The sequence below is a fragment of the Megalops cyprinoides genome, chromosome 15, assembly GCF_013368585.1.
Source record: "Megalops cyprinoides isolate fMegCyp1 chromosome 15, fMegCyp1.pri, whole genome shotgun sequence".
NCBI classification, from domain to species: domain Eukaryota; kingdom Metazoa; phylum Chordata; class Actinopteri; order Elopiformes; family Megalopidae; genus Megalops; species Megalops cyprinoides.
Genome location: NC_050597.1, coordinates 7,850,584 through 7,921,015, shown reverse-complemented (window position 1 = coordinate 7,921,015; position 70,432 = coordinate 7,850,584). Strand labels below are relative to the sequence as shown.

At 41.3% G+C, this 70,432-nt stretch overlaps 5 protein-coding genes across 9 annotated transcripts; 4 read left to right on the top strand and 1 right to left on the bottom strand.

The window, feature by feature from the left end:
- The first annotated feature begins 11,827 nt into the window (after nt 1-11,827).
- On the top strand, nt 11,828-30,066 carry rufy2 (RUN and FYVE domain containing 2). 4 transcript variants are annotated; one of them, XM_036547480.1, is made up of 18 exons: nt 11,828-11,967; nt 18,958-19,131; nt 19,502-19,619; nt 20,392-20,493; nt 21,252-21,375; nt 21,682-21,746; nt 22,115-22,180; nt 22,945-23,014; nt 23,134-23,235; nt 23,350-23,466; nt 23,734-23,901; nt 24,676-24,773; nt 26,254-26,373; nt 26,806-26,935; nt 27,552-27,646; nt 28,271-28,319; nt 28,539-28,619; nt 29,055-30,066. In XM_036547480.1, the coding sequence occupies exons 1-18, from the start codon at nt 11,892-11,894 to the stop codon at nt 29,196-29,198; spliced, it is 1,899 nt and encodes a 632-aa protein (XP_036403373.1). In that variant the 5' UTR covers nt 11,828-11,891; the 3' UTR covers nt 29,199-30,066. The 4 variants fall into 4 exon arrangements, with proteins under 4 accessions (XP_036403373.1, XP_036403372.1, XP_036403376.1 ...); XM_036547479.1 differs by lacking the exon at nt 11,828-11,967 and adding an exon at nt 12,669-13,227; XM_036547481.1 differs by lacking the exon at nt 11,828-11,967 and adding an exon at nt 15,436-15,510.
- Nucleotides 30,067-30,942: 876 nt separating this feature from the next.
- Nucleotides 30,943-43,015, bottom strand: hnrnph3 (heterogeneous nuclear ribonucleoprotein H3 (2H9)). The gene is made up of 11 exons (XM_036547484.1): nt 42,975-43,015; nt 41,597-41,703; nt 41,177-41,332; nt 39,571-39,714; nt 38,657-38,795; nt 33,840-34,030; nt 33,109-33,201; nt 32,905-33,020; nt 32,505-32,640; nt 32,256-32,312; nt 30,943-31,333 (listed from the first exon to the last, which is right to left on the bottom strand). The coding sequence occupies exons 2-11, from the start codon at nt 41,682-41,684 to the stop codon at nt 31,260-31,262; spliced, it is 1,194 nt and encodes a 397-aa protein (XP_036403377.1). The 5' UTR covers nt 41,685-41,703; nt 42,975-43,015; the 3' UTR covers nt 30,943-31,259.
- A 609-nt stretch (nt 43,016-43,624) lies between these two features.
- On the top strand, nt 43,625-49,656 carry LOC118790183 (phenazine biosynthesis-like domain-containing protein 1). Its single transcript, XM_036547049.1, has 9 exons — nt 43,625-43,759; nt 43,989-44,088; nt 44,703-44,801; nt 45,070-45,179; nt 45,426-45,455; nt 45,879-45,967; nt 47,494-47,669; nt 47,848-47,910; nt 48,898-49,656. Exons 1-9 carry the CDS (start codon nt 43,676-43,678, stop codon nt 49,008-49,010), a joined length of 864 nt encoding a protein of 287 aa, XP_036402942.1. The 5' UTR covers nt 43,625-43,675; the 3' UTR covers nt 49,011-49,656.
- A 1,182-nt stretch (nt 49,657-50,838) lies between these two features.
- Nucleotides 50,839-54,710, top strand: si:zfos-1056e6.1 (uncharacterized protein LOC107988029 homolog). 2 transcript variants are annotated; one of them, XM_036547463.1, is made up of 9 exons: nt 50,839-51,149; nt 51,696-51,763; nt 51,997-52,044; nt 52,677-52,741; nt 52,968-53,005; nt 53,617-53,696; nt 53,951-54,013; nt 54,138-54,188; nt 54,598-54,710. In XM_036547463.1, the coding sequence occupies exons 1-9, from the start codon at nt 51,062-51,064 to the stop codon at nt 54,649-54,651; spliced, it is 555 nt and encodes a 184-aa protein (XP_036403356.1). In that variant the 5' UTR covers nt 50,839-51,061; the 3' UTR covers nt 54,652-54,710. The 2 variants fall into 2 exon arrangements, with proteins under 2 accessions (XP_036403356.1, XP_036403357.1); XM_036547464.1 differs by lacking the exon at nt 51,696-51,763.
- Nucleotides 54,711-56,092: 1,382 nt separating this feature from the next.
- Nucleotides 56,093-68,904, top strand: phf10 (PHD finger protein 10). Its single transcript, XM_036547204.1, has 12 exons — nt 56,093-56,187; nt 57,686-57,792; nt 57,983-58,113; nt 58,353-58,436; nt 59,262-59,386; nt 59,974-60,123; nt 60,396-60,505; nt 61,189-61,342; nt 61,754-61,897; nt 66,410-66,518; nt 67,143-67,331; nt 68,647-68,904. Exons 1-12 carry the CDS (start codon nt 56,119-56,121, stop codon nt 68,742-68,744), a joined length of 1,470 nt encoding a protein of 489 aa, XP_036403097.1. The 5' UTR covers nt 56,093-56,118; the 3' UTR covers nt 68,745-68,904.
- Nucleotides 68,905-70,432: the final 1,528 nt, after the last annotated feature.

The following is a 70,432-nucleotide window of genomic DNA, read 5'->3' as shown; positions in this document are numbered from 1 at the left end:
CTGTAACATACCACATTCTGTTAAGTGCCATGTTAGGTTCAAAAGGAAGTTTGAAGATGTAGCAAGCGTATTTGAGGATATTGTATGAGTGTTTCGACTTCAGGATTATTTGAACCAAGATGCAGTTTGAACAGATGAGTTGTCAGTCCGCGGTGGAAGATGGTCAGTGACTATGAGATTCCTTTTGCAATATTATCCTTTCCTTCCTCAGTTGCAGTTTCAAGTCATTTCTGAAGTAGATCTTGTCAAGCCTTTAAACAGGAAACGTGTAAAACACTTTCACACCGAGGAATGTGAGCACAAGGGGGCAGGTCATGACCCGGCGTCTGTAATTATCAATCAGCCCAGCTCATTCATTCCTGGTCATTCTACACCCGGGAGCATAGCAGGGAAGTGGTTACTGTGGCAGCACAATAATAACAGGTGGGAAAAAAACTGCCGCGGTAAGAGAACATTCGCTGCCTCTCTGGCAGGACTTTAACAAGGGAGGCCATGTAATGGCTGTTAGGTGCTTATCTGTGGCGCTAGGAAATTGGTCCCTGCTCTCTTTCAGACACTGAAGCACACTAGCGTCATCGATCTCCCTGCATCCCCTGCAGGTCCCTGTCGGCTGCGGCCACGTGACTCGCCACCCGTCTTCCGAAATCGGCTCGGAACACACCTGCTCAGACTTCACCTGCTTCCGGAACTCTAACCTGTGCGTGGCATTGTTCGGCATCACGTGAACAACCAGGTTTAAGGCCATTTTGTTTGTATAGATACTCATTAAGCTTTAGTCTAAAAAGTGGAATTTGAATAGTTTAGTTTTGGGGCTGTGCTCTATTTAATTGGCAGTGGAAATGCTGCTTTATCAAATAGTGTGGCAGTAGTAATCCAAGGAAATCACAGTATTTGAGATTTGTAAATATTGCCTAATGAGGATGAAATTTATCCTATATAAACTAGTTGAGGAGCAAATATTATTACTCAATAGCTTGTCAATGATATAATATGCACATTTATAGCTTAGATAAAGTTGTAATTTGTGCAGGGTTTATTTTATTTTATCATATGGATTGTCTCATTTTGAGTAGGCGTTAATGATATATCATTATGATATATCATATGACATTTATGTATAGCATATATGAGGTCAATAAATGTGGCATTTTCTGTTTTTATTTTTGTGGTTATGATTTACAGACTAGTGCTGAGTGCATTATGCTTATTGAGGTCTGTGCTTTGTCTTGAGGACTGTTTAACTGCTGCTAAATGTATTTAAGAAAGCACAGCACTGAAGCAGAGGTACCAAATTATTTTGGTAAATGATGAATCCCTTCTCAGTAATTAGATACAGATACAGGCATCCAGTGGAACGGGTCACGCCCACACTCAAGGGGATTTTTCATACACGTCTCAAAGTCACACCGGCATTGACAATCTGTTTGTATTGTTCTGGAGAGATTAAACATAAACCATAAAACTGGCACTGGTGACTGCATATGGTTATCATTTCATGCAAAGCTTCAGTAGCTGATCATGCCTTTAGCATGTTGTGCGAAGTATAACCCAAGAGATATTTTCAAAGGAGTGATAAGTGTCTGTCTGCGGTTTATATAAATTCAATAGAATATGGCACAGAAGAACTTCAAGCAGGTGTCAAGCTATGCAGACAGAAGAAAACATTTCGGGGGTGTACCCTGGGAGGAGTTTGAATCTCACATTTTCTGAAAATGGAAGTGTATGGAGTTTGGCGCAGTGAGGAGTCCTGTTGTCCTTGTGCGCATTACCTGCCAGTTCATGTTTTTTCGTTAACTGAAAACGGTGAAAAAATATATTGACATTTGATGAGTATCATTTGCTAGATTAGATCAGAATGAACTTTATAGCATACCAATAGCGCTGCATGCATGATAATTAGGCACTGACATCCATCAGTACAAGGCATTGGTATCCATGGTTACACTCCCTGCGCAAGTGAGAGAACTACTGTAGAAGTAATCTACATCCTCATTCGCATATGTCATGCATGTGTCATTATGTCAGTGTCTTCTATTGACATTTGATTAGTGCATTTTGATTTATTTCTGCTACCAATGTAAAAAAAAAAAAAAAGAACACCACATGTTACAAGGCACTTTGCGTAGTGAGTCATTGCATTGGTGGTAATTGATTCTAATGAGTTCCACCTCCCACAGTGAAACATTTGATTAGCATCGATGTCAATGGTACTGATCAAAAGTTGGTCTGCAAAAGCATCTGAAACTATGAATCTATTCTGGAAAATCATCTAAAAATACACACACACACATACACACACACAAGTGCATCAATGGTGCGTAAAAATGCTTTCTGTGAAGCCAATGGATGGACTGCAGCAGGGTGAGGATGGGGAGAGCTTCATGTGGTCTTTTTGGAAGATGGAGGTCGCATCCCACACACAGTACCACCCCTAATTAGCGGATTTTTCTGCTCTGCAATCGACACAGCTCCCATTTCCTGTTCTGCACCCACTGCTTCCACTTCCCTAATGAAGCTTCGCCTCCAGGCATCAGGATACAGGAGCCAGGCCCCCTGTGGGGCCCTGAATCCCTCCCCTGCTGCTAGGAGGATGGGGGATCTCTTTCATATTCCCAGATTCGCAGTAATGTGCTATGAGTCACAGGCTCACGCTGGAGGTCTAGTGCTTAAGGTTATGCCCATTGGAGCTCTCTCTACAAGCAGCAGTCGTCTTTCATGTGAATTCTCTGTCTCTTGTGGCTGTTCAGATTGAAGCTCTTTATTCACAATGTGGCCATTGGACGCTGTGAACCCAATGGCTCATGGGTGTTTGATGCCAGAGCTTTTAATGTAACCCCTACCTCCTAGGCTAGCAGATGAAGAGGCTCAAGTGGGCCATCGCAGTTTATTCATGTTCCCAGAAGACCCTGTGTCCTGAAAGGACTGAGAGTAAGATCCACTTGCTTTTCCTTCCCTATGAGATTGCTGGTTGCTCACTGCTTCCAGCGTTCTCTGCGCCACCCTCTGCCTTTATACATCATGATGTCATTATGATACTGGGAAGTGTTTCCCTTTTAACTGATAAGAACAGGTTGAGATTCCCACAGCCAGGCCACAGGGTGCAGACTCTTCATTTTGGTGTCAATGCAGAGTGCAAACCAAATGACATTGACCCCCCGCCCCCCCCCCCCCCCCCCCCCCCCCTCATCAAAACTGAATAATATTTAATGGATTCAGTGCTTCTTCTCGCACCTACTCACATTTGCTTTCATATCATATTCAGTGCATGAGATGTTGTGCGGACGTCTTTAACGTTAACGTCAACCTGAAGTTCTGATCCAACAGGAAAGGGACGATATAGAACAGGTCACCAGGATTCAAATGTGCTAAAACCAGAGCTGACACACCCATGAAGCTGCCTCATCGATCACATCCTCCCCAAGGATAAACACTCCGTGGGGAGCTCACTGCAGACTCATTGTGCCCCAGGGGTCTCAGCACAGAGATGATGTATTGACCCACAGTAAGGCTGCCGTGCAGGTATGGGCAGTATTTTGCATTACCCAGGCCTAAGAGAGCATGAGATTTAGGGAATATGACTCACAGAATATAGCCCACTAATCCCCAGTTTCTTATTGTTTAAAACCCACCAAAAGCTGCCCACTAAGCTCCAAAATGTCAGGGTTTATAACTCAAAATACAACCCACTAATCCCCAGTTTCTCGTTGCTTAAACCCACACAATATAGCCCTCTAATCTCCAGAATGTCAGTGTATATATCTCAAAAGACAACCCACTAATCCCCAATCTTGTACTTATAAGCACTTATAGGTCATTAAATATGGTCCATTAATCCCCTCTTTCTCAATGTTAATAACTCATTAAATATGGTCCACGGATCCCCACTTTCTTTTCAGTGTGTATAACTCATTAAACACACTCCACTAATCCCATATTTCTCTGTGTTGCGCTCCATAAGTGTCTTGTGTTCTCAGTAAATCTGTCTTAGTGGATGGCTCAAATGATACCGCTGCCACTGGCCACACAAGCGTCGATTTCCAGACATGATGTGAAGCATTTCAGAAAGCCTTGCAAAGGGCTTCAGAGTAGCTCATTGGTTAAGGAATTTGATTTGAAAGCATGCTGACCTAAATGCATGCGGAGCTCTAGGGCCTGGGTTCGATCCCAGCTGTGTCATCAGTTAATGTTGACTCAGAGCCCACAAATTGGAACAAATCAGCTTTGTTCCAATGGGGATAGGGGTGAGTATGTCAGAAGGAGCTGCTCTCTCGGTATCTTGTGGCTTATGATGTTGTGCCTGTGTGTTTTTGATCACAATATTGCAACCAAATGTGTTATTGTTAATCGGCGTGCAGGTTCACTCCTATAAATCAAAATATCAAGAGCAAAAATATATTTTTGCAATATATTTAATGTACTATATTGGTACATTAAATGCACTTATTATCATTCTGGATAATGACGTCAGAATTCAAGATGTGCGTCAAGATGTTAAATACCCATCAGTTAAGGTGAGTGAAGGCCATTTTCTGATTCTGGAGGTCATGTTACCATGGAAGCATGGAAGTTATGGCAACCGATACCTACTCCTGGACAGAGAGTGAGACAGGCAGGTGTGAAATATTAGTGCTTCTCCATTGTGGGATTTGATTTATTGCTTTTTCTTTTGCATTGGAGGTGTTTTGTGCGGGAAACCCATGAGGAGGAAAGATTTTATTTCTTTTCATTATGATTATGAGAATTATGTTTAAAAAAACATTCAGGTTTCCCATATGATCTCTCCTCAGCCAGCATACTGGTGCCTTGTGCAGTTTGTTTACTTTGGTCATGTTAAACATTTGCATATTTATCTACCACTATTGTATACAGTGTTGCTTGACACAGACAATTTCTTGTGGGGGCATGGGGCGGAGGGCAATCTGCAAGTTTGTGTACTGATAAAAAAATCTTTCTGCACCACAGGGTATGCACTGCGGCTGGCTTTCAGCAAAGCAATAATCATTAAAGCAGCTGATTAATCCTGTCAGTGCTGACATTTCCAAGTCAGAAAAAGATAGCTGATAAAGTAGCAGTGTCTTAGAGTAAGAGCAATACACACATGGCCACAAGGGCAAATCTCGAAGCCATCGAGGGCAATACATTTAGATCTTGGAGACAGCATGGTGTCAAACAGGGAAGGCAGATGGTGTTTACTGATGGTGACACATCGTCACTTTGCCTCATTTGTATACAACCCAAACAAGGCCATGCCCTCACCTTCACCTTTAGGGCTAGCCTCTTCTCGCCTTCAGAAGGATGTGCATGCCTCACTGTGTTTGTGTTGGCCCTGGCCTCTGAGCCCTAAATATTCTGTGCCAATTTTTTTTTAAAGTTTCTTTATATGTAGAAATCTTTCGACATGGATATAGCCAAGAAAGCAAAATAGTGGGTAAGATTAAGATGTACAATTTTGACTGAAGGTCGTCTTTAAGAAAATGCAGAGAAGCCAGAGCAGTTGGCCTTGAGGCCAGAGACAGCAGGAGAGACTTATAGCATTGAGTACCATTTGTCAATGTTTAAATCTGTGATCATACAGCTTAGGATATTTACAAGCACATGTGTGATGAAAAAATATCAAATTACAAGGCTTACTGGCATTGGACAATTGATGAACATACATTATGCATTTATGTATGGGTACACTACAACTGTATGCTGGGGTTTATTGCCATTGATATCTCAGCCTTTGTCCATGACAGGGATATGTACATGCATAGCATGTGTTCACAGGCTTGTGTGCTTCGATGGATTCACCTGGCTTTATCCGCCGTCAGTCCAGAGTTCTGATTCAGCTAATGATTGCTCAGTTATTGATGGCCAGAGTCCATTGCTGAATGAACGGGACCGGCACAGCTTGGCTTTGAAGAGTCTGTGTGTGTCAGACAGCAGCACGGAAAAACTTGAGTGGGGCTTAGCCTTCGATAGGCATAGTGGTCTCCATGGGAACCACACAGGATAAATGACTCTTTTATCCACCAAATTACTCCGGAGGATCTTGGCAAGATCATTTAAAGGGCACAAAGACGCTGCGATGGGTGAAGGATTAGGGTGGTGCGGGAGATCGATTCTGGAAACTGAGGCGTTTTTTTTTTGGGGGGCGAAGCACCGCGGAACGCCTGAGTCTGAATAATGCATGCTTTGAGTTCTCCGTGTGACTGATGCGTCTTACGGGGAGTTTTGGAGGGTTCTCCACCTCACCTGCCACATTAAGCTTTACGCACCGTAGCGGTAATGATTCATCTTCATTGTGCAAGCGCCTCACAGCCCCCTCTCGCTCTCCGCGCCCACTGCAGGTGTGAGAGTGAGCCTACGCCTCTTTCACACTGCAGCGGGGTAAGGTGGCCCCGTGCGTGTGGAGGCATCTAATGAAGGCAAATCCGCTCTGAATAACCCCCCAAACTTGACAAATTCTGAACAAAATCAAAAAATGAAAGGGTATTTCAGTGTCTTTTTACCGACTGCTGAAAAGACCAGAGACTCAGTCTATTTTTGTTACTCCCACACTGCATGGAATTTAGAGTGCTGAATACGCTGTCCCTCGGCTGCTGAATATGCACAACTAATACATTCAACCACAGACCAATTACAATCACCGTTGACCTTTCTGTATTGAGACAGAGGGGAGATTGTCCCCTGAAATGAAGTGATTGAGTTCAGGAGCCCTGAGTTAAATATCAGACTCCAGACGCCTTGTCAGAGCCGCATACATAAATATGCAGAGGAATTAACGCCGTCTGACCCTCCCTCGTCCATGACATCAGCTTCCTCATAACAGCATGGAAAATCTCATCCCCTGATGTGACACCAATGTGAAGCCACTCATCAAGGCAAATGAATAAGTGCTGTCCTCCCACAGCAGAGAATTGGGGAGAAACACGGAGTCATTATGCTGATTTTATTTATTTATTTGTCTACTTATATATTTATCAAAAAGCTATTTATACCCTGGCTTGTACTGTGGGGTCTGTGGGGCTGTTTAAGCGCATGCCTCTGCAGGGAAAAACGAAACCAGCTGCTGTTCAGGGGATAATGTCTGAAAAAACGCTCACAGCTCAATCAGATATGATTTCTCTTCTGTAATGAGGGTGTAATAAGTCGTGGGTCGCCTGCTCCCTCCTTCCTGCCTTTGTTTCAGAGATCGGATATCCAAGCAGGCCGCTATCAGCTGCATCCATTTAGCCATCCTTCACAGTGGGAAGGCCAATGATGTGAGAGAAGTGTCAGTTATTCCGATTACTTTGGTAGTCGTGGTAACAGTGTCCCCTACAGCTGTGGGCAGGTGTGCTACCAAAGGACCTTCAGTTTTTCCCTCCATCCATTGATTGTCTATCAGTGCTGCTCCCTCAGACAAGAGCGTTATCCAGTATGTGTGTGTGTGTGTGTGTCTGTGTCTGTGTCTGTGTGGGCATATGCATGCATCATTCAGGGTTGAGGTTGCGTCTTATCAATGAAATAAGGGGATTAAATGGATTGTTCTGTGATGAGACGGATTAGATGGCATTAGCTGAACCCTGTTATCACTGAAGATACATATATTCACTCATCACATTCAGTTGTAGAGATGGTATCTGGTGTAGTTCTGCTGTGTGGCTCAGTTAGCCATTGGACATGGGTGCAAAAATCTAAAATCTACACATCCATTATTATTACCTTCAGGATGTCAACATCAACATCCTTAAACACAGAAATCTCTTAATCTGTGTAGTAGCAACATACAAATTTATTACAGTAATACTACAATCTGTGAGGCTGCCCAGATTATTTTTCACTGCCTAAACATTCACCTCTGTAGAGTGTTTCAGGACTCCTAACCTCCACCCCTGACTAAATATAACGTAACTGTGACTTGGCTGCCTCAAGTACTTGGCAGCCAACAGAAGTTTGGAGCAACCCCACTTTTAACCCTGTGCCCTTAATAGCATGTCCACATTCAAGAGTACTTAGATGCAGGTGCCATTTTCTACAAACAGAATTAAATAACTCTTGCAGGGCATCATCAATTGATATTTAACCACCTAGAGTTGTTTATATATACATGTATAATAAACATACATGTGGAGACATAAGGAAATACTAATAATGGAATATACATATATACATATATACATATATATATGTATATATATACATATATATGGAATCACAGCTGCTGCACAGTCATGTCTGATACATTCTGAAACAACAGGTTTTCGATAGGTGTTTGGAGTAAGGTTTGATTAAAATAATGTTCCTGAAAGAACTCTTCTACCTGTACAGGTGAGGCAGTGAATATCTCTGCCACCTTTTGCCTCAACAGTTCTGCGCTTTTAGTTGTACTAAACTGCTCTGCCCCATTTCTGTATCAAGGTAAGACTGATTTTGGGAATCTAAATTTGTGGCACAAATTTGTGTGTGACATGCTCTTGATGACAGTGCTTTCAGCCTCCTGGCTCTGGGCTAAAAAGGCTGATATTTTACTGAGATGAAATCAAACGAGAATACCTAGAAATGCTTTGGAGATGGCAGCTGGAAGTCCGTGCCTGTCGTCATCTGCTGGGTCTTCAGGGCTGCATGTTGTATAGCTGCTGTAGTCTGGAGTGAGAAGGACCTGCTGAATCACAGTATCTCACATTACCCGAGAGAAGCCTCTCACTTCACTTCACCCAGCTGGGACTCAGATGCTTGGGCAGTGAAACTATGTGGAAGTGTTACATTCATCATTTCAGGGTCAGATCCCATATCACCTCCATCGCGTTCCAAAATTATATAAAATATGGTATTTTTTTCATTCTGTTATGTTGAAAATCATAGCTTGTGGTGCCGTGAGGAAGCTGACAAATGTTCCTCTCAAAAACCAAACAGAAGAAATAAAACTTCCTAAAAAAAAAAAAGTAATTTTGGGTGCTCATAAAAAAAAGGACCATTTGTTTTAACATGGGCCGTACCTAACCTGTTGATCATGCACATGTGTTTGAATTCTCCCTGGGGAGTGGAACAGAATAGACATCACCCCCTGAGACTGTGATGCTTGTCCTGGTTGCTGCTTCACTTGTTGAGCTGAGAATTTTGTGAAGCAGCTGGATGGGCGCTCAGTGGGGCATTCAATTTATCCAGTTTTTTTAGTCAATCAGCAAGGATTTCGTTTCTCGTTGTTTTTTTTTTTTTTTTTGTATGGAACAAAAGCTGCAGATAAGCACTAATATCCACAGCACAAACCTTAAACGGCCAGCATTGACAATATCTCGAAACACAGTCAGCTCTCTGCTGCCCTCATCAGGCAGAACCTGCCTCAACTCATATGTAACAGTGTCGGAATGGAACGCTTACATGAAGGGGCTGGGGAAGGTCTTTCTCCAAACTCCACTCAGAATCATACTATCTATTATCGAACTGTCATTTGTTATAAATCAAACTAATACAATGCAAATAATGAATTAATAACATCAAAATATCAGTGTATTGAATATTCAAACACTCTACTGAATACTTATATTGTGGAATTTGAGAGAGAATTAAGAGAGAAGCCACAAGACAATAATTCAGAAAGAAAAAGAATTCTTTAAGCTTCTACTTATGTTGTTACCTATGTTGTTCTACAATTTTTAGTTGTTGTTTTTTTTTTAACAAATATGAAGGCTGTAACAATGTATCACAAGTCAATGAACATGGTCATATTTTCAGGACAGTTTACACTGCAGTTGCTCAATGTAGTAATGTACCTTTCCCATCACTGCAGAAGCTGACTGTTAATAGACACTGCCACCCAGTGGAATCACAGGAAGTGGACTGAGGGCTTGGGTTTGCCATCATTTTCCACAGAGTAATCAAACAGAATTTTTTGTTTTTATGCACTAATGTTTTCATGCACACTTACATTTTATGCAAATTAATGCTACAGCTTTCCACTGTTCTGTTTCATTTTCTTGATGTCTTAAAGATGTCAAGTATTTTGAACTCTGAAAGACTAATTTCCCTGGTATTATTATAATGTTGCTGTCACAGCATGTGCAACCAACCGAAAAATGTGTAAATTCGTGTCAGTAATCAAATAATTAATCAAATCAATTAATCAAATATCCTCAGGTAAGATTTAGGTGCAATTGTGGTGACAAGGATGACAATTTGTAAGTGATCCAATAATAACTATTTTAACATAATTTAATATTTCTTATTTCAATAAAATAGTAGTAGACAACTAAATTTCAGCATTGCTGAAGGTATTATGCATATTTACAAATTTGAAGTTTGCTGAATGTGAAAATCATTGTGATTGTGAGGACTGCACATATCTGCATTGGTAGTCCACAGTAATCATTTATTTATTTATTTATTACGATCTTTATTTTAAATGCACACTTTGTAACTTGCACCTTGTCACTTAGATATTGTAATTGTAAAGTGTTTTAAAAATAAAATGTAGTATTATTAAGATGCATGTCTGTAAGTGTCACAGAAATACTGAAAGGAAATTCCTTTCCATTAGTGGACCACAATTCTAATGTGTTGTCCATTCTTTAACAACCATACAGCCAGGGGTGCAATGTCACTTCCTGAACCCTTCCCCCTCCCTGCCCATCTGTCTCCTGTAGGAGTCCAGGGATTGGTCCGCACAGGCTAGTCCCTCCCCCCCCCCCTCCTCTGTGAGCTGTGTGTGTGTGTGCCGTTCCACGGAGAGACATCACTCCTTCGCTGCCCGCATCTGCAAAGGGATGTGTATCCGACACTGCCCCAAACACACACTGTAGACGGGGCCCTCAACCAGCCGGGCTGGAGCCGGATTGAAGTGAGCCAAAGTGAGCAGAGCTGACCTGCACCAGGCCAATCGCGAGCTCTGCTGTCAGGATAAGGTAAGGCAGAGCTATTCTGCACATTGCTCTAATCAAGCAAGAGGCCAAGAGAGGGAAGATGGTGTGTAAGTAACCCTGACAGCTTGTTAATTTGGTGCCGCTAAGTGTGAGTAGCATAACGTAGAATGCAGGAAACAAGAGCAGAGAGGGCGTTTTGTTTGACTGCAGATGTATGCTTGTGCTCCTCTGTCTGGGATGGTGGATGGTACAGCAGGAAATCAGAGTCATATGATACTCCAGCACAGAGGCAGATCAGCAGAGAAACGACCAAACACAATGCTGGGCCGAGCAGTGCTACAGCACACATAATCTACTGCACGGCAAGAGAAGGACTCTGCTCGTCAGGTGACTCTGTTGCTGGAATGTTAAGTCTGTTTTGCAAGAGGGGCTTTTTGTGCAGTAGGTCTGAAAATGCTTCTTCTGAGCCATTCAAATTGGTTTGTTTTTAGAACGTTGGCATCAAACTATAGAAAAAAAGCAAAAAAAGCATTTTCTCTACCAATTATTGTCTGTTTGCCACCTGATGTCCTTTAGTTTGTGCAATGCACTCAGAGATCCAGAGGAAGTGAATACTACAGGCCGCCATGGCTGTGTACAGCATGTGGACAGGGCTCTTTTTGCCATGGCCCGGCCTGACAGAAAATCTAAAATTTTAACCATATTTATCCCATTGCTTTTACATTCAATATCTTCAGAACATTTGCCATTGTGAAATGTGTCACAGTGATTATGAGATTTTGTGATGGGAAAATCGATTTTTTTTTTACCTCTCTGCTGGGGTGCATTCAGTGCTAAGACATGATTTCAGGACAGGGTGAGACACTGTATTTCAGATGCATCTGGACAGTGGTGAAATGAAACAAACAACTGTGTTGCAGGTTGCCAGTCCTACCATGACATTTACATGTGAATCAATGTGACAGTCATTGTTGTTGTCTTAAATGCATGTGAAGTTGAACCGGAAGAGGGCGCTGTGGCAGCACATCCAGGAGCACCCCGTGACCCAGGCAGGATAACGCTGAGGCCATGTACTCTCCCCAGAGCCTGCATCGCTGGGGCATCAGTCACAGCGAGAGCATGGAGCGACTGGCGTACAGCCAAGGTAAAACACCACATTTTCCCTCATGCCAAGACTACAGTAATTTCAACTCTTATGGAGTTCAGTGTATTGTGGGTTGCAGTACGTGCTGGTAAGGCACTCGACCTTTAACCAGACAAGTGTTCGCTTAAGAGTCTGTATTACAGCTGGATTGGTGTGTGCACCACATTAAAAATATTCACAACTGAAATGGAAAGTTGTCCGAAGTAAAACTGAGCACCTGGTAGAGTAACCACCGCATAACTAACGATTTACTTGGCGGTAGTACCTGTGCATATTAACAGCCTCACTGATTTTAGAAAATACAGTAGCATCTTTTAAGATGTCTCAATCACGTTGGTAGATTCTGTGACTTAGTATCTTTGCTGTGGCATTAATGATAGGCTAGGAATATTTATGGAGAAAAGACAGAGAAAACGTTACATAAAATACGTCAGATCCCCAAACCCAAATCGTGATTGCGCATTATTGTTTTTTTCGCTCTCGTAAATAAAGAGGTTCAGACAGGGTAAATGCAAAAAAACATACAATCCATAACAACATGGATTTATGGATTATTGTTTTCTAATTTGCTGATCCTATATTTTAACGCAGTGCAGCCGGAGAGCATGGAGTTCTCCTAACCGGCGGTAGGGGGCGGTCGCGTGTAGCTAGTAGATTGTGAAGTCTGGCCATTACGTAGTGCTTTTGTGTCTTGTGAGCGCTCTGACACCACCCCTTCGGTGCAGAGATTCGGCGAGGGAGCCCTCGCTGTAAACAAATCCCTTTTTTACATTTCGCCGGGGGACGGAGAATTTGGATTTTTTTATATGACAGCGGAAGGAGAAGTGAGAACGCACATCATGTAGGTTCAGAGGGCTTGGATGAGCAAAATTTCAGCACGCACAGAATTGGCATTTTACCACGTATTGTTTATCAATGCCGTCTCTGACAATTCCGTTGTGGTCGTTGTCAGGTTATCTGTTTGCTCCCGCTTTATGATATTTACACGCGCGATGGCGACAGCCGCAGAGCACGATCTCACCTTCGCCGAAACGGAGAGCAACAAAGAGAAAGATCAAGTCTTCGGTATCCTCCGGTTGCAAGAGGAAAAATCGACGGAGAAAACGGCCACCACCATGAAAGCGGGGGACGGGAGGTGGCAGGCGCCCATTTTCGCCTTAGCTAGGAAAGCATCGGAGACTTTTTCAGGAAGCATTCATGTTCTTCCCAAGGTAGCGGAGCAGAAATCATCACCTTATTCAGACGACTGGGGTGCTAAGGGTAAGTTGGGGGTAATGGTAATTATCCGTGGTTCCAGCCTCATTGGTTCATCTTTCTGCTGGAAGCAGGATGCCGGTTACCACAGTGAAGTCATTTTGTAGCAAACGCACCTTGTGCTACGGGATTGCTGTGCAATATGCCAGTGTTCCATGACACTGTACGGAATGTAACAGAACGTTTACTGTAACACGTTGGGTGACGCAATGTACGGCGACAGGTTCTGCGTTTGAGTTTTGTCCTTTTTATTAACTTGTGAGCAGCAAAGCCAGGAGCTAGGTCACTGCCTTGAGAGAATCACGAATGCACATTTGGGAGGTTTAATATTATGCAATATTTCTAAAAACGCACCCCGTAACCTTCAGGTGTAGCAAAATGACCCACGTGGTTTACTTCTAACCAATGGAGGCTCTGAACCACACCCCGAAACCTTGGTAGCGTGATCTACATAAGATGCTTGCAGAAAAAAGATCTTAATGCCGTTACTATGGAGTGTGAAGGGAATGCGGCCTGAGGAAGCAGTGTTCTAATTGGATTCGTACGTGTGTCCAAATATGTTACATTGCGTGCACTTTTTTTGCACGCCGGTGTACCCCGGGTGGGTGGAGTTTGGGCTAGATCAAACGTATGATTGGTACACAAGTGCCAGCCCGCCCACTTGGGGTACACCGACGTGTAGAAAACAGATTTGAGATGAGAACTCGGATTAATTAAGGACAGCACGCTGAATTGTGTTTATGATTAGCTTCACGGTACGTCAAACAATCAGTCATTGTCCGCTAGGATGAGAGTAGTTTAGCTTGGCCTGTAGAAAACATAGCATTCACAGTGCTCTTTTGATTAGCCGGTAGATTAAGATACCCCCACTCAGAGATAACCGCTGCTGTTTATTTCTTTCTTGACTCTTTCCAAATGATCATGACCAGATATGCACCATTATTTAGAGTTGTAGTTAAATCCAATTTAATTGAATTAGTTGCTGTTATCTAATATTGTGCCTAAAAGATTGATTTCAACAACCACAGCAGGTCTGAAGAGTTGACGTTTTATGTTGCTGAACTGATCTTGGCTTGTTTTGTTTGGGATGTTTAGGAATGCTATTTTGTAACTTCTGACAGAACAATGGAAACTACACAGTATTTAACTGATGTTGTGATGAATGATACTGTAATCAGGGTCAGTACCTCATTGTTTATTGATTAACTATTGATTAAAAGCTATTTTGAGCACCAGAGGGAAAATATGTAATAGGAACATTTACACATTCTTAAAACACAATGACACCTTCATAATCCTAACCATACTGCCATGGTCCTGACCACATTGCCCCAGTCCTGACCACGCTGCCACAATCCTTGACCATACTGCCATGATCCTGACCACATTGCCCCAGTCCTGACGACGCTGCTACAATCCTTGACCATACTGCCATGATCCTCACCACATTGCCCCAGTCCTGACCACACTGCCACAATCCTAACCATGCTGCCATGATCCTAACCATACTGCCACGATCCTGACCACACTGCCATAATCCTAGCCATACTGCCATGGTCCTGACCACATTGCCATGATCCTGACCACACTGCCACAATCATTGACCATACTGCCATAATCCTGACCACACTGCCACAGTCATGACTGTATTGCCATAATTATGACCAAATTGCCACAATCCTGATCAAACTACATTATTCTGATCCCATTGCCATAATCCTGACCACATTGCTATAATCCTGACCACACTGCCATAATCCTGATTTTACTGCCATAATCCTGACCACACCGCTATAATCCTGACCGCACTGCTGTAATCCTGACCACACTGCCATAATCCTGACCACACTGTTGTAATCGTAACCACTGGACTCGGTGAGCATTCCTTCATCTTAAATTGTATATAGGGGTGTCTGCATCATAGAGTCAGTAACTGTGATAAAATCAAAAGGGTATCCTCTTGGAGCATCCTTGTATAGTGTGGTGCATTATGGTCTTTCAGTTTGCTGAACAGGTTGTATTTTTGAAACCCTGTCACGAAACAACACAGGAGGAATATGGATGAGGTTAATGAAGAGGAAGGGGGGTGTAGGTACTGTTTTAGGATTTGTGTTTTGAAAGCTTTTTAGGAATTTTGACCTTTGTATTGTTCATGAGTACAAACACAACCTTTGTTCAGTTGGCATGCAGAGTCAAAGTTAGTGTCATTAGTACTGATTAGGGAAGTACGTTGAAGATGTGGAGTCCAGAAAATGGGAAACCGACATCAGTCTTGATTCAGTGACCACAGTAAGTGCTGCCTGTGATTTGAAAGTGTATGTGTTCATTAGTGATGGATTCATAGTTCATTTTATGGTGATTCAAAGTCATGATTTATATAACATGACAGCAGGAGGAATGCCCTGGAGAAATGCTATAATTAGGTTCCAGCATCTTCTGCAATTTCCAGGAATGTCTTATGTATTTATTTCAAATTTTAAATGGTGAAAACATTTAACAGGTGAAAATCAGTTTATAAATTCAAACATACAAAAATCAAGGTGAAAATCTTGAAAAGTTGATTTTTGTATAATATTTCAATACATGAAAAGTGTGTAAAGGCAAAAGCATCAACCTGAGATACTTTGTTTAATAATTGCCATCCAAAATGGATGGTTGTATTATATAACAATTATTTTCTATCCTCTGTTTTGCTGCTGTTTAAATAAACGATAATTCAATGTTTTACTAGGCCTGTCAGTGTCAGCTGTTGTAAGAAATAAAACAAGCCTAGCTGTGATACAGAAAAACCATTCAAATGACCATTAGGCTGCGTATGCAAAAAGCACGTCAAAACATAAAGTAGGTCTATGGTACGTTCACCTACTGGTCTTTCGGTGTGAGTTCTTCTTAAGCTTGTTAATTCAGTCTAAATTCCAGACATCCTGTGGCACTGGAGCCGGAAAAAGATAGTATTGGTAGGTAACCTAAATGGCTGTGTTCATCAGACCAGCTGCAAGACTTTCATATTTAATAGCTCCAGCTTTACGATATTTGCATGCTCAACAGCAACAGCTGCAGTGCATGATCTCGCCTTTGCTGAAACAGATAGCAACAAAGAGAAAGATCAAGTCTTCGGTATCCACAGGTTACAGGAGGAAAAACATTCAGAGAGAACAGTCACCATCATCACAGTGAGGGAGGTGGCAGGCGCCCTTTTTCACCTTAGCTAGGAAAGCATCACAGAATTTTTCCAGGCAACGTTCAAGTACTTTTCAAGGTAGCGTAGCAGAAATCATCACCTTTTTCATCTGACAGGGATGCTAAGGGTAAGGTGGGGGTAGGCGTAATTATCTGGTGGGGGAAGAGTAAATGTATTATCATTTTCAAAAAAATCTCTTGATGAAAAACAGTAAAAATTTAAGATGGTGGTCTGTAGCCATAACGTGCATAAGATGGATTCAAGCTGAAATATCTCTCCACTGTGGCTCCAGTTCATCCAAAGCAACGGCAGTAAACTGATGAATACGACTTTGTGCAACCTCGATCAAAGGTCAAAAACTAAAGAGAAGTCAGTGATGTTTAAATATTGGCTGCGGCGACTGTGTGTAATCATATACTCTTGGATGATAGTGTCCTAGTTTCCTACATGCTGCTGTTTCACATTTAGTGCCTAATCAGCTCTTTCATTTTATGGCTGTTGGTGTCCGCTGCACGTAAAATATGCACGTGCTTATTCACACAGGCAGATGCAAGTCTACATTTATCCTACATTTCCCTTTTAACTGGATGGTATACCATCGTGTGCTGCAATATTGTTTACCTGCAGCATTAACACACCATTAAAATGATATGAGTGTTTTGAGTCATACTGAGCAATATTACCATGGAAACATACATTAGTGGCAAATGTAGGCAATGTGAAGTGGATTGGATACCCATTCCTGTCTTAGTCACAGATATGAAATGAATTCAGTTAAGATGTAAGAAACCTTCTGTGATCAAATGAGTGAAATATGGGAGAAAAATAGCAGGTACTCCTGTGAGGAGGCCGGTGGGGGGAGGGGGGGGGGGTTGAGTGGACCTTTTTGTCATGCTTCACAGAACTGGCCTGTTAATGAATAACATGAGACAGCAACAGGATGAGAACAGCCAAACAGCAAAGCCTGGAGACCAGGTAACGCTGAGAACAGCTGTACAGCAAAGCTGAGACATATGCTGTATATATATGCTGTATAAGTGCTTACACACTATCAATAAATAAAGGAGACGAGTGATCAGTTGAATGTACAGTCATATTTCTGACAGTAATAGTAATAGCCATGGTAATAACAGCCACGGCTAGGGCAGTGCATGTTGAACGGATCATTTTGCAGGTGTAGCAAACCTTAGCACACTCATTACAGCTATCATCAGGGCTGTATTGGGGTGGAATTCATACAGTGTGTTATAGGCCTAAGGCTGCTGTAATCAGGGAGAGGAGGAAGGGCAGTGTTATACAAGGCAGTGCTACACAGTGTTCACTTTGTACAGAGAATTTTGAAAGCAGAAAACCAGGGCCAGTTGGGGGAAATATGAAACATTATTCCCCTGATTCCAGGATAAAGTGCTTGAGAAACACCCTGGAAAACAGTGCAGAAAAGAAACATATGTGAGGTTGTAGATGTAGTTCTCTTTTCATTTGGCTGCTAAATATAGAGACTGTTAAGACAGAGGGGTGGCTGTGGATAGGAGGTTTCATCAAAGAGTGACCAGGGCGGGGATGTCATGTGATATCCAGGCCACCGACGGCCTGGGCATCCCGGCCAGAGAGTCGGGGTGTGTGATGTTACCAGGATGAACGCTGCTGATGGTGATCTCTTTGTACCTAGACTCTGGGCTTCTGGCGCATCTGTTGTTTGGGTGGATTGGGGGAGAGAGAAGAGAGAGATGAGGTCGAGAGGAAAGAGAGGAGTGGTCAGAACATACTAAAAAGATACGTTTTTAATCGTTTAAGAATGAGATTGTGGCTGGGTAGTTAGACTTTTTTGTGAGCTATTCCTCAATAGAGGGTCTCTGGATAAGAAGGCTCTACACCAGATGTCATCTTGTCTATTGCTGGAGCAACCAGAAAACTGTGGCTGAGTTGTATGGGATTAGGTCTCATAAATTAGCAGCTGCAAGCCCATATAAATTTTAATAGTCTTGCCTCTTTTCTCCACTTATAGGTCTCATTTATTGACAGAAAGTATGGTATGAATATACTTTGTCCAAATGTCTAGGTGTTTTTAATAGGTGACATTTTTGATTAAAAATACTTCATTCGGCCAGCTTTAACTACTCATTAGATGACATATTAAATATTTCACAGCTTGTTGTGTGTGTGTGCACATATGCATTTGTGCCTGTATTCTGTGCATTTGTTTGTTTGTTTGTTTGTGTGTGTGTGTGTGTGTGTGTGTGTGTGTGTGAGGCCCTGCCATCATGCCTGACAGCACTGCTAATTAACTATGATGATGATGAATGCTATTAATGGATAGCCCACTTTCATTCCCAGGGTTAACACAGGCATTGGAGCCTTATGTAAAATTTCAGAAGGTTCCTTCAAATATTACAATATATAGTTATAAACATGAATAAATATGTAATATATGTATATTATGTGTAGCATTAATATTAAACAATGTCCAATAAAATCAGAAAAACACCCACTATAGTGTTTGGAGATATCCAGAGTTTATTGTATTATTGTATTGTATTGTTTATTGTATAATCCAGCTTTTCGGGACCCCATGACCATGGAGCGGGCTAACCTGCTGAACATGGCTAAGCTCAGCATCAAGGGCCTAATCGAGTCGGCCCTGAGCTTCGGCCGCACCCTGGACTCGGACTACCCCCCTCTCCAGCAGTTCTTCGTGGTCATGGAGCACTGCCTGAAACACGGGCTGAAAGGTATCTTTACCTGCACTCACCTGCTGACACCTTGAGAAGCTGCCACAAGAGCCAAGACAAGGAGAATTTAGATGTCTTAAAGCCTTTTTGACTTTCAGTTACACAGCCATTTAGTATAGATGTGTTTACACAGGTTAAAGGTTGTCCTTATGTCTCCTTTAGTGAAATATATAAACCTGTAAGAATAAATGTGAGTAGTTTATCTACCAAAGAATGTCTACCAAAAATGTAAATGTTATGCAATAATTTGCTTAATTGGCAGAAATCACATGAATTATGAGTCTTGAAAGTCTGTTCACAAATTTCATAAGTGATGCGGTTTGCAGCTGTGTTGTGCCACTGCGCTGACTGGCAATATCTCTGTCCCCAGTCAAGAAGTCATTTTTGGGTTACAACAAGTCGCTGTGGGGTCCCCTAGAGCTGGTGGAGAAGTTGTGTCCAGAGGCGGGAGAGATTGCAGCGAGCGTTAGAGACTTACCGGGACTCAAGTATGTGCTGATTGTGTGATTTTATCTTGCTGTTGTCGGGCATAGTGTTATTGTTTTGTTTCATTTCTGCTTTTACTGTAAGTGAGAAGCTTTCATTATTTTCCCTTTGTACTGGCACCTACTAAGCAAAATACAGAAGTAAAATGAGGTTTTCTTAAAGGTAAAAGTGCAGTGGATATTGCTTTCCCAGAGTGCTGAAAAAGGGCAATCTGTTTTCTCCAAAACGTCGTCAGTAAAACACCTAACAGTTAAGAGGAGAATGAGGAAATGGTACAGCGGTTAAAAGTGTTTTCATTTTCACTTCTGTTTTTCATCCTGCTTTTTTAAGAAAGAGACTAATGTTAAAAGATGCTTCAGCTAAATCAGGGGAACTTGAGAGTAGTGCACAATAGAAAGGAAGCAAAACTTTTTCACTGGCCTGAGTGATACTGCATACTTTTCCATGGATTAGTTTCAGTATATTTTCCAAATTCCACTGTTACTACACTACAGTCCTCATATGAATCCCACTTTACTAGGTCCATGAGTGGCTGGAAGTTTTACCATCTTAGTCTAGGTTGGGTCTTGGTCATGTGACTGCGAGAAGTGACCCCCATGTACATTTGTTCATAAAAGAGTGACCCAGAGTGGGAAGTACAGATCATCTAAAGCGCTTTGCTTCCCAATGAAGTTGGCCTCAGCCTGCTTGCTGTCAGTATTAAGCCAATGGGTGTTGATTGTCTGCTTGGTATCCACCTCTCTGCTTGGGGGGTGTGTCTTTTTCCCCTGCCAGGACGCCATTGGGCCGAGCTCGGGCATGGCTGCGTTTGGCTCTGATGCAGAAGAAACTGGCTGACTACCTCCGCTGCCTCATCACCAGGAAGGAGCTGCTGAGGTACATCACTCTTTCTCTCTCTTTCTGTTAAATCAATCAGATCTGATAGGAGCCTTACATATAGTGTTGGGAGTGTTGTTAGCCTGGTCTGACACTGTTGCCCATTCAACTTGAATGGATACACTTCTTTTCTGTGCTGAAAATCACTCTGGATAAGAGCATCTGTTAAATGAATGCAATGCAATGGAAAATCGCTATATAAATATTGTAGATTTTATTATGTAGTGTTCATGATATATTGTTATTATTATTTGTATTCATTATATTGTAAATGCACATGCTCTTTATGCACATGCTCCCTAAAATTGGAAATAAATGTTAAAAGGGAACACTTCTTCTTGGCAACTAATGAATAAACTTAAAGAGTGGACAGAAACATTAAGATAATTTGAAAAGAAAGTTAAGTGTTAACGAATGTGCAGAATTTGCAGTATGATCGAGTGTGAAGAACTGAAAGAGGAAAGCAGGCATAGGACTCAGTGTAGAACAGGGCCTCTACTGTGACCAGGGGCTAATTGGCTTGTATGGATCTATAGTGACATGGTATGATGTTTTAAGCACTGCAATGCATCAAAGAAGAGTGTGGTGGGACAGTGCTTATAGTCCCTCTACAGGGATAAGAAATGTAGTCTAGATGAAGAGGCTCTGTTAAGCAATTACCAGTGAATGATGCAGTCTGGCTTTTCAAAAGTAAGACATACTGACGGCAGCAGCCTAACGGCGACTGGATGCTGTGCTGGGTGTTGTGTTCTCTTCAGTGAGTTCTACGAGTCCTCGGCCGTGATGCTGGAGGAGGAAGGGGCCGTCATCGTGGGTCTGCTCGTGGGGCTCAACGTCATCGACGCCAACCTGTGCGTGAAGGGCGAGGACCTGGACACACAGGTGAGAGATGTCCTTCTCAGGGTGCTAGTTGTGCCTGTAAATTCACCTCACAAAAATCGAAAACAAACTTCTCTCTCTCCAGTGAGGTCCTGCAAGCCTTTGAATGGTGTGCTGTTTGACATAAAAAGTAATTGTCAGAATCGAAGAGATATGACATACCGTTTTAAACACAGGAAAAAAACTTGAATCCACCTACCATTAATAGTACGCAATCTTGAGGAAGGGTCCCTGCAGGTGGGAATGTAGACATGTAAGGGTACAGTTGCATTATTGCTGTTATTGATGTTGTTAACGTTGTTGTTTCAGGTTGGAGTCATTGACTTTTCCATGTACCTGAAGAATGATATTGATGACTACAGGACTGAAGAAAGGTAATATCAAAGTGTGGATTTAATCATTTAAACTGATTTTTTTCCCTGCTTCCCCATAAAGTATTGACATTCTGTGGTGCACTTCAGAATGGTACCTTTCCTGTGTTTAAGACACTGCAGCTGAGGCCTACATTTTGTGAATTTTGTTTTCATTTCTGAACATAGCTGGAAAATTAATTTAATATTTTTATAATATATTTTATATTTTCACATGTTCATACTTAAGACCTTTGCAACTATAGGGCTGCATTTCAGCTCAACGATTTCTAATTTTATATATTTGACTTATTTTTGCAATTAATTTCAAAGAAAAATTATTTTAAGTTCTTCATGGTGTCTTACACATAGTTCTCGGTTTTGTTTGATAGAAACGGTCAAATTGCTGCTATTCTGGACCAGAAGAACTATGTGGAGGAGCTGAACAGGCAGCTGCAGTAAGTAAACCTGTTTGAGAGGAAATAACTAAGCTGTGAGATACATCAGATAATCAGAGAAAGTGTGCAAACAATGCTACAGACACAGCAAAGCTGAACGCTTCATTTATATGTCCTATTTAAAGCTAATAGTTCTGGCTTTGTTCACGATGCACCTCCAAATTTGTTTGAATGTTATAAAGGAAGCTAGATTCAGGATCCAGAATGGTAGCGAGTAGATGTTATTTGAATAACTGAACATGAAAACGCTGATTTAAAAATTTAGTATAGTACCCAAATATGCAGACGCAGTACCCCAACATTCGGGTATAGTCCCCTTACATTCATGTACAGTACCCCAACAATCATCAGAGGAACTGAGAATGATTCAGAAGCTGTGCACATACTCACATGCAAACTTTGTATAAAAAATGTGTTTCTGATAGTCACAAAATTTGATGTTATTCTGTAAGTAACAAATTTATAAAAAAACAAAACAAAAAAAAATAATACCTATGCCTGTGTGCATTGTCACCTGTATTCTTGACATAGGTGACTGCCTGATTTACATGGGCCAATCACATGCCGGGGCAGGGAAATGAAAGTACCAACCAGAGTACATCTGCACAAAGTGCAGAGATTGCATGTGTTCTGCAAAATCTTGGGCACCTTGTAAATATTTGTCTTTGAAAGGTGAAGTCCAATGTTATGTTAGGTGATTAACCACAGTAATGAGAAAATAAACAGTGCATTACAAACCGCTTTTGCTTGTCTTTCTCACTCAGTTCCACAGTCCAGAGCTTGCAAGGACGGGTGGAGTCCTTGGAGAAGTCAAACACTAAACTCATTGAGGAGGTATGTTTGAGCTGCGAGAACTGCCCACTATTTATTTTACTACCATCCTTTCAGGAGCTTACTGTTGTGTAAATTCAACATCTGAGCGCATGTTAATGGTTATGGCTATTGTGTTCCAGCTGGCCATAGCTAAAAATAACATTATCAAACTACAAGAGGAAAACCATCAGCTCAGAAACGAGAACACCCTCATCCAGATGAAGGCCCAGCAGCAACTGACGGTTTGCCTACTTCCTACTTCCTCATTCGTAAAATAAAGGCCAACCGCTGAAACAGACTGCCAGTACCAAGCTAGCACCTGTTTCATAGCCACAATGCCTTTCACCTGTCAACAGGCAACCCAGGGCGATGTGGATGTGGAGCTCGACACGTACAAGCAGTCCCGCCAAGGTCTGGACCAGATGTACAACGAGGCACGTAGACAGCTGCGGGAAGAATGCCAGCTCCGACAGGTCAGAGGTCATCCGCGCGAAACCATGAAGAAACGCCTCACATAGACATATCCCATCATGCAGTGCGATTCAGATGCAAACCCACATGTGTCTACCACTTGCCCTTGGAGGGATCTGTGCCGCAGCACCGTGACATGCAGACATGCAGACCTGCAGTACGAGGAAATGTTCCGCTTGTGTGGCTGTGATTGCGCTCCATGCTGCCTCTGTCAGACGTGTGGGTGCTAAGCTAGCGAGCTAACGGCTGTGCTTGGTGGTGTGGTCCAGGACGTGGAGAACGAGCTGGTGGTGCAGGTCAGCATGAAGCAGGAGATGGAGCTGGCCATGAAGCTGCTGGAGAAGGACATCCACGAGAAGCAGGATACTCTGATTGGCCTGAGACACCAGCTGGACGAAGTTAAGGCCATTAATGTGGAGATGTACCAAAAAATGCAGGTAGAGTTTCACCTTCACGCGCTGTGGGGCCGATTCAAACTTGTGCCCAACTATTTCACAGTACTGTGCCCTGTCTAGAGCTAAATTACAGTGTTAAAGTACAATATGTTGTGAAATTATTTCTTTTTGCATTGGCTGGCAGGATAGTTTCGTTCACAGTTCTATTGAAAATTTTGTCAATTATGATAACATGCAGTATTTTTGGTTTTCCTGATTTTTTTTCACTGCACTGTTGTTACCAACAACGTTGTTGTTATACACCACCTCCACTGTAGCGTGTGACTTATTCAACCTCTTCTTGCGGATAAGACTTGCAGAAAGAGAACGAGACATAAGTATAGGGTCAGAATGTGTGTTCTTGGAAAGTTATGAGATGCGCCGTCCTTTTGAGAAAAACGCCCTCATTTTGGTCAGACACAACTCCAAACACATTAAACGGCGCTTAAACGGCCTGTACCTGAATATGATTAGCAGTGAATGGTGCAGATAGTAGTGGTGTGCAGCTCTGTGCAGGGTTTACACACACATATCTCAAGTCTGAATTGGCCTCTATGTGTGTAAGAGTTATATGTCTTATGTATACAGGTTATGTTAAATGTGTGCAAGAGTTGGATAAGATGTATATACAAGTTGTAGCAGGTGTGTGTATAGGATGTTGTGAATATGTAAAAGGGAAGTATTAGATGTGTATGTATGTTGTATTAGCTAAAAGAATTGGATGGTTGTATCCGCTGGGTTAAGTGGTTGGTTCTATGCTATTTTGCATCTCAACAGCGTTCTGACGACACCATGAAACAAAAGAATGACATAATTGCACGGTTGGAGGAGAAGACCAATCAAATCACGGCAACCATGAAGCAGCTTGAACAAAGGTGAGGGTTTGATTTGAACCTTATTTACATGACAGCGTAGATATGTAACTTTCTGTGGATGAATTAGTATTTTATACAAATGTGTAATGGAAGTGTATTGAGCATATTACAGCTAGAGGTAGGAGAATGAGCCTTCATGAGCCCCAAGGTGGATGGAGCTAGTATGTGAGATTAATGACTCCATAATTCAAATCAATCATATTGTTTTGCAGTGGTGAACAGTATCTTCTGATCCAGCAATTATGGGGTTCATAAAGCCTCACTTTGCCATCTAAAATTAGAGCAATTCTTTAGCACATGCTATCCAAGTCCGCTCAACCTGTTTCTCTGGAACTGAAATAGCATGCAGAATGTGTGATTACTCATGTGATTTGCATGACCTCCTGTTTTATAGATAAAGACCATATCTGTCTGTCACCTTATTTCCAAATCTTTGTTTTCCTAACTTATCCCTGTTGCTTAGTTGTGTGATGTTGTGCTTCCATAGCTTTGTCATGTTCCTGTCAACATGGACCACCCCTTCTTTTCTCTTCTGTTGGTTTCCTGCCATCTTGTTTGGAATATATTCTGACTGTGATGCGTGACAATCTCTTAAGGCTTTTAGCGATATGGAAATTTCACTGATATTGACATCCTCTTTCCCTTTTTGTTCTCCTGTTTTCTTTTCTTGTTTTTCATATGTTTCTCTATCAATTTCGCACATTTTTCTACATCAATACACCTCCCTACCTCTGAATGTCTCTTTTTTTTTCCTTTTGATTTTCTTTGAATTTCAATAGTGACAAAGACTTGCTGAGCCAGACCCGAACTCTTGCTATGTCGTTTGTGAAATGTGCCAGCACAGATACAGAGCACCAGTACAAGCTTGTCAAAGACATTTCTTTCTGAAGTTTGTGACAGACTCACTATTTCTCTGTATATACTAGGCAACCGTCTGAACATATGCAGTATCTGTTATCTGTAATCAAAAGGGTTGACTGTTCTCTTGGTTTAGTTGTTCTGTTTATTTGTTTCCATTTTTTCAAAGATTAGCTTTTTTAAGAGTTTTATAGAACAGTCCTTATTGTTGTAATAACACGTACAAATAATTGTAGGGTAGGACGTTCGTTAGAGACAAAGTATATTGTGTCTTTTATTATCTGGAACAATAAAGTTAAATGTTTTCAAATATTCGACATCGCTTTTGGTGTTTTGAATCAAACTGGGGCTTCCTGGCAGTATTACCTGAGACACACCCTTAGCAGCCATACCCCCAACCCTCTCTTTCAGTTACTTGTATATTTCTTTTCCCTCCTTACATTTTTTGGGGTGCTGCTTTTTTGTTTTGTTTTGTTTATTTGATGTGTGGGCTCTTCATCCTTCCTTTTTCATCACCCCTGCCCTTGCTCAGCCCCCCCTGCCCTGCCCCCTTCCCTGCCCCTCCCCCGCCCCTCTTGTGATTGGAGCCTCAGTTTTACCCAGTTGGTTTGAATTACGCCAGATTGCAGGAGGCGGAGCGTGAGCGCTGGACCGCGGAGGACGGAGCCCGCAAGTTCAAGCAGGACTTTGCCAATAAAGCAGACAGCTTGCAGCGGCAGATTGCCCAGAGGGAGACGCAGCTGTAAGTGCCTGAGGACGCTGCTGCCATAGCTTTCAGTTTCACATTCACACCTGGATTTACATTACATTACATTACTGTCATTTAGCAGGCGCTCTTATCCAGAGCAACGTACGTACAGGAGATTACAATTTCATCCATTTATACAGCTGGATATTTACTGAGGCAGTTGTGGGTTGATTACCTTGCCCAGCGGTACAACAGCAGTGCCCCAGTGGGGAATCAAACCAGCAACCTTTTGGTTACGAGCCCTGCTCTTTTCCACTACACCACACTGCTGTATTTACAGATTTTCTTTAATAGTCTGTTTCAATGTTAAGTGAAAAAACAGCTTAGCAATCACTACATTTGGTTATTTGATTACATACAGGTGTACATACAGAAATCCAGACCAGGTGCTGGTAATCCAGAGAAAGGTTCTCTCTCTCTCTATAGTCACCAGCTGGAAACGGACCTGAAGATTGAGAAGGAGTGGCGGCAGACCCTACAGGATGACCTGGAGAGGGAGAGGGAGATCATCGCCCAGCTAAGCGCCGAGGCTCAGCAGATCAGCGGGCTCAAAAAGGTCCAGGGTTTTTCCAGGCTTTAAAAGACATGCTTCTCAAGTGTTCCACTGAAAGTTAGAACAGACTGTGGCTGTAACATCACTCTCCCTGAAAACACGTAACAGATAGTCAAGCCAGCAAATGTGACCCTGCCCCTGACATGCTAGCACAGGGTACTGCAAATCATAACAAAAAAGCGTGATTTCACTGAATAAATGCAAGATAGCATAATTTTTTCCCACAAATAAATGAGAATATGTGAAACTGTAATACTAAAGACACTGCACAGAGCAACAGCATAACTTGTGTATATAATTGCACATTTTTAACACGGTAGAATTAACTTATTTTAGCTGATTTTGGTAAAATATACCTATATGCCAGTTGCATCGCTTTTACAAACTCATAATTGTTTTACATTTTGTGAAAGAATTTGTCTGGTGGCCACTATCTTAAAATGTGAGCTGAGATCATCAGCATTGTTTGCATGTTTGGGATGTATTAACGTACATATATATATATATGCTGTAGTTTTAATTTTTCTATTAGACTGTATAGGAGGACAGAGCACGCATAACGTGTACACAGGGTTCGGGTCATTGATTCTTCTGGCGTGTGTGATGTTTTTTTCCTCAGGAGTTTCACAGGTTGCAGGATGAAAACCGACAGCTGCAGAGTATCTGTGAGGAGCAGGAGCAGGCGCTCCAAGAGCTGGGGTGTAAACTGAGCGAGTAAATGTCCCACCTTCATCTGCCGGAACAACACTCAGGAAGCCCTTCTGTGGCTCTGGGGAAAGGATGTTTTAATTGCTGATCAGCCCACACCTCCTGACATGTTTCACCTCTTTCTTCCACTTTTTTTTTTCCCTGACGTTACAAAGAGTGAGCTAAGATGTAACTCTAACTGATAATTGATATCAATGCATAATAACATTACACGACAAAAAAACACTCCTTTTAAGTTCAAAGACAACGAACTATAATCGCGATCGCCATATTCTCTTTTCCACCAAAACCCCCCCAACTCCCCATATGCTCCTTCACAATAAGAGCCCCCTTTTGCCCTTCAGTTCAGGGTGATAAGTGCGATCATATACGCATATAGTCTTTGTCCACCTAAATATAACACAACCAGTAATACAGTACAAGGCATACATATGTAATAATGTACTTTTAACATCAGAAAATTAACAGAATAATGTAGACCTTAATATAGAATGTCAATTTAAATCAATCAGTAAATAGGCCTGTATGATAATGGAACGTTGATATTTATTTTGACACAGGTAAATGCTGTGTATGGAAATACACTTGTCTTTGCAAAAGGATGTGCTTGACATTTCTTTAATGTTTCAGATCAAAGTTGAAAATTGAAGACATAAAAGAGGCAAACAAAGCTCTTCAGGTAGGTCTCGTTGGTACGCTGTCACACTCGTGAGATCCAGATTTCTGTCCCCTTACAAATGTCCAATTTACAAATGGATTATTAAGAATCTAGTTAAAATTTTCTTTTAACTATTTACAATGGCAGACTTCAAAGAGATGCGATATGGTTCTATGGTTTCATTCATAATCTTGTGTACCATCTTCTCATTTAATTAAGTGAAGTGCCCTTGTGCTGCAGGGAGGCCAGGTCTGGCTGAAGGACAGGGATGCCACCCACTGTAAACTGTGTGAAAAGGAATTTTCCATCTCCAGAAGAAAGGTTGGGATTGGGACAAGAAACACCTCAAAAACCTGGAAAAACATCTGCACCTCTGACCACAAATATATGATCAGACCAGAATTAACCTGTAACTGATATGAAATATTTATTAGAAGTTAGTCCATTATTCAGGGATAGGGTTAATCACTGGGAGCAATGTGTCACCGCTGAATATAGTTCTGATTGATTGAATCGTGTGAATTCTAAACCATGACCTTAAATCAAGGGGGAGCAAAGACATTAGAATAATGTTAGGTAATAATGAAAGATATTAGAAGCACTGCGTGACCAAGTTTCAGTAGTTGGCCAGACAAGATACAAGCTGGCTGGTAGAGATACGAGTGCATGAAACCATAGATTTGAAATATTTAAACAAGACCCCTTTATCGAAGAGCCGTCACAAACAGATTGACCCTGCTCTTTCTCGTTTTCCAGCACCACTGTCGAAACTGTGGAGAGATCTTCTGCAACGCCTGTTCCGACAACGAGCTGCCTCTCCCCGCCTCACCAAAACCCGTCAGGGTCTGTGACACCTGCCACGCCCTCCTGCTGCAGCGCTGCTCCTCTAACGCTACCTGAGGGACAGGTGGGCCGGGACCTACAGCACACTCCCACTGCGCCCCCCACTCACCTGAGTTTTTACCCTCCTACCTGTGACTTTAAAACAAGCAGCCGCCGTAGATTGCAGCCTCTTACAAGTGTCAAACGTTTACATTAGGAATGGTGATCTGTTCGGAGGAAGGGAACAGTGTGTTTTTCCATTTCAAACTGTGTCTGAAGTGCTTTGTAAGGAAAATTTATTTGGCAACTACCTGCGTTCTCTCCTACTAAATTAAAACATATGTGTCAAAGATGTAAAGTACATTCCAAACACACAGTATCTCTTAAAAAGAGGGGATGTGCGCATAGCTTGGATTTCACTACAGAGAATAGGCCCGTTGTGGGGTTCCACTGCTGGGGCAACAGGTTTGAACCTCAGTGCGACACTGCAGCTGTGTGCAAAGTCAAAGTGCATGGGTAGCGCACAGGTGTGCACATGGATAATGTTTAAACATGCAAGCAGAGTTAGTCTGCTGAGGCTTTAAAGTAATAAACAACTAACAGAACAGAACACTGAAACAGACAAAATGAAGGAACTGTCCTGAAAGAAGGTGGTTTAACTGAACAGGAAACATTATTAAAAATTCCTGTTACGACCCATTTTACATGAAAATACAAATTGTGAGAAGGAATTATACAAGACAAGGATAGTCTGAATTGCAAAATTCACATGTGCCTGAAGAAAAAAAAAATCAGATATCATCTTTTCCCTGCTGGCTGGAGGGAAATCCGATTTCAGAAAGACGTTTCTTATTGGCGCTAATAGTGCTCCCAATGCTGCATAAAATGAAATGCACGACAGCACAGCAACTGTGTTTTATACTGATTCTTTCAAATCAATTACTGACTGACAAACATCTATATTCTTAATGACTGTTATGGTAATGTTATTAGAAACTATTTATAGACCATAACAAGTATTTACAGTTAAAATTATTTTATTTGGCATCTAGTTCAAAACTGGATTTTTTTTTTTCAAAGAAGCAGTATTTTGTGGATGCCCTCATTTCAGTGAATCATAAAGATTTATATGTAATGCTTTTTAGTTCATTCATTCAGTAAGGCCAAAGGTGCCAAATATTAAGAATGGTATTGTACTTTGCTGTTAATAACCACTAAATTAACATATACATTTACTGTATATACGTGTTTTATAAGTAACAGGTGTTTTATTTGTGTACAGTGAAATTTTCCAGAACTGGAATACCGTGAAATGAAAAGAAACTGAGAATGTCATATATTTCGTAAAATTTTGATTTTGCTGCTTTGCTGATCTAACTAAAGTTTGTGCAGTACAGAAATGCAAAATAATAATGCCAATGTGTGTCTACAACGGACTTACCCGTTTCTGATGTTTATGTTCCAAATGCTGATGTATCCATTTGGTTTAATGTATTCATTTTGGCATTAATGTATGTTGCATTTGAAATGAAATACGGTTACTGAGTATTAATTCTGACAGTGTTGTAATGATCTTTCTTACTCCAACCATCCTCAGCCTAACAGTTTTGCTATGGCTGGCCTACACAGGAGGCTGTGTCTGCTGACCGTAAACACTGTCACTAATCACTGAGAGAGGTACCACAGGCTTATAAAGATAGTTTCCTTTAGTAGTTGGGTTTTGTGTTTGGCATTTAACTCTAAGCCTCTATAGAAGGCAGACTGATGCCACCAAATAATGATCTTCATTTATATTTGAATGGGGTTGAAACATGACCAACCAGCATCCCACTAGCACACACAGGAAAGTGTGTCCACAGTTTATAATCTGCATATAATACAATTTATAATCTGCGTATAAAACGACATGGCTGAAGTGATGAGACTCAGACAACAAAGATTAATATAAAATTTAATAAGCAAAATGTACAATAGCTGGTTAACCTATGCACCATCTCAAATATATTTTATTTCCACTCTTTCAGACCGGAAAATCTTCTAAGTACAATTTATATGAACATATGAAAAACATCCCCAAATACAAAAAAAAAAAAAAAAAACGATCTACCATTTTTAAACGTGGGGTTCTGCTCCTCTCCATTAAAACACTCCTCTAAGGCTGCTCCCTCTGGAACCCATGCCTCCGGAGTTGCCATAAAAACCACCACCACGGCCTGAAAGGAATTGGAAAACAATTATTCAGGTCTCAAATTTGTTAAGATGCTCAAATCTAATTGTAGGAGCCTTTAAAGTGTGCTTGAAGCAAAATCGGAATTTGTGTAAATTTAAATTATGTAACTGATGCCTGATGTTACTGGTGATGTTTATCTAATCAAATACACGCTGCTTGTTTGGATAATGTAAAAATCTTCAAACATTACAAGTGGCAAGACATTAGGGGGACCCTTCAATTTTAAACATGATTATAGACATTTTATACATACATATGTTGCGGCCAAAAGACAACACAGTATTAGTGGAGAAGATTTCAAATCACCATAACAATAAATCAGTACTGTTTTTGATACTTCAGACATTTTAATAGATTCCAGTTTTCATAGGCTGAGGCTTCATCAGCAAGCACTCAGTGCGGCGTATTGCAATTTGTAACGGTACAGGTTTTACGGTTTTTATGTTACATTCAGAATTACGTTTATCTTTTGCATTGCGGTGACCTTAAAATATAAATATGTGGATTTGCTGCACCTCAGCACAATACAATAGCACTGTGTCTGCTTAACATGCTATGTAGCACACTAGCCATTAGCTGTATATAATACAAGAGCAGACCTGTTAGCTAGCTAACAGGGCACTGCACTGTGATAAATGCTGTCAGCCATCCACAATGGAGTTGGACTTTATGACATCACTGAAGACCCGGATTAAATTGTATAACATCTTCATATTTTATTTACCTTGATGTTTGACATGTGACATCAAAGAGGCAGGAGAACCAAATAATTTACTCATTATTCAATAACCAGCTCCTGAGGAAAATTCAGCATTACAAAGAGGTTACTGAACCTTCTACTGCTAACTGTTAACCTGGCAGCAGATAGACCGGAGACATCTCACGGGAGAGGGAGTCATACTGACCCATGTCAGATCCGCCACTGGCTGTTGAGTTCAGAAAGAGCTCAATGTAACGGTGCTCTGAAAGAAAAAAAAAAAGCACGACATATGTTAGGGACATGTGTATTTAATAAAACATGTAACTGAAAACTGGCTCTTTATTATCCAAGGACATCTCATATATCAAAGCCCATTTGAAGCTTGTCGTAATGAGACTCTGTAACTGTAACACCACAGGAGTGACACACCGCAGGGAACGTAAAGTTAGCTTACGCATGTGGTTTTTGTCCTTGGACATGGCGGACACTGCGTCTTCATGAGACCCGAACTCTACGTCTGCCTCTCCTGTGGACTTCCCGTTGGGTCCAACGTCAATATGGACCCGAACCGGGTTCAGTGGGGAGAAAAACTGTGAACAAACAAAAATAAAAGCACATGCATCACACTGAAGGACAGACAGATGAAATGCACTGAAGCCAAACAAGCTTCACTAAGAATCTGGGAATGTCGGAAAGAGATTCAGGAATTGCACAACATATTTCTGCATTGATAAATGATGATTCAACTTTACACGAAATAAAACTGAAGAGCTCTCAGATACTGAGATGTTAACTGCTAGTGTGTGACTGAAGACTGAACTGCAGTGTGAATTGTAGAGGGAAGATGATCTCACGTTGGCGATGTCTGCCTCGGTGGCACGGAAGGGCAGTCCCCTCATGTGCACAAAATGGCCGCTGTGGAAGCCAGAGCCTGTCTCTCCCGCACTGCTGTAGCTGTGCCCGCCCACACCTGGACGGACAACAGAGACACCACAGTCAGGACGGCCAGCTCAACACCAGGATCACCGTGTCAACCAAACAGGGCTAGCGGCTCTTACCTCGTCCACGGTCGCCCCTCATCCTGTCTTCAAACATACCGTTACCGAAACAGTAATTGTTGAAGCCGTTGTAGTTGTCAAAGCCACCATAGCCTTGAGAAAATACATTACATTTCATTAGAAAAATCAAATGAAATCTCATCTATAACACATGACTAGACACATCCCAATGCCTAACTGCACCCTAAACATGCTTCAGTTACGCTTTTACAGAATACACAGAATTTGACTAGGATCTAGATCCCTGACCTAGGATATATGCATTGAACATCTTGCACCATTCTTCTAACATGCAAAACCCCAGCCCAATACATATGGCACATTCCTCCATTACAGGCTGCCATTGAAAATATTAAGCATGTAGTTGGTTAACCCATTTCTAATGTTCAGCATTATGTGTCTAATGTTATAAAAGCTGAGTTCTGTCTTATACAGCAGCACTTACTTTACTTTACAACAGCATCACAATGGACACCCTCTCATGCAGAATGAATATAAACTAAAGCACAGGCTGCCAGTCTTGAATGAAAAATATCCTATTTCACTGCATAATCATTTAAAGTCTTAGTGGTACAGCCATTAAGGATTACCAAATACTTGGGCAGGTGTTCCAAGTCACTACAAAGTTTACACATACAAACGAGCCTCAGAGAATTGCAGCCTCTCTGCAAAATATACAGAATTTATCATTTCTTTTCCAAGTTTATTATTTTCATAAAACCAAAACATACCCCCGCTGTAGCCTCCTCCACTGCGCATCTGGTCCAAAAGAGCGCCCCCTCTTCCCGGTCCAGGGCCAAAGAACCCGCCTCGACCCATCATGGGTCTGTCATACGGACCTGGGCGCTGTCCCATCGCCCTCCGAGGAAGCTCGTAGTAGGCCCGAATTTCATTCCTGCTGCTCTTAAATATTTCAATGTACCTGCGAGGGTTCACATGCAAAGGAATGATGGGTAAAATAAACCAGAAGACGTGTTGGTACTGCAGCTATGAGGAGCACTTTAGAGGACAACGACAAAAACTGTACGTAGATACGTTACATGTGTGCAAATTCATAAAATAGACCAGAACAAAAAAAGAGGCTTTCAAAGATGATGGATACTCTTGGGACACTTTCCAAAAAAGATGGCTGGCTTTGTAATTTTGCTGGGCGTAAGTAATGAGCTAAGATGACTGCTTCAGCGCATTTTGCCAGTTATGACTATATGGCACAATCTGTTAGTCTTCTTAAAGTGTCTATCCAGCAAGAGATTGATACAACCTTAATATGTTCCCAGTGTTACAGACAGCTATAGAATCATTTGTGTACATTTTTTAACATTTTGAACTGGCCATTTCATAGCCACTTGTGATTATTCAGAACAGTGGCGTATTATCATTATTTGCTTGTCTTAGGGGGAGCAGACATACAGGGCATTCACATGACCCTTCTGCTACTGGACCTGAGCAAACCCTGGGTTAATTATGTCATTACTTTATTTATCAGGCATGTGAAATTATTAAGACTTAACATAGTGACGGGTTGCATATGGTGGTATACCGATACGGCCTCACTATAGCTCAACCTTAAGCATTAAAAAAAGTTGCCATGATCCTACTCAGCTATTTAGGTACTTAGCTCGATAGTGAGCCCTATCGGTCAATACTCTTAACTCAATACTCAACTATTCATAGTCAGCAGCTTTACCTCTCAGTCTTTCTGTTAGTTGGAAATTTATACATCCTAAAAAAATACTGTAAGTGAAGGAAGTTGTTAAAATGATTGTTCAGAAACAAGGTCATTTATGGTACACAAAGACTTTGTTTCTTCTACTGTCAAGTTAGTTACATCATTAGGCTCTTGATTTCACTGATTTTTTTTTTTTTAATACTGAAATATCTACAGTTGCAAGCTTCAGAACAGGCACAATTTTTAATCTAGCCCATTTGATCTCATATCTCATGCCTCAAAAAGGCCAGGCACACAGATACAGATACAGATACAGATAGCAAGGCTCAGGCAAGTGAATGTGTATGTGTATATGTCTATCCATGCACTTATGTATGTGTGTGTGTGTGTGTGTGTCTGTCTGTCTGTCTGTCTGTCTGTGACACTATCAGGTCAATAATCTGCCAAGATGACACCAAACTCTGTCCTAGAATGAAGAAGAGCCATTCATACAAGAGGATTTTCAGCCATCTATCTGGAAGATCTCTACTCACAGATTCAAGTGGGAACCAAAAAGGCATTATCATAAGATGAACGCAAGCAGGCCAGAAGTCTGTAGGCTCTTTGTACTCTTTGTTCTTGCCTTTGAGCAAGAATCTATGTGGTAGAAGACTAGAAACCCTTTTGTGCAATAATCTAATTGCCACAATTATATTACAAACTGAGTAATTCCCTGAATAATCAGTTACAATAGGTTGAGTAATTTCATTAATATTCCAGTGCCCCAGGCTGACTAATTTGCCAACAGTGAGGAGAGAGATGACTGGGACTATGATTTGCCTGAAGAAGAGCCTTACAGATAGGCCTGGACTGCACCTGGGCTATGCATATTCATCAGATAGGTAAGTGCAATCATACCTCTCATTGGATAGTTAACTCATTTATTGGTGAGACGTACTTACAAAGACAGATTTAACTCTGGTGGGCTTACGTGTTTGGAAGCTATCCATTTCTATTCCATCTGTATTCCATGGTGCAGAATACATGTTGCATTTTGTCAGCTCTGCATTTCTAATCACAGACTGTGCCACCATCAGCGGGGTCTATGGTTCACCTTATTTTCTGAGAGATCCACCCATGCCCCCTTGGCTACAAGCTCAGATTCAATTACCCATAGCAACAGTAAATTAGACAGCCATGCAGAACAAACTGCTAAATGCCGATTACCTAAAATCTCAATGACGCCTGATTAAGTGCTTTTCTTTCCCCTCTGTTGTGAACATTAGAATTGCCCCTGAATGTTATATTTGTTAACTTTCAGTTATTAGCCATTTTTTCCAAGCTGACATTGTAGGACACAGACTGCAGCTAGCAAGAATACAGAAACACAAATTCTGTATTAACTACCTTGCTCCTGGATACAACACCAATCCCCCAACAGGGAAAAGTGATAATTAAGTGCTTCAGCTAATTTAGTGATTGTGCCGTATCCATACTCAAAGAAAATGTGTAATTGGACAGTTAGCAACCTAGCTAGCAATTATGTAGGCCTTTGTAGCCTCCAGGAATCCATGTGACACGATACATTGTACTGTGGAAGGATTTTACACCTAGTGAAATACGATATTTTGACTAAAAAATCCCTTTTATGCTGGTGGCAGTTAGCGACAGAATATGTAAATTATAAATCACTGTGGCAGTTACATTTATGGCAGTTAAGAGCTTAGTGGGTTTCAGACGAAACTGGTGGAATAAGAGTAAGGAGAAATAAGACAAACAGCGTGTTGAGTTTTTCAAGCCATATTAATAAAGCTTCAGTTATAATCTGTCAGGAAAACCATATAACCTCTGTCCATTGGAAAACGTGTCCTAAGTTTATCTTCCTGTTTCACTGTCTGCTTTGGGTGGGTCTGATTAACGATGCTCTGCGACAGCCTAACCTTACTGCATTGGTTCCATATTCAGTCAAGCACTTCCAGCAAAGCAAAGCAAGGCAGAAACGGTAACAAAGGAAGGCGACACAGGAAAAACTCATTTTGGTGTCATAACGTGAATATGGGGGATCTTTATAAAATGCAAATAAACGTGAAATAAGGGGAGCTAAAAAAAAGGCATCAAATTCATTGGCTCACTCCACTCTTTAATTTTATTGTTTTGTTTGGATATTTTCCCTGAGGCACTTGAGACGGATCCAGCTAGGATGCAAAGCTGCAAAAAGAGCTGGGTGTGAACAGTAGAATGTGTGTTCACGTCTGCTCTGGACATCTGGTGTGACATACATCCAGGCAAATTCAATCCATTTTTTTCCTCCTCCTTTAATACAAACTAGCTATCCAGTAACCACCACTAGCCTTCTAAAATCTGGGTTAAAGGTGACTGAAGGAAAGAAGTTGCAGTCCACATACAGTAACATAACTTAACAAATGTTAACAAATGTTAGAAATGTTTGCCTTATGTGCCTATTTTACAAATCAAAATAATCCTTTTGCTTTCTGTAATTCACCATATCAGTGCCAGACTTCTTTAGCCCAGACACATCCATCCATAATTTTATTTTCATTCCTCATTACACTTTAAAATCCACTATAAAAATTCAGCATATCATGTACCCTAACTACACTGACTGACATCAGCTTAACCATTTCTATTCTGAATGAATCCCAGAATGCCATACAGGGGTTTTAAAAAAAACATACTGACTCTGTTCAGCTCATCAGGTTAGCCAATTCTACAGCAGGGTGAAATTCTTCGATAATAAAAGTCTCATCAAAACGCCTCATCTTTTGCAGAAATATGAAAAATCTAACACTAATGCCCTTGTCTCAGTTAGGAGCTTATTAGGAGCCCTACAGCCAAGATCCGGGTTTGAGTCTGAGTCTGCAGAAGCAGAACACAACTGGCCTTGCTCCACGGGGACAGAACGGGCCCCATCAGCCGGGATCCCCCTCCCCCTGCCACCATGGCAACCCCCAGCGGCTAACGAGGCACCTGCGCGCCACACAGGATGCTGGTGGTTGCTCCACTGTAGTGTCCTGTGGGACCCACAGAGCGGAAAACATCCGCTGCCCACATGTGAGTGTGTCGGAGGATTGCTTCCGTCACGCTTCAGGGCTCTTTCACAGGCATAGGGGGTGTTGTGAGCTTAATGTAGCACAACTGGCAATTCCAAAAAGGTTGAGAAGGGGAGGAAAACATTCACAAAATACTAAAACAAACAAAACATGATTGCCATCTAATTACGTAGTAGCTCAGTTAGGTAGCTCTTGTTAAGGGTGTCAGGTAGGCTAGTTAGCTGTAAATGTGAAGCTGCTTTCTTTCACAGAAGAGTAAGATTAAAATAACTATCTCTGCATGCTGCTACCACCGAGAGGAAACTCCCCAAAGTTTCCCCACACACATCACATGGCAACATCCAAATGATCAGATTAAAATTAACTTCATTAAAAAAATTTTCATATTTTTCTAGCTGCTTTTTTTTCCAAATAAGTGAATTATTTAATCCAAACTACAGGTGTGTGGAAGAGATAAGGTTGAGCAGTTGACGCTGGATAGACACTTTAAGACGTGGAAGGCGCTGATTTGATCATACAGCTTTGTATCAGAGTACAATGTGGGACACGCGCTTTTCACAGGCTTCTCTCCCACTCAACAGAAGGCCCCAGGACAGCAGCACTTCGAACACACAGCCCTGTCTCACTTCTGCAGTGCTAAACTCCTCTTTCCCACAGAACAGTAAACTACATGAGAAGCTCAGATATATGCCCATGTTCAAAAAATGTGAACAGTCTTTGAAACGGTGGTTTTATGATCATATCATCTTTGACTTGAGAGGAAAGATGCATGACCCCCCACCCCGCATTAGTGATAGCATTAATTCCCAGCCCAGTCTCTCGTCCCCACCTGTGCCCTATCCTTTCCTTGTGTTTCCCCAGTGCTTTTTCTGCTATCTCCTTTGAGGCAAACTGCACGAAGGCTTCCCCTGTGCTCCTCCCCTGGTAGTCCATCGGCAATGTTATCCCATTTGGCACGATTTTCAACCCTTTAACCCAAGGGGAGACATGTTAAAAAGCTGTGACATTCCCATCTACAGCAAAAAAAAAAAAAAAAAAGAAACTTCAAGAACACCCCACACCACTTAGCTATTTCAACTTGACAGTTCCCTGCATTATTTTAAATTGTCCTGATTGTAAAGAAGAAAATATTCATCATTTCATTCATGAACATATAGCATATTTTTCATACTGACTTGTATTTCGCCACAACAGGGACAGACACAGAAAGCAGCTGTGCAGCAGAAGATGTTGTGGCTTTTACAGCCACCGTTCTAAAAAAAAAAAAAATCTTAGAGAAAGCATTTTGAGTTTACTTTCAAAATGTAGCCTATTGATTTATTAAAGTGATGAATGTTGTATTAATAGCCATTACACAAATCCGTAACTTCACATCAAACCAGCTTCAGGACAGAAGCTTCTGGGATGCAGTAAAAGCCACCACATTTTCTGCACTGTAACAACATCCACAGATGGAAGGTGGCAGCATGTAGGAGCGATCTGCCTCATGATGTCATTAGATTCATCACAAACTCATTAATGCAGTTGTACCATTGTCAGCAAGTGTAACTTCATGTTCATTAGCTCTGTTAGGTACCTTGTCTTCTTGTTTAAAACTGACAACTCACAACAGTCAACAGCTACAAAATGAAGGGGTTCTTCCCACTGAGGACACGGCGCACAGAACAGTTGTATTCACTTTCAGGCTAGCCAGGGAGAGGCTCAGGTGCTGTGTGTGTGCGGGAAAACCAGCGGAGCGTGTACCTGCGAAGAACTGCACTATCTCCTCCTTACTGCAGCCGAACGGCAGGCCCCTGAGGCGCAGCATGCAGCCGCTGCAGTTGTCGTAGTCAGTAGGACCGCTACGCTTCAAAACCCAGTCCATCTCGCTGCGGTTCGACTTGAACACTGGGGGGAGAATGGGAACAAATTTCAATCAAAACTTTCCTCTGCAACAGGAAGCTGGGGGTGTTGCAGCAGTGTAGCGGTTAAGGAGCAGGACTCGTAACTGAAAGGTTGCCGGTTCGATTCCCCACAGGTGCGCTGCTGCTGTACCCTTAGGCAAGGTACTAAAACCCACAGTTGCCTCAGTAAATATCCGGCTGTACAAATGGAGAACATTGTAAAAACCTGTAACTGATGTAAGTCGCTCTGGAAAAGAGCGTCTGCTAAATGCCAATAATGTAAATGTACTGCAGTGGTTGCTGGTATGACCATCCACCAGTGTTTTGAATGTGATGACATCTGGTTTGTATAAGACAAGCTCTTTAAATATTAAGGGAGGTATCATTAAGACGGTGCTCATTTATCAGTACCACTATTTTCCTTCTTTGAGTTATTGATATGCTCCCTTGTCCTAGCACAGAAGAACCACAACACTACTCCCCTCACCAACACCCGTCACTACTTTTGGCATTGTGCGTCAGGTAGACCTTCCTGTGAGGATGAAAAGGCAGTAAGCAAACCATCGTACTGTGGGTTAACCGCCACTGCAGCGCGGGGGGGGGGGGGGGGACGACACATCTGGCAAATGCAGGGAAGCATTAAGATTATAGCTGATTGTAGCTAGCTACCAGGGGAAAAAGAGCAGAAATAAAAAAGGCATTGAAATAACATCTGTTTCCTCTGTTGTCTCAGGAGTTGGTGGATTTGTGGTGAACGGTTTGCCCTTTTGTTTTTTGTTTGTTCCACAAATTAACCTGTTAACTGCTTGTATCCATTGCACTGATTTTTTTTTTGTTTTATTCTTCATGCAACAAGTCATATCAGTAACAACCACTACTACACTGGGAGCACCAAACAGTTTATTTGCGACAAAATAAAAATAAGATAACACCCTTGAACAAGCAAGAGCAGGCACACATTATCTAGATGTGTCCTCAAATGCATTTGCTTTTGCAGCCACGTAGACACGCGTGACATATAGGTTGGGTATTTCCAGATAGCTCTTAGGTTAGTAGTGTGGTGCAGCGGTAAGGAATAGGACTCATAACCAAAAGGCTGCCGGTTTCATTTCGTGCAGGGACACTGCTGTTACAAGGCAATTAACCCACAACTGCCTCAGTACATATCCAGCTGTATAAATGGATAAAAACCGCAACTGATGTAAGTCTTTATGGGTAAAAGCATCTGCTAAAGACAACAAAGTAATGTAATGTTAGCATGTTACATTAAAATATGGCAGGTACCTAGGTAGTAGAGGTCTCAGAGTAAAAGAGTCATAACCACAGCAACCCAGTAAGCTTATGCCTCCCATACTGCCACACTAAAACTGCTCTTACAGACACCCTTATGAAGTATCCCTGATCCTTATTAAATATCCATTCATAAACCAGTATAGCAAGGGACTGTAGTGTAATAGCACTTTCACCTTCAATGTACCGATGCCCCATGTATTTACGATCCTTGGCAATGGCGTTCTTGAAGTCATCTGCAGATTTCAGCTCCACAAACGCCTCTCCACTGGGCCTGCCTTCTTTGGAGAAGGTAAAGCACACTCCATTCACACCCCCCACAATGTCACAATCTGCAGGGAATGAAGGACAGGCCATTTAATATTAAATATCCCCCCCCCACACAGACTAATACAGCTTTGCAAGACACATCTGTTCATATCATGACAAGGCAGGACATTAAACTGCATGTATTACTTGTTTCACAAATATTATCACCATTTTCATGGATCAAAGTTCTGACTGTTTAACAGTCGTGCAACACAGGTTAAAGCACAAATCCAATGTCTCATTCAAACCGATCAGCTGATGAAGGTGCACGAAAAGGGGAATCCCACCTGAGAAAAAGCTTGCCACCTCTTCCTGTGTGCAGGACCAAGGCAAGCCCCGAATCCGCACCACAAAGCCCTCATCGCTAAGAGACATGTCCCCCACGTCGGCACGGCTATCGGGGAAACAAGGAAGCAGTTATCCATGTGGTAAAGGTTTATTATTTTGTTCCATAGTACTCTCATTTTGTTAACTAATTGTGATTGGGGGATACAAAGGCAGTGAATCATTTTGTTGGCGCGTCATTTCCAACTGCATTAATGCAAATGCATTAACCAACGAGATAACACTTGAAAAAATTGAAATTTAAACTGAATTTCCCTGCCTAAATCGTTAAAATACCCCTTTGGACACTAACGTTACATGTTAGGTTACACAACTGAGCCAATAGCTAACTTTCCGATTATTTGTCTAGTCTAATGTTGATTAAATGTAAAATAGTTTTATTCCCTTTTTCATTGTTACACTGGCAAGCCGAGGCCAAAGTTATTTTCCAGAAATGTATCTAGCCAGCTAACTGGCGGTTGGTAGCTAGCTAGCTATGTGGCTAACTACTGCGCTTATGTCACTGCTCGCATTTGCTCTGAGTGCGAATCGACCTCTACAACACAGTTGTGTGACCGACAGGAGCAAGGCTCACCGGAGACCGAAGGTGAACATGTGGCCAGCTATTATAGCTACTGACATTTATAAGGGGATGCCACACCTGCCCAGTCTCATTATGGCAAGCAAACCAGCAAGCCAGCTACCCAGGACCATTAACACTGACATGTTGAACTGACTAATATTTACTAGGTATATTAGACAACGTAAACTAGCTAGTTTAAGCGCTAATGTTACGCAGAATGCTAACGTTAGCTAGGAAGCTAGCGCGCTAAATATTCGATTCCTGTCCGTAGTCATAGCTACTGATAACAAAACACACAGCTAGTTAGCTACTGGTAGATCATCACGATATCTCTTAGGTGGCTACCCAGCCAACTGAAATGTTGCTGGTTACTTGACCCAGTGTGAAGCATCGTCTTGAAAATGTGGCTACAAAATTAATAACCAGCTATATAGGCAGTTAACTTAGTTTAGCCATTTTAAAGTTACTGTTACCGTTAAACATTGTTAGCAAGGTAGCTAGCCTCCTGGATTTACCGACACGCCGCCAATGCTATGCTCTGGCTAAGGCAGTTGGGTAGCTGCCCAGCCAGCTAGCTGCGATGTCACTGCTATGTTCGTACCAACAACCAGCTAGGCCTGAAGAGCAACACTCCCATTTCGTTACGGAAAACTAAATTCGAGTGGCTCATACTGAACGGCATGTAATTACTCCACACGTGCCTTCTGTAAATTTGGGTCTAATTTAAAATGTAAATAAAGAGATGGGTAGTTTCTCACCGTCTCCAAACACCAATCCACCCCAGGTAGAAAGCGATAGCTCATTGGACAATCTCGCGAGATGTTCGACCACAAAACTCTGGACTGTATCCTAGCACGAAACCTTAAAATGCTGCACAACCATTTTATTTGTGTTGAAGTTAGATAGCCGATTTTATTAATGTAAACTAATGCTGAGTGGCAAGTAAAATTGTATTCATTCTCTTTTGAATACGCTTTGATAAGGTTTTTGAGTCTGAGCAAGCACACTGATTTCTGTGCTTTATTTAAGTGCAAAAACGTGGATTATTAATGTATATATACGAATTCCTGTTTTTATCCAGTCACAGTTGAAATTGTGAAATTAAATTACATACTCTTTATCTCTCTCTCTCACACACACGCAACCACGCACGCATTTGGCAGGTGAGCCATGTACCGAGTTCCAGGTTGGCTGGCCATACCTCATTTAGGTATAGCCTATAGCCCACAGACACATGAACTCTATAGGGAGACGGGTGGTGAACTCACAAAGCATCCAGAGGTTACAGCAGTTAACGTTATCATATTTAGGACACCGTCCCTTTAAATCTGGGCGTTTCAGCAATAGTTTAAAGTCCATTGAGGGTATTCTTGGCGAGAGAAGAATTATCAAAAACGTGGTAGTCTGTATCAGTACGAAGACCTACCTTTATAGAAAAAAAAGCGTTACCTAAAAATCCATGGAGCTCTCAATATTCACGGTTGACGCTTTTACCAATCAGCCTTTCAAAGGCAACCCTGCTGCGGTTTGTCTTCTACCAAGTGTAAGAGTTATTTGAGGGACGTCTGCAGCCGTCTTACAGTGTGTCACAAGTACATGTTGAAATGTAACTCAGATTGCCAGTCTTGAATGTCAATGCAAACTTGTAATGGAGCTCTAAACGATAAAACGATCTTTGGTAAACGTTTTGAGGACATAAATGGTTTTATTGTAACTCCTATGTCATTGGTCTCTGAATCGTAACAAAAAATACTTGTTTTGAACACATTTAGGCTTTGCGGGATGAGCTGTACCAGAAAATTGCTGCGGAGATGAACTTGTCAGAAACAGCGTTTATCATGAGACTGAATCCAACGGATGACTTCACGTCAGGTAATACACTTATTATGGAGCTGTGAGACGCTTTTCATGGTGAGGTGGACACAAAAATATATTTGAACAGAATACAATGTATAATTCTCTAACAAATCTGTTATTCGGTGGTGAAATATAGGCTACTCTGGGAAACAGATGGCTGTAGGTTCCATTTCTCTTACAAACTCCAACCCCGCTGTTTGTTCAGACTGATTTGCAAAGATCTCTAGTTCTGTCGAGTAGGCAACTATAGCCAACTATGTCTGCAGGTGGTGAGGAGCCGAAGCTCTTGTCATTGGGCGTAGAGCCGAGACTGTTACCGTCTCAGTTAACGTCTTGTGTTCCGGCTAGATCAAGATCACGTGAAAGGGAAAAATCAATCAAATGCGCACTCGGCCCATTTCATGCCCTTAAATGCTTCACGTAAAGCTGCGCTAAGCAAGAGCTACAACCCCGTCATACAGACGCCCTTTTCATTTGTGGGGTGGGAGGGCTGACGTGAAAGGCGTTTTTTTTCCTGGAGTCCAAATGACTTGACTAAAAGTCACATTGCAAAGCCATCAAAGGCCATAGAGTTCAACAAGGACCAGCGCTGAACTTTTCTTATACTCTTTTTTTTTTTTCTCCGGTAGGGTCCCGTTTTGGTTTGCGTTGGTTCACTCCGACCAATGAGGTCCCTCTGTGTGGACATGCCACTCTTGCTTCGGCAGCAGTTTTATTTTACAAGAAAAGTAAGAGTTTTACATTACAAGCATTTCACCTCTAAATGTGTATTACCTAGGCCTACATTCAAACACAGCTGTCAGTGATAGCTCAGCATATAATATAGGCTGCATACAGAAGACAAATGTCTAGTGATGGCTCAGCTCACCACAACCTACCATACACAGCTTTCTAAGTGTAAAATATAACAATATATATACTGCATATATATGAAAAGCCATGATTTTTGAAGTATCATAATCACACGTTTCTGTTGTTTCTCTTTTCCTTTGATAGAAAACATCAACCCAACCCTGGTTTTTGAAACACTGAGTGGAGAGCTAAATGTTAGGCTTTGTGGGCAATCCATTGTAATGGACTTCCCTCTTCATAAACCTGTTGCACTGGTACAGTTGGCCCCACAGCTCCTCTTTACTTCAAATTTAAGATGCTTACAGCCTTCCTGGAGGTTCTAATAATCATATTATAATGAAATGTACCAACACTGCTCTATCTACAACATTGTAAATGGATCTTTTTAATACTGAAGACAAGACCTAAGAGTAATGTCTACACGTTGCAAAATGTTCATTTGACCGAAAAAGACAGTATTGATTCACACTAAATTAAAATGAACTGTTTTACCTCAACAGGACCCAATTGAAGTAAAAGATCTCATTAAAGTAAGTGAGCTGAAAAAAAAAACACATTCTTTCTCTATAATTCAAAATTCCATTAACTGTTGTAATAACCACATACATTATACATGGCCCTGAATAATTTATAAAAATATGGATAATAAACAGACCCAATTAACTGATTGTATTTTGTAATCTGGGTACACAGATTATTGGTGATATTATTTAGGATGTGAAAGTGCATCTATTGACATTCAGATTGGGATTCATTCCAATATGTGAAATTGATTTTTTTGTACGTTGGGTTTGCATTTTTATTGAGGCTTAATTAGACTCAAAAGGGGGTGTGTCTACAAGACTGAGTGTGTGAACATAAAACATAAATTTAATGACAACAACAGACCATTCTGCCAAACTAGGCTCATCATTTTGTCCAGGTTTCTGCTACTGTGTTACGTATTCCTGCAGGCTACAGTTGGGGATTTGTCCATTCAGGATGTGCATTACTCCGCTGTGACCAAGAAGCTGCTGGTGTGTTTGGGTGACAGCTGTGACAGGTAACAGCAGACGCTCACCTCATGAACAGCTATAACTGAAGCCACAAGCACTGCTCCAGGTTCCCCGCTAACCTGAAGATTCACACCTGTGACACCTGTGACAAACCGGACAATGTACAACTGAAAAATAAACAGTATTATAGTGTAAAATATTCCTGATTTATCTAGCTTTGCCCCTTTTCAGCCTTACCAAGGGCTTGTCTTTGGCTCTGATTTTGGTGGTTTTCAGTTAATATTCTGAATTAACCATCATGTTTAGCACCTGACTCAAAACATTTTGCAGGGTCTGTAATACTTTTCAGCATTTGTATGTTTAACATAACATTTAAAGAGCCTGGATTTAAAATAAGAGCTTTCAGATACAGCAAAGGACAAAGAGATACCCATCCTGGGCTACAGTAGTGCCCTCATTCTGTTAAGGTTAATCATACTTCAAGCTGTGGCTCCTGAGAGGCTCAGTGATTAAGACACCCACTGTGCAAGTTGAGCCCTACGGTGCAGGATAAATCCCAGCTGTGTCTTCAGTCAATGATGCCTGGGAGCCCACAACAAATTGGGATTGGGGGGAGGGTATGTCAGCAGGAGCTGCTCACCTCACAGCTCTCGGGCACCTTGCAACTCATCAGGCACCTGCAGGTTACTCAGATGATGTCAGTGAAGCTACACTCATCCCTCAATAGGTGCTTAGCACTATTGTGCACTGGGCGATTAGCAATGTGAAAAACAGTCGTCTTGGTATGAGTGTATGAGAGGACTGCACAAGGTCTGATTGATTCCAGAAAGGGGGGATTCCTAAAGGGGAATTTCAAATGAGAAAAAGCATGAAATCATACTTCAACCAAGACCAGATGGAACTAAACTAGTATTTAACTGGCTTCACCTACCAATGCATAAAAATAAAATGCAAGATGCTGTTGAGCCTACCCTTTCTTTGGATAGTAAATTAACATTGTTTTTATTTTCTTAGTAGATTTATACAAGTTACACATTTATACAGCTGGATATTTACAGAGGCAATTATGGGTTAAGTACCTTGCCAAAGCAGCACTCTAGTATTTAATAAAATCTGAAAGAAGCTGACATAAACTGATTAATAAATGAATATTTCAATTGCCATGTCATGGAGCCACCTGTACTGATCCTGAGATCCTACGTTAGGACTCTCTTCCTACCTTAAATCACATGCTAAATGTTGCCATCCAGTCTTTGCTGACTGAGCTGTGGGCTGAATGCTCTGAATGTGTGTGCTCTGGGGCAGTAGTGTAGCATAATGGTAAGGTGCAGGGCTCATAACTGAAAGGTTTCTGTTTTGATTCCCCACCTGGACACTGCTGCGATTCGCTTGGGCAAGGTACTTAACCCAGAACTGCCGCTGTAATTATCTAGCAGTATGAATGGATAATATGCAAAAATTGTAACCTAAGTTGCTTTGGATAAGAGTGTCTGCTGTAACGAGGGAGGGTGTAGAGCAGAGGCTCTTTGTGAGTCCTGTCGCCCCCTCATTCAGCCTTGCTGTCGGGTTTCAGGTCTGCGCTGACGTCCCTAAAGCCGGATGCTGCCCAGCAGCTGAAGACTGAGAGCAGTGGAAAGGTGAAGGGTGTCATTGTCACAGTGAAAGGTGCACCCACTGCCCAGCCTGGATACGATTTCTTCTCCCGGTACTTTGCCCCCTGGAATGGTATCCCAGAGGACCCAGTGACCGGTGAGCAATATTGGCCTTGCTGGTATTTCAGACCCCCACTGAGGAAGCAGTTAGAGGTTGAATGAGGGCTGTTGTCACTGTTAAACAATTTTATGTAGGTTGGAGAAAGGGGACCACTGTTGATTAACAGTTTTGATAAGAAATCAGCTTCCAGATTGTTGCTCTTTTCACCCTGTAGGCTCCGCACACACTGTGCTTGCTGGGTATTGGTCTGAGAAACTGGGGAAGCAGAAGATGCTGGGTAAGAATATTAAGGTTTTCTTGTTCTGCTTAGAGTTAAACAAAGTGTTATAGTTAGTGCCCTCAGTTTTTCTCAACTTTTCCAGCTTAACCAGCTTTTTTCAAGCCAGTTTGAAAACAATTACCTGACTGCATCTCCCCAATCATCTGAATTGATGAATTAATTACCTCTAATTAAGCACAAAGAACTACATAGAACCAATGACAGTGCTGACATGTGAAATGTTGTACAGACACATGTTGAGGAGTGCACTACAAAAATATTTAAAAAATAAATACACTCAGTAGGCATATGTGAAGTAAACAAAAACTGGTAGTGCCTGAATAACATGGAAATGGTGAATGTCATGTACACAGTTCAAATGTCAAGGATTCTTTTTATCATGACTTTTAAATCATCAAGTCAACTATACTCTTGCAAAGTACAACAGTTAATGAGAGCTGTTTCTCCAATCCTTTGTCCTTCCACAAAGTCCTGTGCTCAGTCAATACCATGGGGTTTAGTTTTACATTAATTTGCATGGACACTTTGCTGGGATAAAACTGGTGTACTCTGAATGGTACTCTACAGCAGAATGTCAAGAGCCCCATCTAGTTTACCCCCAAAGTTCTGGGGGTAGTTTTATTTGGGGAGGTGACTGTGTTCCGTAGATGTTCTGTGTGGCACATTTTAATGCTGGGATAGTGTTAACTTTGGGGCAATTAATTGCCTATACTACTTGTAAATGCCACTATGTGAGTATTGCAAGTCAAGCTGAATTTGGAAACAACACTCGGAGGATGTTATTATATTCCTTTAACATACAGGTCACACTGTCAGACACAAATGCAGACAGATTATCGAAATACAATTCAAAATCTTTGTATGATGCTATCTGCGACTACACAATAATGATTAAAATCCACACAGATCACAGTCGAAAAAACTGAGGGCCCTAGTTATAGTATATTCCTGAAATGCATAATTGCCTCATTCATTTTGTTCCAGCCTACCAGTGCTCCAGTCGGGGTGGAGAGCTGGAACTGACGATAAGGGGTGATGGCAGAGTGGACATCGCCGGACGTGCTGTTACCATCTTCCAGGGGACTCTCACTCTGTAGGACACCTCTGCCACAGACCCCAAAACTGCTCCATTAAGCAACTGCACGGAGACACCCACAATGCATGTAGAGTCCTTCAGCAACCTTTCAGAAACCCCTCAAAACTCTACCAGTTTTTATCAGGGCTCGTGTGCCACACTGTGCCATCCTGATTCTCCCTGATGAAGGACTTAGTAATACCTGACTACATATCACCTTGTACCCCTGTGTGATTTAGTCCTGGGTCTGGGGGGCTGACAGTCTTTGATACCCATTTTCCTCTGTAGAAATGGCAATAACTCACTTAGTTCAGGTTCAGTGTTGGTTTAAAGTCTTTTTGTGATGACCCATTGTCAGTTATCGTACTAGTATTACAGGTCCTGGCCTACGTACAAACAACCTGGCTATAGTTGGAGTCAGAAATCAGTGTGACTCCATAATTTCCTTCAGTGCTGGCATTACAAAGTGAGGAGATACACTGAAGGTAAAAAGGATCACAATTCTATCACTGACCATAGCTATCAGAGGTAGAAAGAAGTCATGTGAGATCTAGTTTTTACATGACAACCTAAGTCTTGTACGTCAGTCAAAGTTCATGCAGTTATCTCTGTCTGGGCACATGCCAGCATTGGGTGTAATATCATGTGTTGTAGCTCTGGAAGCCAGTCATGCCACCTTGGTTACAGGTCACTGTGGAAAAAGGGTGTTAATCAGCATGAGGTGAAATATCATGATATCAAATTTCACAGAATCGCAAAACAAGGAAATGTTTGGTGGCCCTGTGTTAGGATCCTTACTATAGCAGTAGTATCATAACAAGCAAGGTATTATTTTAGCTGGCGCTTTAATACAATCAGCAAAACTTGATCAGTTTGGTCCCTCTTTTTACTTTATGTCGTTAAGTAGCTAACCTTAAGCTCAGCACGTTATTGATCAATTTTTAAAAGCTATATGGCACACAAACCTGTGGTATATCAAGTTATTGGCAGAGCTAGGGGTTTGATATATGAATAAACAAAAGAAACCTGTTCAATTATGCTATATTTCTGTTTTCCTATCTGCATTATTTCTCAAGTAATATCATTTCATGATAATTTCTTATCATGAACCCCATTTTGTGAAATGTATCATGAGCTGAATGTATCATCTCATGCCTAAGATATTGGAGTATGGCTCTAAAGCAGTACTCATCAGATCCAAATTGCACACATACCTCCAACCATGAAGGGCAGGATGTCTGGGTGCACCCTCCGAGTCTAGCCCAGCCACAGGAAGCCAGGATGGAACCTTTTCAATTTCAGCAGGATGTTGCCCACAGCAGAGAGGGTGTTGCTGCTTAACAGAACAATAAAACCACATCTGTTCAGGATCTACATGAACATAAGGCAAAGGGGACTCTACATTCCAGTTAGAGCACCAGACAGTGACTTTCTCTGTTTCACTTACATGCCAGCCTGAGTCGGGGTCACTGGCTCTGTCTCAATACATTCTAACCTGAGCAGGGGGTACAGTGACTTCAAGTCTCAAATTTAAAATTTCTGTGCTGGTCATCACACTCCAACTTGAAACAGATTATAGTAACTCAGCTGAAATGTACTCATTTGTGTTTAAAACAATGTTGTAGAATTATCTTATAGTATGCATGTGTCTTCTAAGCTGGCAGTCTCACAGAAATGACATTGTATGTTTCATATAATGACACTTTAAATTTTTCTCCCATCTTTGCTTGCCTCATGTAGCAAATATCACCTACACCCCCAAAGGTCCCCCTCCAGGTGAGTAATGTCACCTGGAGGGAAATATCTGTTAAGGACATCTGTTAGACGATATTGGAGCGACAAATGCTTATATAACCTACAATATATCGTTCGACAATGTTACTTTTTGTCCGAATTTCATTTATTCGCTATTGTAAAATTCGCGCTTTGCAGGACTGAAGTAGTGTCGTAAGGTTCCTCTGAATGAGAGACATGAAGCTAGCCAATGATGAATCTGACAAGCTGCTGGAAGGCGGAACTTCCTTAACACCAGGGCACCTTACATGTAGCCTGTAGTGTGTAGCAACAAATAAAATGATAAACGATATGACATATGTTGGTGCTGACAAAACGCGAGGGATCGCTAAAGCATGGATTGCTTTAAAAAGACTTGATCTTAATGGTAAGTTTGTTTGGGTTGAGAGGATCATGCTTTAGTTTAGTTTAGTACACAAAGGTTAGATACCCTGCCAGCTAATGGTTTTTGTTTGTTGAGTTTCCATAGAAACAAAGCAAGCCAGACGCATCTCTCATTATAGCTGTCTTATATATGGGATTTATACTGTTTTAAAAGAGAATAAATTAAAACGAAATGGGAGTAATTCAACAAGCAAAAAAAATATATATAAACTATATCGACCTTCACAGAGCTGAGAGACTTGGGTCCGTTGGAGATGCAAGCAGATGTATTTGACAGTGTGCATTCTAGGGATCAAAATAGGAATATGGAATATCCATAACTAAATATAAAAAAACTCGAACCTAAATTTTTTTGAATAGTTTACACCAACTTTATTGTTAGAACTTTGAGTTTAGGGCGTACTAGAACTGTAGGAAACTGTCGGAAATTAATTTACTAGCCCACAAACGCAGTTGCATCAAATTGTAGCCAACTAGCTAATTAGCAAGGTACATGCTGTACTGAACGTAGTTTTGTACTTCCACACAGATAAGAGAATCACAGCTTTGCGAGAGGTCCCCATACCAAGGGGGGTAGAATCAGCCAGAGTTAGACAGGTACTGTCACCACACTTTTTTGGTTTTTCAGAGTGGCGTGCTTGCTGTATCCCTGTGATCGTATTGATTGTGAATCTTTTTTTAATCGCAAGATTCCCGTGAAGCGTAGTTTGAATGTCTGTACCAGCGCGTAAAGTCTGTCTTTCTTACAGTGCATGATTTCTAGCAAATATTAAAACTACCTGTAAAATAAATGACCCAAATAAATGTATCTGTTTTCATTTTCTGTCCAGATTATTTCCAGTTCTTTTGGACTGAACTCTCTTCATGTGATACTGAAGGTATTATAGAAAAAAATGTAACAGTTCTCTATGTCACTCAGGTGATAAACATTTACAGGACATAATTTGACCAACATGTGTTAAAAGGCCACATGTAGCCCTTCTGTAATGTCTGGTTCCTAAAATGTATGTGAAGAAAACATCCATGTAAAATTATATTAATGCTATGAATAAAAATGTTATTGTTGCATATTGTGAAATATGTACATAGAAAAACAGTTTAGACAAACTTAAGGACATTAGGCAAAGAGTGGTCCTCCTTGTCATCATAACAGAAGCAGAAAACCAGTGGAACTGCACTGTATGGTTGTGATCACAAAATAGCCATACTTGTCTCCTGTCCCTTGTTTCATGGGTAGAATAAAACAGATTTCATATAGAAATTAATACATGGATAATAAAACAGTTGACCATTCTCAGTATTACAAACAGATCCAAATACGAATTTTGTATTCAATATTTATTCTCTGACATTGGCAAATCCAGGCTTCTACTTTGGGTCAGGTTGTGCACCCTGGACTTAGCTTGTCCAAGTAAATTCCAAAGATATGTCATTTTATATGAACTTTCCCAATGTCATCATAGATTTTCACTGTGAAATGGTACTAAATATTACAAAATTACATTTACAGATCAGAAACAACCGTGGCTCTCTCATTCCATTAAACAGCAGTATACCAGTAAACAGCAAACACACGTGAGTAAATGTACTTGTACTTGTGTTTGCCTGTAAGAATGTGCTAGAAAATAAATTTCAAAGAGTGATTTTTCATAATTTGTAAATAATTTAATAGGTTTGTCATTTTGCTTGTAGGCTAGGCTGTATCAAGTTATATGTCAAGCGTGCCCTTGAAAGGTGTCCATTACGTGTTTCACTATTCATTAATGTAAGAATCTGGTTCAGTGCCTCTTTTAATCTCTAGGCCCTATGTGTTGGAGGTGGTGAAGTCTTTTCAGCATGGTAAGATGGGGGAAGTCTTAAAAGTTGTTTGTTGTTTTTCAGTTTTTTTAAAAAAATAAAAATGTGTAACTAATGAGGATAAACAAATGTTGCTCTTATGTTTTCTGGATTATGATTCATTGTTTGTGAACAAACAGAATGTGCAGTAGTAGTGCTCAGTGCAGTAGTATTAAGATGAATGATTTTTATTTTATTTAGGCGGTAATTCATTATTATTTTAAAGCAGAAGCAATTGTCTAATATGTGCGCAATTACTTGATAGCATATTTTAAGTCCCTGTTTAGTCAAGGGTATGAATAAATGTGCAGAACAATGTATTGGCTGTTGGCTCAAAGAGGCTATTTTGTCATGGTGAGTAATGCCTACAGGCTGAACCATATGTTTATGACACAGAAGGCCAAACTGAAATATGGTGGCGCTTTCCAAACTGACAAGTAAGAACCCTACACTCTACATCCCTCTGCTGGGCAGGGTAATACAGTAATAATCCTGCAATCTGTGTCTGCCTGTGGGGCAGGCTAGGAAAGTACCCCAATCCCCCAGAAGGTGTAGAGCACTGGTTTACATCAGAACAAGTACCTCAGCGTGACATTGTCCTTTTTCATTCTTAGTTGTTCCCAGACCACGCATCATTGCTACATCCGTAATCAACAGGAGCATGAAGACAAGACTGAGAAGCATTGTAAAAAGAGTAAGAGACCAGAAACACCTCTTTAATCTGAATCTCTTTTCTCGAGTGTGGAATTAGATGTACCTTATGTAAAATGTAAATGTGAAAGTTTGACTGTGTAATTTGTGCGAAATACTGAATGTGTATTTGCATGCTTAATTGTGTGATTCAGTTATCCTTAAGACTTTTACATGTTTTCAACAACTACAAATGGATGTATTTGATTTGACCTTTTATGATTGATGAAGATTTGGTTGAAATTTGTGTGCATTTAGATTGAAAGACTGGAAGAGCTTGTACCACAGATCAAATTACGGCATCGTGAAAAGATCAATCAGGTAGCTTTTGCTCATCTTCTTTCTTGTAATTCCCCTGTTATGAAAGTGATAATTCATATCTCATAAGTGCACCCATAGAGCAGTGTGATTGTCTTGAATTTAACAATGAAGCATTTTTTTCCAGGAAATCAAGCTGCTGAGCCAGAAGCTAATTTTCCTTAATAAAAGGATGCAGGTATGTATGCATAATAAACAGGGCCTACTGTGTGCTCACAGGTTACACCTTGATTCATCCTTCTTAGCAGAGACCAGAAATGTTGTGTGTTTTTGCATGCTTAATTGTGTGATTCAGTTATCCTTAAACGTTAACATGTTTTAAACAACTACAAAAGGAAGTATTTGACTTTACCTTTTCTTAATTACAAACACATAGCCAAATACTAATAGTAGTCCAGTATGGCAGTAAGACATGCAAATGCAGTTTAACCTGTTTTCTTTAACAAAATTCTGTCTTGAAGCAATGACATCATAATGTGGCCTGGAGTCTATGTTCTAATGAGGCACAATGTCATAATGAGTTATGATGTAATACAGTATCATGTAAACAGTGCTGTGTGAATAATATTTTACACCTCTTATTTCAGATGGCAGACTCACACTGTTGGAGAGGAATGTTCATACGCCCACCTCTTTGGTAAAACAGGAAGCATCTTGGAAGCAGATCAGAGCAGGTTTTAGTTTCTAGCCTTGTGTAAAACAACGGACAAATCAAATAAATTACATTTTGTAGATGTCAAATCAATTGTCTTTGATTTCACACCACTTACCATACACAGTTCATTTTCATGTTTAATTGCATCAGTTATTAATTTAAGCTCAACAAATTCATTTACCAACGTACATATCAGATGTATTAAATTTGAGATGTGAATCAAGGGTCTGTTCATGCACCAATTTACATTTCATATACAAATGAGTTACCCTGTTCTTTTACCTTTGAGCTTTCACAATCATTGAAAAAACAATGCATAACATCCTGGACTGTGTCCTGTCGAGGTACCATCCTTTAGGTAATGACCAGTCTATGTGGCTGGCTGCATCACCATCACAGTAACAGGGCTGACGAAAGTTTCATTCCATTTATTTATGGATTCTGGAAAAAAAATCACCTGTCATTTTCGTTCTACTAAACCCATAAAGATGCTTTCAAAAATTAAAACATACATTCAGACATGCTTTGCTTAAATCTTCGTGGACTGGTTCTGGCAGTAAGCAAATATGAGGAATATCACTTGAATCCATGAAGTAAACTGAACACCCAGTGGAATATTAAGGGCAGTTAAGGCAATACCAACACGTTCCAGGGTAGGATGTTAGCATAGAGTCAACTTTAAGAAGAATGCAACTTGTTGATCAAACTGTTACAATATCACATTCAACAAAGTGTTACCCATTGAGTGGAAACATTTCATATTCAGCAAATCCCCCCCCCGGGGATGATAGTGTGTCTGCATACATAAATATACAAACCAGAAATGCAGTCTATATGGCAATGACTGTTCTTGACGCAGACTGAGCCACAATGCTGCAGCACTCCATTCCTACACTAAGATGTTCAACGCTGAGGCAGTGTTCGCAGCGCCACCCGCAGTCAGTCCAGGATGAACTGCTCCTAACACAGTTAACTTCGTGTATGAAGCCGAAGACTGACAGCTCTGGGCTTACGTTTTACAGTTTGCCATTCTGGTATTCTTCTTGTTCCCTTCTAGTTTCAGGTAGTTAGAGCAGTACAACGCACCCTCCTCGCCTTGAAAGACAAAACAGAGAAATGCATTTAACTGGAGCACTCTTTCAGACGCTTCACTAGCAAATGCCATAGTTATGCAATTGCTCAAAACGGTGGCAGGCAAAACAGAGCACTACAGACCTTCACAATTAACTGGTTAATAATTATTACACATCCATGGTTTAACTGCTTAGTTACAAATACGTACCTCCACGGGCATCATAAACAGCAATCACTGATGTTTTGTCCTTCAGCTGTGGAATACAGTTATTAGCATAAGACGCGCATCAAGCAAATAAATGGTAAAGGAACCCTTTTCGCGTGCTCAGGTTCCGGGGGCTTTTTACCGCGGTCGGACTCATCATCGTTGCTTGTAAATATGGCCGCTGTTCTCCCTTCAAGAGCCTGCGATAGCAACCCTGCCACTCCGGGAACACAGTCTTTAAAGGTAAATGCGAGGGGTTTAGGGGACTAAAATACCCAGTGCTGGACGGTAAGGTACTGTACAGAGAAAAACAACCTGAAAGAGATCAATCACGATGGTCGATGAGGACGCCAAAACGAACGCGGAATTCCTTTGTTTCATTTGCCTGCGAATGAGCTTGCTGGCTTGTCAGCCCGCGCAACAGCCGTAACTTTAACAGTAATGGCATTATGCAAGGCATATGGTTTGCAAATGGTACATTATTTGTTCAAAAATATATTCGTCCTGCGAACAGAACTCCACAATAGTAGGTGATACATTCAGAGGGCTCGCCATCAAGATAGCTGTACAGGCTACTTAAATAAGCCATCTGTGTTTGAGTATAGCGCTCATGTTACTATAGCTAGTCTACGTTTAAGTCATGTGCACAGTAACTGTTGATGTTGCTATGCGGAATGAGATAGAAGCTAGCTTATCCGACTAGCTAGCCAATATGTTGATATATTAGACATACGACAAGTTCGTTAACCAATAAAGCATTTCCATGTCGGTAGCTAGCTAACAATATCCAATTATTTGCGGTTTATCATAGGCAAGCGCGGATTGGATGCCCTTAGCCGTTGCCCGGGAGACGGAAATGCATCCAAAGACTGATCGCTGATATTATCACATAATGTGTATTATGTGTATATTATTATCACATAATTCAATGTGTTGAATACATATTTCAATATGTGATAATATCAGAGGTTATCAGAATGGAGATGATCGAGCTACATTATAGTGGACCAATAAATGTATTCAGCGAAGGAAACCATACCTTCCGAACCCCGGAGTTTTTATCCGACAACCTCCTTGCATTGTTTTTTTGTTTAAAATCTGATCTGAATACACCAGTCAATATTTTGTTAATGAGATATTTTCGCATATTTAAACTGCATTCATTAATCGTTCCTGATTTGGCAGAATGGCAAATGCGTTCATCTGCGCAAATATTGCCCTGGAAAAAAATATGACTGCGTATTTGTAGTCAGTGACCAATCAAAAGATGCAGATATGATAACTATGTAGGAGAAATTCACATAACCCTTTTAGTCGTTTCATTTATTTATTTCGTGCCGTTTTTTTTGTTTTTGTTGTTTTTTTTTTTTGCTCTACTTTTTGTATGCTAGTGCAGGTTAACGTTATTGCACTAGTTTTCTAAAAGTCAGTATTTCCACACCCCTCCAAAAAAGAAAAACTGTTCCATATATATGGTCCTGTGGAGCATTTCAGTTTATTGCCTTATTGTCTGCTTTGCAAAAGAATGGAATTGAATCTAACACATGTAAACTGTAATAAACATCACTGTCAGTCTTAATTTCTGTGCTATTAATCTGCAGTAATTACATGATTAGCTGAGATGAGTGAGGTACTGCGGTTTGAAAATGGAAAGTAGACCTGATTAAATGATCCACCTTTAAAACTAAGGCACAGATCTGTCCAAAACTGACTATGCTGCAATTAATCTTTTTCTTCGAAGGATGACACTGAGGAGAACTCCAACGATGGGAGTCAAGCCCCCAAAAGGCGGAGGATGGGCTCTGGAGATAGTTCCAGGAGTTGTGACACGTCCAGCCAGGATCTTGGGTATTACAGGTTTCTATGAATTGCATACAGGCATATCCTACATATTTTCAAAAGCAGTCTTTTGATAATGTGCACTTTCTGAAAATCATTCCATCATTTATCTTTTCAGACCTACTAGTGTTCTGAATCTAAAGGCCTCCCATACTTAACACATGAATGTGTGCATTTGGCTTGTCATCTCTTCTGCCAGGCCCACATATTTCCCAGCAGAAAATCTTATAGAGTACAAATGGCCCTCAGATGACAGTGGCGAGTACTACATGCTACAGGAACAAGTCAGCGAATATCTTGGAGTCACTTCCTTCAAGCGCAAATATCCAGGTAATGTTACAATACATTCAGAAAATAAGACCTCTTTTGTCCAAAACAACTAATCCTAGCTGCATCGAAATGAAGGTTCATCAATACTGGGGAAAGAAAGTGGTTAGTGTAAAAAAACATAGGTGTTCAAAATACAAATCTAGTATCAGTGAGAAAATGAAACAGAAAAACATTCAGAATAAATTGATACTCGTGAGTAACTTATTTGGTGTTCTCTTCTTGATTTTTTTTTTTCTCAGATTTGGAAAGGAGAGACCTTTCCCATAAAGAGAAATTATATCTGAGGGAGCAAAATGTCATCACTGAGACCCAGTGTACCTTGGGTAAGTAGCCTGATCATAATGAGTGAAAATTAATTCAGCATCAGTCATCTGAATGAGGTGTAGTGTGTTTAACCAAGAAATGTAATGCAATCACATCTGAGACCTTTTAATAGTGCGCCAAGCACCCTATATAAGTTGGAACTGTATGTCTTTGTTTTTATTTTCCATTTTCATACTTTAAACAAAAAAAAAAAGACTGCAAAATTTACTGAAAACCTATGAAACTTTGCAGTTTGTACATATGAGTAATAGGTCACGTGGTAGTACTACCATATTAGATTTTTCAGATGTTTTTTTTTTTTGTTCATCTACAAAAAAATCATGAAATTCTCAATCATGAAACTTGTGATCTGCGAAACATAAGTTCCAAGATCATGCTGTATCATACTGATGTGCAGGAAGAGCCTAATGCTAATCTAACACTAATCTAACATCAGAATTATGCTGCATCATAGTACTCACATGGTAGTAAACAGTGTCTAACAAGCACAACATTACCTTGCATCATACCAATGTACTCATAGTGCCCGAAGATGTATGTTGAAGTTTGAAGTGTGTTTGTGCTCTTGTGATGTGCCCTGGCAGTTTGTTGGAAAAGGAACTAAATTAGAAGAAATTTGGGGGCAATAAAAAAGAATTATCAGGCAGGCATTAGTATTGCTATTAAATGGTGTCCCATGTTACATATTCAGTTTCATTGTTTGTGCAGTGAAACCTATATTGCATTGTATGTTGTTACCCCCGTCCCCCCACCCCCCATCCCCAAATATCTGTGAGTTTTGAGTTAACACATGTAGGTGATTCCTTTTTCATCATCTGCTACAGGTCTTACCGCTTTGCGCAGTGATGAGGTCATTGATCTGATGATTAAAGAATACCCTGCCAAACACGCAGAGTATTCGGTTATCCTGCAGGAGCGGGAGCGACAGCGCATCACTAAAGAGTACTCTGTAAGTACCCCACAGGGCAATGGACATGAGTTTGAGTCATCCTCATTGCCTGCAGTGGATCTGTCGCACATGAGTATACCTACACCTGTTTAAGTACAACATTTCACCAATTAAAACCCAGAGGCTCATGGGACTGCGGGCCAGTAAGACCATCATGCTGAAATGGACTGTGGCTGATGGTGTGCTTAGCTTTGAAACCATAAGCCACATAACTGGAATCAGGAACACTGGATTGGTGAAAGTCACAGTACTTTAAAGCAGGGCACCTGTGTGTAACAATAACGAAAATGGCTGATTTAACAAAATTGTGTCTGGAGGATGCATGTATCCCCCAACAGCATTTACCTCCTGGTGCACTGTGGGACATGTAGTGTGAAAAGTAGCTGTGGTAGGCTTGTGTGGGTATTGGAGGATTGCATGTATCTTGCCTCCATGGTCCTACATTGGTTCACTGATGATGAACTTCAATAACTACTAAAATGTTGGGTGAAAGGAGGAAAATTGTTGTTCCTTTCATATGATTTTTAAATTGAATAACTTTTAATGTTAATAAAACATTCATCATTTGTTCGTCCTTTCTTCTTCAGCAAATGCAGCAGCAAACCCCCCAGAAGGTTGAGGCCAGTAAAGTGCCAGAATACATAAAGAAAGCTGCGAAGAAGGCAGCCGAGTTCAACATTAGCTTTAACAGGGAGAGGATGGAGGAGAGGAGAGCCTACTTCGACCTCCAGACGCATGTGAGCCACATCCTCATCCACATTTTGAAAATGCAGTTATGTTTTTCTGTTCCTGTTGATATGTTTTTGCCTGTATATGGGAGCAGTTACCCCCATAGCTTGGGCTTCAGAACATATTATGAGAAATGGGGCAGCCTGTATATTGCAGACCAAAAGTGTCATTTTCTGTCATTCCTCGCCATTAACTCCAAAATTGAATTCCACTTGTCTCCTTGGCTCACTAGTTTTAGCAGAATAAGCAGGGCTGTGGCTGTTTCTTTAATGTGTTTCAGATCATCCAGGTGCCTCAAGGGAAGTACAAAGTCCTCCCACCAGAAAAAACCAAGACAGGGCCTTACCCAGTGGCCCTCATACCTGGGCAGTTCCAGGACTATTACAAAAGGTATTGTATATTAGACATGTAACTATAGATATATCTGTGTAGGCCCAAACCATCCTTTCCAAAATACAGTCCTCAATCAAATTACACAAGGGAATGGCTATGTGGCATTCTAGAAGTACTTGCGTCATTCATAAGAACAATATTTGAATGTAAGCGGAAATTTTCTCTCCATCCCAGCCAAAATGGTTGTTGATTTATAGCAGCAAAGTCAGGTGATCTGATGCATTGGACAGTGACTGCAGTCAGGGAATCAAGCCCATAAAGGCATGCAGGGGCCACCAAGCTGGGCTGAACCCAGGGTTATCACCTTTATTAACCCAGAATTATCACCCTTATTATTGCTCCTCATGTACTTTATTAGTTACTATTACTATTATTATTATTACTATTATTATTATTACTAACAGTGCGAAGGAACAACCTGGGCATGACAAGTTGATCTGCCAATATAGTTTTGTTTTTGATGATGTAGAATTCTGGCTGACTCAATAGTTAAGCAGTATAGATATAGAGAGCTAAAAGTTTGTCCTTATCCCTAGCTAGATGTTATGGTTCTATAACTAGCTAGATTTTGCTCTGACAGTTAGCTAGAGGTTTGGTTTCTGGTGCACCGGTTACTGTAATTTGTCAGCAGAATTGTGGACATCGTTGTAAGGCAGCATCCTCGACTGTGATGACTGCAGGTACTCTCCAAATGAGTTGCGCTACCTGCCCCTGAACACGGCGCTGTACGAGCCCCCTCTGGACCCAGAGCTTCCTGCACTGGACAGCGATGGAGACTCGGACGACGGCGAGGAGAACAGGGGGGAGGAGGGCAAGAAGAACAAAGGCTCCTCGGTAATCAGACACGCCCACCTGCCTGCTTTCACCTGAGAGAGAACCGAGACTAGAAAAAGATACACAGTACTCAAATCATATCATACCTCTGATGAAGAGATGTTAAATAAAAAATAAACAAATACAAAAAAACACTTTGCAAAATGTTACTGCCATGGTGTAGAATTTAAAAGGCTATTGAAAATGAGTTTGAAGGAGGGTGCAACACTACTGTGTTGCAGCCTAATGAAGGTCAGACGAACAAAACTCTGCTGCTTGTAATGATTCTAGCACTTGATTCAAAATTCACTGAAATACTGATGCTCCCTTCAACTAATCTTTGACATTACTGAGAGTCGGGGGAAGTTTTGGGCAGTACCTCCCTGTGACTGTGGGTGGAGCTCTGACTCTTGGCATGCTGTGTGTCCACAGGACAGCTCCTCTGGAAACACGTCGGACGGAGAAAGCCCTGACAACGGATCACAGGCCAAGGGCAAGGCCAAAGAGAGGGCCGCCCCACCTGCCAAAGACGCTTCCACACGCCCCCTCCAACACAAATCTGTCCCCGGGTACAAGGTAGAAGAAAAAAGCCCCTGACTCTTTTTCTCCCCTCCTCCGTACACCCACCCCCACCCCCCACAGCAGACAGGTCCTTTTTGTCCCCTCCAGTTGGCCGTGATTTTCTCTCGGGCTTTTCTCCTGACCTCTCTGCAGAGCTGGTCCCTCCTCCCCTTTCCAGTCGTTACCGTTTTCCTTCTGAATTATTCACCCGGATGGCCTCTCACTGATGACTCCAACCTCCAACAGAAACTTCTAGAGCAATAATGTTCTTTTTTTTTCTTTCCTTGGTGATTCTGTTTTCTGAAGGGGGGGGGGGGGGCTTTTTGTGCTATTTCTCCCACTGCACTTTTTATTTACTAGAGCGCCTTGCATTTAATCCCCTATCCTTTGAATGTCTTACTGAAATACCTCTTTGCTGCCAGCCTGTTAGTAGAACTAAAAGGCAAGTAAGCAGATACTTGTGGCTGCTAGATTTATTAGCTCTAACGTCTGGTTTTGATAAGTGGTTCATTAGTTATACTCGAGTCTTATTCAGTAGCACTAAAAATGTAACAGGAGATATAAACACTAAATTGTTTTAAAAGTGAAAGTTTTGAGTTTAAATGTTACTAAGTGTATGTGATTTTGCTCCATGCTTTTTATGCAGTATTTCTGTACAGTCCTAAAGTTATCGAACTATTGTTTCATACGAGCCTGTTATTGAGAGATTGGGAAGCTCAATATAGCAGCATCAAGTTTCTCAATATTCAGACCCAAAGTGGATCTATTCTTGGTTTAAGTTTTTTTTTTGATAGAGTATATCAATATTTCCGAAATATTCTTGTAAGAATATTGTCATTTTCGGATCAACAAAAGACCTACCTTTTTACCTCATTTATAAACCTGTCACCTGTCTCAGTTTGGCAGTAATCCTCACCGCATATGTTTGTGCATAGCCACAAATTGGTACTCCATAGGTCTGTACGAGGACCATACTGGGGAAAGAAAATACATATTTCCCACAAAAGCACTTTCTCTTGAACGTGATTTGCATCAAAGCACTCCCTGTTAGTGTTGTCCTGAACAGGTTTTTAGTGTTTTGTGAGTCATATATGGAACATATCGCTGGAATCAGCATCTGACAGCCGTGGCAGAAGCCAGTGTGCACACCCTTGGATAAGATTGTTTCAGCATGCATATTGAACTGTCTGAATTCCCAAAGTACAGAAAGCAAGCAGATTTGTTCCGTTTTATAGCAATATGGTGCCAAAGGGAATTTGGAGGGTTCATTTGGGCTCTGCAGTGTGTTGGTGCATGTTTATCTACCAGCTTCTCCTTCTTTGTAAACTCTCTTTGTAGTTTGTAGTGTATAAACTAGGATAGACTTTAATACTAATAATAAGAGACGCAAGAGAGAGACGTTTAGGTTTTTTGGAAGGGTTTTTCGAGACTATCTTAATTTTCCTGCTTGTTTGGACAGACGTGTTCAATGTTGTGCGAGTCCGTTGTGTTAATGTGTGTTAATCGGAGCATTGCTGTTGAAGCAGGCTAGGCTTTTCATTGGAGCTTACTGCTGTGCTACTGTAGGTAATGTCAGCTACGAAAGCACTGAGTCAAAAGACATGAAGTGCATTCAGCACCAGTTGGATGCGGCAAACTATGAAGCATGTTGTGTTGGGGGCTCCCCCTGCTGGACAGGTATTGGACCAGATGAAGCCTCACTAGTCACATTTTGAGCGTTTCAGTGTTACTCCAGTTATGAAGCACTTAGGCCTGTAATACAATGCTTATGAAGTTTGTAAATGGTTCATTTCATGTTTGCACGTTACAAGTGATTTATAAAGAGTTTCCACAGATGTAGTTTTTGGAATATCCTGCTTTAGAATATTTGTAGGACTAGCCCAGTGGTGATTTAGTCCTAAAACTAACCCACCATTATTTTAGTACTATGGCTAACCCAGTGTTAATTTAGCCTGAAAACCCTCTCTTTATCTCTAGCTCTAAAAAGTGAATGGCAGACGGGACCTTTTTGACCCTACTAAAGACAAATGATCATTTTTATACCTTTCAACTCAACTCAATCTTCACAGAATCTTTATCTTCCTGGGTAAGCACTGACCTGAGTTTCCACAAGAACCCAAGTGCTTGCATTCTGTCTTAACAGCAGCACATACGTGGACTGTCTCCAATCTGGAGCCTTGTGGGTACAGCTTCTGTTGATCCTTCATGCTGAATGTTTCTGTTTTACTTGTTCCCCAGTTTTATTTCCTGTGACTTATTAACACACATTTGATTTGGGTGCAGTGAGTTTTTCTGGTGTTGTAGCAGACACTGCTGCAGTCTCTTACAGAGATGCTAACCATCCCCCACAGCCAGCCACCAGTCCTGCCCTTTAAATGCTCTAACTGTGAAGTCGTTGAAATTGGTGTCCTGTGTTTATGAATAATTGTGTGTGCTTTATTAACCTGCGGCTCAAACTTGCCGGGCTGTTCCCTGCTCCACTACCCTTGGTTATATTTGTTTTTCAAGGCCATTTGCTGCTTTTTTTCTTCATGAAACGATTTTTATAGCAGGAAATGTCAGTATTTAGAAACTATACTGCAGCTGAGTATTGAAATAAAGGTTTCAAACAAATAGACTCTACATAGATTTTTTTTAATTGACGTTGTGTGTGCGCACTGATGTGTGATTATTTTTTTTTTTTAGAACTGTTTTTAGTGTCCTTACCTGAAGACCTCTCATGCACACTGCTAGTCTGTGGGGTAGCACATGCAGAAGGAGCCTTGAGCCATCTCCATCTCCGTCTGCAGCACTCATTTAAAACATGAGAGTCTGCACCCACTACATGTTCCTCTAGCACTTTATAAACGCCCAAGTGTCACTGGCATTTTGCAACACACAAAAAAATTTGGCTCTCAAAAAAAAAAATTCAGTGAAAATAACCGCAGCTGCTCGTTCACCTAAATATTGCGCAGAAGATTATTAGAAATCATCATGACATGGGTTGAGATTGGCTGTAAATTTTTTTTATTTCCATGTTTGCTGTTTATAGTTTAACTGGGCATTACACAAACAGTTGGCCTAGTGTATGTCATATCCAGCGTACCTTTTACAACCTGTTCGGGGAGAACCACAATAAAACAAATGGTGAACTCAGACTAACATTGAGCTGGGCAACATTCCAGCTTTTTTTTATATATCTCCAGCAAGAATCATCAAACTCATCAAACGTTTAAGAGTCAACTCAATCAGTTCTCATCATTGCAGTGCTGTCAGCCTCACTTTGACTCAAGCGAAATGAAGACTGTGATATTCAGTTGATGACAACCAAACTTCCACCACCTCTGTAGGCTTCCTCTCAGCTGCATGACTAGAAATCCTATTTATGTGAAATGTAAAAGTGGTGTGATGTTCAGTTTCATATGAAATGTTAAAGTGTGGTTCAGGGATACTTGTTTCCAAGCTTCCAAGCAATCACCTCTACAACCACTGCTTTTAAATGTTCATCAATAATGAATACACTTTGAGGGATATTTCTGGCAGTGTTACATGTATAGTTTGTATGCCAAAGGTACTTTATAAGATTGGATATTGGCAATGCAGGAGATGCGTGTGAAGTGTAAGGTTTGAGCAGTTTTTAAAAAAAAAAAAAAAGAATGGTGTTCTGAAACTGATGACATTTTACAATGTAGGTTATTTTACTGAAGGAAAGTTCTGATTTGATGTTGTTGAAACCTCTAAAACTGTGGTGTGTGTTCTTTCACGTGTCATATCCAGCCTTGTTGCACTCTGACTGGATCACTGCATCACCATGACACAAACTGCTCTGCTTTGCTGCTGGGGTCTGAGGTTTGGTGCACGGTTGCGGATTGGATCTTGAGTGAATGCTTTGTGGTATTCTGAAACCTGCACGGTCTGTAGAGTACCCAGGTCTTCATTGAATCATTCAGTTTGTGAATGAAGACATTTTCCTTATTTTGTTTTATTTATGCCTTGGGACTAAATAAATGAGGATGTCCTAAGGGTCCACTGTTTAGTCAGTTATCATTTTATGTAATCATGTTTTCATATTCATATTCAGAATTCGTTACTTTACAGTCCTGCAGGTAGCTGGTGCTACAGACAGATTGATTAATCTCAGATACACCAAACCTCAGATTCTCTCTGCAGCTGTGGACAATGTTTGTGGAGGGTGTGATTTTGCTCAGGGTTTACGGGTTGTATTAACTTGTGAAAGATCATACCCCATATATATATATATTAAAAGAAAAAATGCTATACATTTTTAAGATGAGGAACAACTCCACACTTATGACTACCACTGTTAAGTCAGTGAAACACTTTTACCCTTTTTGCCTTGGAAATGTTGAGGTGTAAGTGGTGTGTAGTGAGAAGTGTGTCACTCTTTGTGAAATTTTTTTGTGTAATTTTTGTGACATGGTTGCTCATGTGCCGTTAAGTACACTTGTGTTTCACAGTGTGATCCTAAAATCCAGCTTCACTGGGCCTTGTTGCCATGGTTTTTATAGCATTGTTCTGCCCTTGCAGCCTAAGGTCATTCCAAATGCAATTTGTGGCATATGCCAGAAGGGTAAGGAGTCCAACAAGAAGGGAAAACCCGAGGCTCTCATTCACTGCTCCCAGTGCAGTAACAGCGGTAAGTGGAACCGCCTGCTTCGGGACAGACCTAATCTTTGTGAAATTGTCATTGTGGATGGACGCCACACCGGCAGCGATCCTAACATGCCTGTGAAAGAGTGTCTTGTCAGATTTCATCAGTCACTGTAGTCCTCTGTAAGCCCTCTGTAAGATGATCCCTTTGTGCCACAGACACAGGAGTGGGACGAAAGTGTAACGGACAGTGCTAGGAAGTTCTGTGCGAATGTTATTGTGTTGTGCAGTGTTGGACTGCTACAGCGCGGCCCACTGTGATGACTGCTGATAAGCTGTGAAGTGTGACTGTGAGGACGGGTTGTAGAGTGATGTGACTGTCGGTAATGACTGTTTGTGTAACAGTGTGAGTGAGGGTAATGACTGTGAGGTATAGGGATAAGAAGCATGGCTTGTATGCAGAATGTTCATGGTTCGATTCCTTGGTGGGTCACTACCATTTGCCTCGTTGAATACCCAGCTGTATAAATGAATAGTGTGAATATTGGAAGGTAGGTAAGTCCCCCTGGATAAGTATGTCTGATGAGCATGTGTAATGTAAAGGTAAGAGCTTGCTTGTTTGGGTGTGAAGATCGCTGGACAGGTGATGGATGTGTTCTGTGTGTCCCAGGTCACCCGTCGTGCCTGGACATGAGTGCGGAGCTGGTGGCCCAGATTAAGACCTACCCCTGGCAGTGCATGGAGTGCAAGACCTGCATGGTGTGCGAGCAGCCGCACCACGAGGAGGAGATGATGTTCTGTGACCAGTGCGACCGAGGCTTCCACACCTTCTGTGTGGGAGTGGACTCCATTCCCCTGGGTAAGTTTCGCCTTCTTTAATCATGTGACCCTTTTTACATTGCATGGCATTATTGGCATTTAGCAGACGCTCTTATCCAGAGCGACTTACATACATAGATACATACATACATACATAGGTTACGGTTTTTTACGTGGTACCCATTTATACAGTTGGATATTTACTGAGGCAATTTTGGGTAACCTTTCGGTTACGAGCCCTGCTCCTTACCACTATGCTGCACTGCTGCCTTCTGCCCCACACTGCGTGCAGCCTGTCAAATAAATAAATAAAGGGCAACGTTGTACAATATAGCCAAGAAACCAAGGGCGCAGTGTAGCATAGTAACCAAAAGGTTGTTGGTTCAATTCCCCGTTGGGGCACTGCTGCTGTAGTCTTGGGGAAGGTACTTAACCCAGAATTGCCTTAGTTAATATCCAGCTGTTTTGAATGGATAACATGGACAAACCGAAAGTCGCTCTGGAAAAGAGCGTCTGCTAAATGACAATAATGTAATGTAAGAAACTTCACAGCAACAAACCCATGAAATCTAATCTCTGACATTGGATTGAGGACCACCTATCTCTCATTGTTTAGCTAACTTTTAAGATGTTTGTCTTTTGTTAGCTGGCCACTTACGTTGCTTCACTAAATGATAAATGGACAGGGATGTTTCCAACGGGGCAGGTAGCTAGCTGTAGGGCTGTTTACTAGCTGGCAGAGGAGAAGTTAGCAACAGTTGCAGCCCTCCTGGACTGTTTTTGACACGCAGAACGTATTTGTAAATGAGCTGTCAGCTGTTATCTGGGCTGTGTATTCCAGCACGTCTATATGAAAGCTTGTTGGCAGATCTTGACCAACTGTACCATCGGAGCACCTCAACCAACCGTTGGGTGTCTGTCCCCCTAGCTTTTAAGAACAACTTTTTGTTAGTGTTACATGAGGTGATTTCATTTTAAAATACTTCCACACAGCAGCCCACTTTCAGGTATGATCTGATTACTTTAAGCGGCGTTCCAGTGAAACATTCTCACACATTCTGACTAAAGTACAACTGAATGTTGGTTTTTTTACAGACCAATTTTTTCCTTGCAAATGCTTATTATGCCAATGCTTGATATGAATGGGGATGTGAAGGTAAAGACTGTTTTTGCATTGTTGTGGAAGGGTCTTTCTTGCTGCGATCATTACTGCAAAAGAGGGTGACATCTTTGTACAGCTGACACACTGACCCCAGGAGCCTTGCAAACACATTGATTCTGGCTGCATTCTGTGGTGTTGTGTGGGTAAACAGAGTGAACACCAATTAACCCTTTGTGGGTTTTGTCTTCTTCAGGTTGCTGGGTTTGTGATTGTTGCATGAAGGAAATTTCTACCCCAAAGAAAAAAGGAGCAACAAAAACACCAAAAAAGTCTAAAGCTGGGAATAAATAGGGCATAAATGTGATTGGACAGGTTGAAATTCACCTGCAGAATGTGCTTTTTTTTAAGGAGTGTGAGAGGTGATGATTGTTCACTGTTTTCTTTTGTATTGTATCTCTCAGGATGTCGTAAAGTCATGTATATAATGCTTTGCTTTGTCGCCTTCAGAAATGTAATCATGGAATTGTAATTGATTTTGTCCCAATAAATGTTGTTTTTAACTTACCTCTTAATGTACCTCCTGCTCTGCATGTGATCGGCAAGATATTTTCATTTTTTGGCCCTTTAAAACCTGCTGCAGTATGAAGCTTCAGAGCTCACCCAGAAGAGGGTCCGCTTCCTGCTCGCTGTCTTAATGTACACCATTAACCATTCATCTATGCAGAGAGTTTTCAAGCACAATGACAATCAAATAACAGCAAGTGTGATGACTGCACTACAGCAGCAGGTATTCGTGTGTGTGAGCGTAATGATCCCTCTGCAATAGCAGGTGTGTGTGTGTGTGTGTGAGAGAGTGATGACCCTACTGCAGTGTGGCATACTGGTAAGGATCAGGGCACCTAACCCAAATGCTGCTGGACCCTACAGTTAATACCAGTTATAAATGTGTATGGCCGAAATGATCCCTCTGCAATAGCAGGCATTCATGATTCATGTACATTTCAGAGCAGGTATCTCTGCTGCCACTGTTTAGTCTCCTGAGAGTGAAAGGGTCCTGTGCTGCACCTGAATGGCTCTTAGTGTGTGAACCTGGCTAGGATACCTGGGCAGGGCAGTGTAACAGGTGAGGCACTTTGTGCTAGCAAGGTGTGGGGCCATAGACTCCTGGTTATCTGATAGGCACACAGCCAGACAATGAGCCCCACAAGATGTGGGGGCTGTGCTGCACCTGAATGGTTCTTAATGTGTGAACCTGGACAGGGGGACATGGCTGGTTACTACTCTGGTCCCCTGGGCAGGGCAGTGTAACAGGTGAGGCATTTTATGTGGTGTGGGGCCATAGACTCCTGGTTATCTGATAGGCGCATGGCCAGACAGTGAGCCCCACATGATGCTTCTGTCTGCAGATCTGTACAGTGGGTAAAAGGTGGGTGAAGTGTATCTTTTGAGCACTAGATCAGCGTTCTTCAGAATCTGTTTACCTCCTTGTTAAAACTCTTTGAAACTTTGAAACTACTTTCCAGCATGGCCTATTCACCTGAAACAATGTCCACAGACAATTTGCAGGTAGCAAAGTGCAAAAAAGATATTTTCTGTAATGCAGAACATTGCTTGTAGATCTTATCTGGCATATATTTTGCCTTCTTTTTTTAAAACGGATGTGTTCTGCTGGTGGGAGGTGAGGATTTGACGTGCTCTTCGCAGATGATCCACTAGATGGCAGCACCAAATGACTTCACGTGTCCCTTCTCATCATGGCTAGGATACTTATCGCGGTGTTTAGGCCTGATTGGCCATGTCTTACAGGTTATGTTGTCCTTGAGTGCGTTTAATAAAACCTTTCCAGTCCCAGTAGTGTCTTTGTATGAAATGCACTGGCTGCTGTTGCCAGGATATTTTGGAAAATAAAAATCTTCATTTGTAGAGTAGTGTCAGTTTTGAATGAAAATTAAGTCTGAGGTCTTGACAGCTCTTAAGATCATTTTGACAGGTGATACATTAGTAAATTTGGGTCAGTTAATTAAATGACCTGGTTTGAG

Coding starts and splice junctions, on each gene's coding strand:
- rufy2 (XM_036547479.1), top strand. CDS start 12,828: ATGAGCAAAATTTCAGCACGCACAGAATTGGCATTTTACCACGTATTG. Junction 23,467..23,733: donor AAGAATGCCAGCTCCGACAG/GTCAGAGGTCAT, acceptor GGTGTGGTCCAG/GACGTGGAGAACGAGCTGGT. Junction 23,902..24,675: donor AGATGTACCAAAAAATGCAG/GTAGAGTTTCAC, acceptor GCATCTCAACAG/CGTTCTGACGACACCATGAA.
- hnrnph3 (XM_036547484.1), bottom strand. CDS start 41,684: ATGTCTCTTAGCGATGAGGGCTTTGTGGTGCGGATTCGGGGCTTGCCT. Junction 32,641..32,904: donor CCGAGGCAGACATCGCCAAC/GTGAGATCATCT, acceptor GTTTGTTCACAG/TTTTTCTCCCCACTGAACCC. Junction 32,313..32,504: donor CAAGGACAAAAACCACATGC/GTAAGCTAACTT, acceptor TTTTTCTTTCAG/AGCACCGTTACATTGAGCTC.
- LOC118790183 (XM_036547049.1), top strand. CDS start 43,676: ATGGAGCTCTCAATATTCACGGTTGACGCTTTTACCAATCAGCCTTTC. Junction 44,089..44,702: donor AACGGATGACTTCACGTCAG/GTAATACACTTA, acceptor TTTCTCCGGTAG/GGTCCCGTTTTGGTTTGCGT. Junction 45,456..45,878: donor AAGTAAAAGATCTCATTAAA/GTAAGTGAGCTG, acceptor GTATTCCTGCAG/GCTACAGTTGGGGATTTGTC.
- si:zfos-1056e6.1 (XM_036547463.1), top strand. CDS start 51,062: ATGATAAACGATATGACATATGTTGGTGCTGACAAAACGCGAGGGATC. Junction 53,697..53,950: donor TGAGAAGCATTGTAAAAAGA/GTAAGAGACCAG, acceptor GTGTGCATTTAG/ATTGAAAGACTGGAAGAGCT. Junction 54,014..54,137: donor ATCGTGAAAAGATCAATCAG/GTAGCTTTTGCT, acceptor ATTTTTTTCCAG/GAAATCAAGCTGCTGAGCCA.
- phf10 (XM_036547204.1), top strand. CDS start 56,119: ATGGCCGCTGTTCTCCCTTCAAGAGCCTGCGATAGCAACCCTGCCACT. Junction 56,188..57,685: donor CGGGAACACAGTCTTTAAAG/GTAAATGCGAGG, acceptor TTTTCTTCGAAG/GATGACACTGAGGAGAACTC. Junction 58,437..59,261: donor TGAGACCCAGTGTACCTTGG/GTAAGTAGCCTG, acceptor CATCTGCTACAG/GTCTTACCGCTTTGCGCAGT.